The sequence below is a fragment of the Acinonyx jubatus genome, chromosome C1, assembly GCF_027475565.1.
Source record: "Acinonyx jubatus isolate Ajub_Pintada_27869175 chromosome C1, VMU_Ajub_asm_v1.0, whole genome shotgun sequence".
Taxonomy (NCBI): Eukaryota; Metazoa; Chordata; class Mammalia; order Carnivora; family Felidae; genus Acinonyx; species Acinonyx jubatus.
Window position 1 is genome coordinate 106,288,447 of NC_069381.1, and position 72,089 is coordinate 106,360,535.

The window sequence follows — 72,089 nt, forward strand, 5'->3', positions numbered from 1 at the left end:
AACTTTTAATAAGATGCTTAGCTCAGCATTTCAAGGCAATTCTAGGAAACAATGCAATTTAGCAGAACTGCTTTCAAAGTCAATGAAAATTCACAAGTATTTAAACAAGAATTTAAAAATGCAGGAACCTTAAATGACTAGCACTATTGAATGCAGACTATTTTGTCTGGGGAGAAGAGATAGGCATACATGTATGGCAAATTACAACCATTAAATCAAATAATGTAGAGGTAATTCTATCAATAAGCCATCAACAAGCACATATTGCCAATCTGATTCCAAATTTATTTTTATTATTTATTTTTTTAAGTTTTTAAAAAAGTTTATTTTGAGAGAGACACAAAGCATGAGTGCAGAAGGGGCAAGAGAGAGGGAGAGAGAGAGAATCCTATGCAGGCTCTGCACTGTGTGCTCAGAGCCTGAGGCAGGGCTCAACCCCATGAACCATGAGGTCATGACCTGAGCCAAAATCAAAAGTAGACGCTTAACTGAGCCACCGAGGTGCCCCACAAAATTTATTTTCAATATTAAGACATGTCAAATGCTTCCACAGAACTATCCTTTTTAATAGGTTTCCTGAAATACATATAGTATTCATTTAGCTCTAACAAAATGTAACAGAAGAGAAAAAGTGAAATAACATGAGTTTCTAGACTTGTAGTTAAACAAAAAACCCCACCTAAGCTATAAAGTTAAAATGTCAGGAGTGCCTGGTGGCTCATCTGGTTGAGCGTCCAGCTCTTGATTTTGGCTCAGGTCATGATCTCACCATTGGTGGGTTCCAGCATGAGTTGGGTTCTGTGCTGACAGCAGGGAGCCTTCTCTCTCTCTCCCTTCTCTCTGCTCCTGCACTTCTCTCTCCCTCTCTCTCTCCCTTCTCTCTGCTCCTGCACTTCTCTCTCCCTCTCTCTCTCCCTCTTTCTCAAAATAACTAAACTTAAAAAAAATGTCTACAATAAGTTTACCACACTATGTGGGTCCCACTGGGTTTAGCATTTTTATACTCAAGTAAGGTGCAATCTCTCAATCTTAAATCTCTATTCAATATCATCAAACATAAAGGAACGTATGACTACACACAAACTCTAAGATTATATTCTTTACACTGACACCGTTTGTCACTTTATTAACTCCTAAAACTGAGGGTCTGTACCATGCTTAAGTAATTCCTTTTCCAAGTTATACTCAAATTCTTAAAGATATATATGCACACGCATATAAAATCATAGAAAGTGTCAGTCTGTTGTCAACACCAACTATAACATAAAAACCCTCACTGAAGAAAAGTGTCAGATGATAGAGTCTCAGATGAAATAAATTTTACACTGAGCAGTGTGAGAAGTAAGTGAGGTGATTGATTTTCAGAAATACCAAATAAAAAGTGTGCTGTCTAATTAACAATAGGTTTACAACCTACTGGAAATATATACAAACCCTTCTCCCCACACACAATGGAGTCCCAAACCCTTAGACACTTCACTTCCTGGTTCTTCTTCCCTTCTCCATTTCATGGGCTTATTTTTTGTAGGCTTTGTAATGAGCATGTGCCAAAAACTGAAGTCTCTGTGTCACCTCAAGGAATGTATCTTTGTTCCAATAAGACTACTTTTTTGGCCTTACATGGGCATAGGAGACTTCTGGGTAAGGCTGTAACCTCTGTAGTACTCAGCCAATGAGGAATCAGGGGAGGGACTTCCTGTCAGGAGATGAATTGCCTGCTGTAACAGCCTCGAGTGTTACAACCCAGCAACCTGGGTTTATTTGGAGGAGGCCTATTTAGATAATAAGAGGCCCTTAGGCCTGAGTCCTGATTTAGAGCTATGAAGGCTTGGACCTTCTGGTACCTCTCCATTTGCCCTGTTTTCCACAGAAGAGACCTAACTGACAGATTCTACTGAGTTCAGGGAGTGTTACAGAATATCAGTCCTTTCTCAAATTTTGCAACACAAATTGTTTACAATAAGTTAAAGGGCATTGCAAAGGAGAGTCCTTGGGAACTGAAGAGAGAAGGTCCACTACAAAGAAAATCCACCTCTCCCTGATGCACTGGTGGTGTCCCATGTGCAGGAAATCTCAGAAGTTTCTGGTGTCAAAGCCACACAACACATCCCCGGAATGAAATTGCTATGATCACTGCCTGCTGTAAAGGCCCCATTGGAGGGAGGCTGGCCCTTCCCAACCCTGCTTCCCCATTGCATTCTTGACCAAAATGGGTACCAACATATGGACCAACCATATGCCATGCTGAGAAGGCCATGTTTTGCCTTGGCTTGCCTTGCTGAGAAGCTCCTGAAGAACCTGCCATTTTAACCCATGAAAACATTGGAAAAGTTTTACAAGGGGAAATTACCCAATTCTGTAGTTTAAGTAGTTAGTAGGGAAAACAGTGAAGATAGATATCCTTAATGATCTAAGTAACATTCCAATGCATTTAGTTCTTATGGCCAAATTTACTAGGAAACCGGTCCCCATTCAGGTTTTAATCCAATCAGGTACTGGTTTTGACTGGCTCAGAGTGAAGGTCTCACAGCCAGAAGTGGCTAGACCAGGGATATGGAGGGGATCACATTAGACCAATGAGGAGGAAACTTCACACGGAGTGCTAAGATTGGCAGCCATCCTGGTAACTTAGGTGGCTGTCCCGTGCCCAAGACAGACAACGTTGTACAAGGACAGAAACGAAGAGAGAGCATCAAGTTTCTGGGTCTTATTACCATTCCATCCAGGGTACTAACTTCCAGCCAAAAAGCAGTAGAGTAGCCACAGGCTAGAGGATTGCAGCCTGAGTGAAACAGGGTGATATCGAAAAAAACCACCAGAGGCCGAATAGAAGCGAGGCAAGATTTTATTCACAGCCGGGCCAAACCTGATCTCCTGATGTTAAGGAGAAAAGTGCAGTGAATGGCCCTGAACAAAGGCAGCAGCAGGCTTATATGGATTTTAGCAAGTCAGAATGCATCATTATTTGGTTAACCAATTACAATCGACAGCATTTCATAGTAGCCAATTATATTGTGACATCAAGATGTTAGTTTTGGCGGGAACCTATAAATTTTGAAGGTCTTTGTCTTAAGAGCGTTTAAAATGACCAATCATAGTTAGACACCTGAGATGCTGTAGGGCAGTGAGTATGTGACTTTTTACATGTTGGTCTTACCTAGGCCAGATCTTGGTAGAGGGGGTGGGGGAGCGTTTTGCATCCTAAGTTATCTGTTTAGTAAGCAGGCGAGGTCACAGAAGTGAGATAGGGTGGTTAGTAATTACTGATAACCCTAATAGGGAAGTACATAAGCCTTTTATCTCAACTATTCATGAAAGGTGAGTTTAAGGTGAACTTATATACAATAAGCTTTCTGATATCTTATAAGTTGACCTATTACACTGAGCAATCGACAAGAAAGTGTTCCAGTGGGACAATACTTGTTGAAAAGCCACTGAAATGAAAGTGAGAAGGAAAGCTGGTAAAAAAGCAGATAAAGGGGACAGCCAGATGTGTGAGGCCAGATACTCCTCTTGCATGGTTTTGGCTTCTGCAATCTTGCTTGTCTCTTGTATCAGCCTGCAGACTGGAACCAGAAACTTGACTGTACTAGCCCCACCCATCCCGGAAGCACATATGTATAAAAGAAGGGTAAAACCTGAGCCAGATGCTCCACCTTTGGAGGTGACTCTGCTGGGCCGACACCTGTGCAAAATAAAGTTTTTTTCTGATTCTCCAGTGCATGTTGCTTGTCCCTTCTTGGACGCGGAGTATTTGCTATAACATTTTGGTGTGTTGTCCAGGAAGCCAACAGCTGCACTGGCCCCTTGTGCCTCCATTGTTGAGAACCAGTGGGGGTTCTCATTTTGACTCCCATGATGGGAAGGAAAGTGCACCACCAGTGGTTTCACTGAACCCTGACCCTCTCTGGGCCTGATAATAGCCAGATGCCACCATGTTCTAATGGACCCTGGGGAGAATCAGAAAATTCTGCCAGGATGGGACATCAGATCAGGTGAGTGTTCCAGGGACTCAGGACAGAGTTCAGGCCTGACCTAGAGGTGGAAGGGGAGCTTGATCACATCCTGGGTGACATAGTCACTCATAGGACAGGTAAGTCCTGGGTAGAAGTCTGGAATCTGTCTGAATGTGAGAGTGCCGGTGCTCCAAGGTTTTGTCTGTGGAGCCTGAGTGGATCCTATCCTGCCATTCCTTGACCACCTCATACGGCTCAAGGCAGAATCAGGTCTGTAGAGGCCTGATCCAAGTCAGGGGTTTATACTGACCTGCCAATGCTAAGCAGCATATTAGTCCCTGCAAGGGGAGTAACCAAGTGGATGAAGTGACCTCTGCCCTCCTGTTTGTCCTGGGACACCGTACATTAGGACGGATCCATCTAGGATGCCAGGAAGGGGGAAATTCCTCAAAAACAACTGTTTTGGGGTGTATGATTAAGAATTTTTAAAAGGGATTTTCAGCTGACTACGCAGTCAAATTGACCCCTGGGAAATTACACACCCTCTGTGAATTAGAATGGCCCACATTTGGTATAGGCTGGCCCCCTGAGGGCACCTTAGATGTCCCCACAGTCTGATCTGTTTATAAAGTAGTTAGTGGAGACTCTGGTCAATTCCCATACATTGATCAATGGCTGGAAATAGCCCAAGTCAAGCCTCCTTGGGTCTGGTTCTGCATTAATAGTAAGGGACAATGTAGGGTCTTAGTGGCACAGGCCGAGAAGAAGACCTCACTGCAGAAAAAACTGTCCCCCATCCTCCAAGACAATTCAGAAGAAGTCATTCCATTTCTGCCACCATATGTCCCTGGTGCCCCATCAATCAAGGGAGGGGAACCTTGCCTGCCTGACAGTCCACCCATGTGGGTCTCACCTCCACCAGCAGCCAGTCTGCCCCAATCAGGGACACCTGAACTGGTAGGAAGATGCCTTAGGTCCATGGCTCAAGGTCCAAGGCCCCCAGTGACAATGAAGATGCCAACACAGGAGACTAGGGGTCCCCAGAGAATAGGCCCCAACGGGACCCTACAAGAGGGGGATCAGTTTTCTATCAACTGTTCTCCAGTACTGACCTCCTCAACTGGAAGCATCGCAGGCCACCCTACACTAAGAAGCCATGGGCAATGGTAGATCTCCTAGAATCCATAATCCAGGCTCACCGCCTTGCTTGAGTTGACTGTAAGCAGATTCTCCTTACCCTTTTCATATGGAGGAGCACCAACGAATTATCACCAAAGCCAGAAAATGGTTCTGGACTCAGGCACCAGATGGTCAACTAGATGTTGAGGCTTGGGCACAAGAGACTATGCTTGAAGAAGAGCCCCACTGGGATTCCAACACTGAAGCGAGAAGGGCCAAATTAGAAAGATACCAACTCACCTTCCTCCAAGGGGTAAAAGCAGGGGCCAAAAAGCCCACCATCGTGGTAAAGGTATCTGAGGTCCTACAAAGGCCAGAAGAGAGTCCAGCTGACTTCTATGAAAGATTATGTGAAGCCTTCAGAGTTTACACTCCATTCGACCCAGAAGCCCCCCAAAACAAAGGCATGGTCAATGATGCCTTTGTGGGATAGGCCCAAGGTGACATTAGACAGAAGGTCCAAAAATTGGAAGGATTCACTGGAAAGAATGCCACCGAACTATTGGAAATCTCCAACAAGGTTTTTGTAAATCAGATCGAGCTGCTAGAAAGGAGGCAGACCAAAGAATGAAACAAAAGGTAGCTCTCTAGGCCATGGCCTTGGGGCAACCACTCCCTCTGGAATGGCCCCTACGGAAACCATGAAGGATTCAGGAACAAAGAAGGGCACCACTGGGATGGGATCAATGTGCCTACTGCAAAGAATTTGGACACTGGAAAAATGAATGCCCCAACTGCCAAAAAGGAAAACCAAAAACCTCCGCTCCACCCAGCCACTACCAACCAGAACCATTTGAAGCTGACCTGATTGGACTGGCAGGAGTGGGCTCTGATTAGAAAAGACCAGACTCTATCCAAATAGGCCCCCATGAACCCATGGTCAAAATGAAGGTAGGGGGCCAGACAATCGACCTCATGGTTGACACTGGGGCTGAACACTCTGTGGTGACACACAAAGTGGCACCTCTGTCGGGTTGAGAAGTTACCATTGTAGGAGCCGCTGGGATGCAAACCCAAAGGCCATTTTGTGATCCCTGACAATGCCAGCTGAAGGAAGGTCACTAATTAGTTCATAAATTCCTGTATCTACCCGACTTCCCAGTCTCACTATTAGGTTGGGACCTATTATCCAAGTTGGGTGCAGAAATGGCCTTCACCTCAGATAGATGCAATTGTGCCTAAACATGAAAGCCCAACCCATGATTTTGTCCCTGATGATTCTACAGGAAGAGGAATGGAGATTATATACTTCCCCTCCCCGAGCTAGGAGCTGAATTCCTTTCAGTTTGGGCAGAAGGAAACCCTACTGGTCTGGCAAAAAACCACCCCCCAATATTAATTGACCTGAACCCTGGGGCCCAACCTATCAAAATACACGAATATATGGTACTATGGGAGGCATGCCCGGGAATCCAGACACACTTAGACAGGCTACTCAAATGGGGACTTCTAAAACAATGCCAGTCCCCATGGAATACTCTCTTGATGCCCATGCAAAAACCTGGGACAAACAATTACCACCCTGTACAGGACCTGAGAGCCATTAATGAAGCAGTTGTCATGTTGCATTCAGCGTTGCCTAAATAATAGACTCTACTAAGACTCATACCCTCTGAAGCAAGATGGTTCACATGTCTAGATTTAAAGGATGCCTCCTTCTGTCTCCAGCTAGCATCTAATAGTCAACCCCTATTTGCCTTTGAATGGGAAAACCCTACCATGGGGGCAAAGGAACAATTCGCTTGGACTAGACTGCTGCAAAGATTCAAAAATTCACCAACCTTATTCAATGGGGCGATGGCATCTGACTTAGCCAGGTTTCTGGGACAGGGCCTAAGATGTGTCCTCCTCCAATATGTGGACAATCTCCTGCTAACCAGTCCCATGCAGACCCAGTGCTGGGAGAGAGGGAAAGAGAGTCCTACTCAGGCTACTAGCAGAGGTGGGATACTGGGTGTCAAAGAAAAAGGCACAGATTTGCCAAAAGGAAGTTAAATATCAGGGTTTCAAAATTACCCAAGGCAAACGGATGCTGGGAGCCAAAAGGAAATGGCAGTCTGTGACATTCTGGTTCCCACTACCTGCTGGCAGGTCCGAGAGTTCCTGGGAGCAACAGGGTTCTGTCAGATATGAATGCCAGGGCTCTTGGAGTTGGCCATACCTCTATATGAGGCACTAAAGGGGGAAGAAATGGCACCCCTTTTCTGGGGTCCTACTCAAGAAAAGGAAAGGCATTTGAAACCATAAAAACAAAACTCACAGAGGCACCAGCCTTGGGACTTCCAGATGTATCATGAGATTTCAACCTGTTCATACATGAATAGAATGGGGTGGACCCAGGAATTTGGACCTTGGCAAAGACCAGTGTCATACCTTTCAAAGCAGATTGACTCAGTTGAAGCAGGATGGCCACCCTGTTTGAGGGCCTTGGCAGCCACCCCACTTTTAATCAAAGAAGACAAACTTACATTGGAGCAAAACCCAAGCATTAAGTTTCCCCTTTCTGTTATTACCTTGATGGATTCCAGAGGGCAATACCGTTTAAGTCAGGCTCGGATGACACAATATCAGAGACGCCTATGTGAGAACCCACAAATAAGATTAGAAGCCTTAAAAACTCTAAACCCTGCCACTTTTTTGCCTGCAGCAGTGGGCATGATTGTCTAAGGTACTTGATTAAGTCTATTCTAGCCAACCTGACCTATCAGACAGGCCCTTACAAAATCCTGACCTCATCCTGTACACCAACAGCTGCAGCTTCATGAAGGCAAAAGATACTCCGGTTATGCAGTAGTCTCTGATTTTGAGGTCATAGAAGCAAAGGCCCTTCCACCAGGATGGTCAGCCCCAAAAGAAGAACTGTGGGCTCTAATAAGAGCACTAGAACTCAGTAAAGACAAATGGGCCAACATATACACTGACTTGCGCTATGCCTTTGCCACTCTACATGTACATGGGACTTTATACAAGGAGAGAGGACTTTTGATTGCAGGAGGAAAAGAAATAAAAAATCAGGAAGAAACCCCAAAACTATTAAGGGCAGTCTGGAAACTGAAGGAGGGAGCAGTCATCCACTGAAAGAGACACCAAAGAGGAAAGGACTCAGTATCAGAAGGTAATTGACAAGCCAATGCCACAGCTAAACAAGCAACAGGAAAACAAACAACACCCTCAAAAATCACGCTAGCCCTGGAACTGCCAACTTCCCCAAAGTACACAAACTAAGAAACAAAATGGGCACAACAGGAAAAAGGAGGCCAAAGGAAGGATGGTGGGTACTTCCAGACCAAAGAGTCTATGTACTAGAGCAGCTAGCCCACCAGGTGGTTCTCCAACAGCATGAGCTCACTCACCTAGGAAAAACAACCCTTGAAGGCTTATTGAGCCGTTACTATGTAATTGCTCGACTCCCATCCCTCTGTGCCTCAGTCTCTCAACTCTGCCTCCTTTATGTTCAAAATAACGCCAAATAATGCCAAACTGGGCCCATGGGAATCCAACGCTATGGTCAGGCATTCTTTGAAGATTTGGAGGTAGATTTTACTAAAATAAGACCCAGTGGAGGATACAAATTTCTTCTGGTATTCATCTGCACATTTTCAGGCTAGGTTGAAGCCTATCCCACATGCACCAAAAAGGCAGGAGAAGTAACCAAGGCCTTGCTAAAGAATATCATTCCCAGACATGGGATGCCATTAACCATAGGCTCAGACAATGACCCAGCTTTTGTGGCTGAGGTGGTGCAACAAATAACCAAAACTCTAGGTATCCAATGGAACTTACACATGGCCTACTGGTCCCAGAGTTCAGGGAAAGTGGAATGTATGAACCAAACCCTTAAATCAGCCATGGCAAAACTATGTCAGGAAACTAACTTGCCCTGGCCAGATATACTACCCCTAGCTCTTTTCCAAATATGCTGTACATAATAGGATAATGGGTAAAAATAGGATTCCCTTCATTTGAGATCCTATATGGAAGGTAGGATCCTTCAGTTATCCTACCTCCAGTAGTCAAATTCAAGGGGGACCTGACAGAGTTAGAGAATTTATACATACAAAAACAACTACAAGGATTAGGAAAAACTGTATTTGAAATACATAGGTGGATGAAGGACAGGACACCTATTTCCCTAGGAGAACCTGGGGATCAGGTTTTTATTAAAGATTGGAAAAGGGAACCACTCAAACCTACCTGGAAGGGACCCTATTTAGTTGTGTTAACCACACCTACAGCCCTCAATGTTGCAGCACTAACCGCCTGGATCCAACATTCTCGAATAAAGGTAGCCTACCTGCCACCTGACAACCACTTGGAATAGAAAGTGACTGCTAACCAGAATAATCCTTTACAGATCACCCTTAAGAAGATGGCAGATGCTAAGTGGCCTACATCCAGCACCTGAGAACTCTCTGTAACCAGAACCTCGAGGAAATCACCAAGCAACTTGAACTATAACAAATCATTCTCTCTCAAATTTCACTGTCACCCCCTACCTATTTATCTTTCCATACTCATTTTTATACTCTTTGCAGTGGGACTAACCCAAGTTATTCCTGCAGACTGGTGCCTGTCACAAACTCTTGTTAGCCTTCCTCTACTTATTAGTGTCAGGATGCCTAATTGTCTTTAGATGTATATGATCTGAGTTATGATTGCTGTCCCTGACTTGGAATAAGAAACTATCAGGAATCTACCCTAACAAAATGAAATTTCTCCTACTGTTAATGCTGAGTTCTCTCATAAGAAGTGATGCCCCTCCTCAATGTAATGATGAATGTTTCAGGACCTATCACACAAGCTCCTCCCTTTCCCATGCACTGAATCACCTAAAGCATCTCCTAGGACAGAGGACCACACACAAGGTCTTCACCACATATACATATCAACATGCAAAATGTTATCAATCTGCCTTGCTCTATTTCCATGACAGAAAAACCTGTTGGCAAGGAAGAATTAAAGCAAAATACCTTTGGCAGGGAACATCATGTCATGGATATCCAGACAAATGGGATTGCTGGACACAACAAACCCACTTTGGATTGTCTGATGGAGGAGGAGTCTAAGACCAGGCCTATAAGGAGGCAACCCAACAAGAGGCACAAAACTCTATGAAGCAGACTTCTGGAAGTCTGCCCAGGAGACCTAAACTTCCAGAAATCAGGCTTAGTGGGCCTTATGATTTAAACTCCTGTTTATACCATATTCTAAATTCAACCCATCTCCTCTTCAACTTCTCTAACCCTAAGTTAGCCAAGGACTGTTGGCTTTGTCTCTCTCTAAACCCCTTGCATTATGAGGTTACCCCAGTCCCAGATGATATAACCAATATGGCTATCCCCCACAACATGTCAACAGATAACATAACTGTCACAATAGGGTCCATGGTTACTGATACAAAACTAATATGGCAGCCTCCTTGTGTTTTAAGGACTAACAGGGAAAAACCCCTGTAGGTAACTTAACTAACAACCAATGCAACCAAACTGAGATATACAATCAAACAGGTAAAAAACCAAGAGTCACCCTGATGTCTTCCCCCTGTGGGAATATTCTTTGTGGAACTAATGTTTATTTGTGCTTGCCTGCTAAATGGATGGGAATTTTCACCTTTGCACTCCTAACCACCCCCCCAAATAAATATTCTCCCCAACAACCAATCTCTTATATTTCCCTTGGCTGCACATACCCAGTCTAAACGAGCTATCCAAGCTATACCTCTACTAATTGGGTTTGGAATCACTGCTGGAGTAAGTACTGGAGTTGGGGGAGTAACCTCATCTATTTCATTTTACCAAAAACTTTCCCAAGATCTGACAGATGACATAGAACAAGTTACAAACTCACTGGTAACCTTACAAGAGCAGGTGGACTCGTTAGCAGCAGTAGTATTACAAAATAGAAGAGAGTTAGAGCTGCTAACTGCTGAGGAGGGGGGAATATATCTCTTCCTAAATGAGGAACACTGCTTCTGTGTTAACCAGTCAGGGGTAGTTAGAGATATGGCCCAACAACTAAAGGAATGGATCATCAAGCAGAGGCAAGAATTAGCAGACCCATGGAACTCTTGGAGCAACATATAGAATTGGGCATCCTGGCTCCACCCTCTAGCTGTTCCTCTCCTAATGCTTGTCATAGCCCTCCTGTTTGATCCTTGTATTCTTAATATGCTAACCAGGAATGTTCCCTCTTGCCTAGAAGCTATCAAATTCCAGATGATGCTTCAGTTGGACCATTCTAGCTGTCACTACTCTCCTTTGGATGGCGAAGAACCCTAGCTGTCACATTCCTCCCTTTGATGTCCCTGTCCAGCAGGAAGAAGCCAAAACAGTCTTTGCTCCTCCTCCTGTGGTAGCAAAGGATTCCCTGCCCCCACAAACTGATTTTCTCTAAGTCTGCTACAGCATCTTGAGAATCAAGAAGGGGGAATGAGAAGGAAAGCTGTAGAAAAGCAGATAAAAAGGGGCAGCCAGATGTCCAAGGCCAGATACTCCTCTTGGATGCTTTTGGCTTCTGGGATCTTGCTTGCCTTTTGTATCAGCCTTTAGCCAGGAACCAGAAGCCTAACTGTAATAGCCCTACCCATCCCAGAAGCACATATGTATAAAAGAAGGGTAAAACCTGAGCTGGATGCTCCACCTTTGGAGGTGACACTGCTGGGCCAACACCAGTGCAAAATAAACAGTCTTTACTGATTCCCAGAGTGCATGTCACTTGTCCTTTCCTGGAAAATGAAGTATTGCTGTAACAAAAGAAAAGCAAGATGAAAGGTGTTATGGAACCAGGCTGGCACGCTGGCGGAAAAACCAAGCAGCACTCAGATCTTGGTGGATCAGAGATTTATTTAATGCCAACGGGCTCAGAGGAGACCACTTCTCCAAAGATCTGAGCCCTGAATGCCAGCAGGAAGGGTAATTTATAGTTGTAAGCCTCCATATTTGGGGGGGGGGGGTTCGCATGCACAGCAAACAAAGGAAGAAGAACTTGGAGGAGGGGTCTCTAAGCTAGAGACCAGAGCTTGTTTTAGCCCCATCGGCCATCTTTGGCATACTTTATTCACTTCTCCAACACCATCAGTGAGTCTTAGTTTTGTATGGTGCAGGTGGCAGGTTGGGGATCACTGGGAAGGCCTGTTACTCGAGGTGAAAACTTCACCAGGGATTAGGGGCTGAGGTGTTTCAAACTGTTGTAATCTCTAGAAAACTCAGACAAAATGTGTAACAATACCTCCTATAACTTTAAAGTACTTAAACATATGTTTTGAACTGGCCCCACCCTGGCTACTTCTTTCTCAGCTTCATTTTATTCTATCTGGATTATTTTATATTTTAAATTACTGGTATAATTGCAGAAAGTGATGTGATGTGATGTGATGTGATGTGATGTGGGCTGGGAGTGAACAGTCAAGAAAGAATTATTGAGACATTTTCAGTGCAAAAAGAACTGCTTTTGTGCTTATGAGAAGTGACTAATTATATACTTTCTAGTTAGTGGGGGCTAAGGATAGCAGAAGTCTCTGAGGAATTTGGAAGTAAGGCTTTCAGGACCATGAGGCCTACCCACTACTAAGATAAGGCTATTTACTACTGCCTAGTAAAACATCAGTCTTGAGACCCTTCAGATGCTCTGGATATATATGCAGATGCTCTGGATATATATGCAGATCTATCTGGGGGAGTGTTCAAAGCTATCAGGGAAAGTGACACTAACAAGAGCAAAGCTATAGTGTAAAGCAATAAAAGAAGACCTCATGTACACTTTATCTCTCTCCACGTCAGTCCGACTTTCTGTCACCTTGTGTGATTCATACTACACTTTGGATGCTGAGAATGGCAGGAAAATTGCCAGTTTGCTCCTGAGCTCTTGCTGCCAGGTATTAGAGCCATACCCACAGTTGGATAAAGACTTCCCTTGCTTGCCAAGTCATTTCACTTGGGCAGCCTGCCTGTGCACAGTTCCACTGGTGAAGAGATTTCAGTAGTGCTTATCCTGGTACCCCATATGCACCTTTGTCCTTATTGGATCAGGACCCTGTCCAGTATTCAGGATTTACAGGTCCAGACCCAGGCTGTCTATCAAGATCCAGAGAGAACTAGCTCCTTGATTCTGTGAGTTGAGACCACAGGAATGTGCTCCATTGCTTTGGAGTATGATGGAGCCTTTGGTTCTGAGTCTACCCCACAAGTCCCTGTTTCTATGGTAAGGTGTGGGTATACTCCCTAATCTCGGTCTAAACCCAAGGATTCTGTCTTTTGCTCTGGAGCAGCCAATGCCTGCTCATTGCTTCCCATGTACTTCCTGCCCTCAGACCTCTTGTATTGTTTGGCCTGTGTGTACAGGGAATGCCCTAACCTGGCAGGTCTTCTCAGAGATAGTTTTTCATAAAAGTACAGCCTAATGGGGAGAGGAAAGGGGCATTTTGTTACCAAACCCTGAAGTCAGATTCAGGCATGTACAGTAAGCCAAACTCTGAGTCACCAGGTTTGAAAGAGAGAAATCTTTATTATCAGAAGGGCAGCCCCATGAGAAGACAGGGAATCAGTCCCAAATCTGCTTTGCCTTTGTTAAGTCTAAGATAGGTTTATATGCAGTTATTAAGGTATGAAGATATGTGGCGGGGGGGGGGGGGTTAGGGCAGGAACTGGAAGGACTTTGGTACTTAGAGGGGAAACTTGAAACTTCTGAGATATTGCACTATTGGGACATCTGGGCTCTATCTGGGGGTCTCATAGCATTACATGTTGGCTTTGTATCTATAAAACAAACATTATTAGGTAGCCTCCCTCCTTGGTTCCAATACCTCATGCTGGGAAGAAGAAAGCAAGGAACAAAGTTAGTGATTCTTGCAAGGCTGCAGAGGAATTTACTTATATGCAACATGTAAGGTTACAAGGTAGAAGAGCCTAGAGAAAATTTATGTGAAGAATGAAGAATGTACTGGGCTCCAGTTCCCTAATCCTGTTTATAATTCCTCAATCATGGGGATCCTTCTTCACTACTTCTTGCAACGATCCTTCTTCACTACTTCTTGCAAAGAGGGGTGAAGTTTGGCTTTTGAGAAATGAAACTTTTTTGCTCCTAATTGTGAGAACTCTTTGGTGCCTGGCTCAACCTCAGTATTTTTGACAACCATCAAGCTGGTCCCGACTTTTGCAGCCCATGAACAGCATTTCATGAAAAAATTATAAAAAGGACAGCTAGGACAGATAATTGAATTTCTTGTGGAATCCTGGAAAATTTATTAGAAAACCAGTCCCATTTTATTTCTGGGATTTTCACAGGAATTTGTTTTAGCCAAGTGACTTGTTTTCTAATTCATTTAGGTTTCTACTTCAGCTGAAGAATGAACATAGATGCAACACAAGGAGTTAATTACCTTACACATTCTTCCTTGTTCTCCTAAAATAGTCTAGGGCCAATCCTATTGTCCGGGGTTACCTGTGTCAAGGAGTCTAATGGTGTTTTTGTTTTGTTTTGTTTTGTTTTGTTTTGTTTTGTTTTTTTGAGCTGCTATTAGTTGAGCAATACCCTCAACCAAAGTTCCTAGAATCACAGAAAGGTTTCTTTTTTTAAAAAATTTTAACCTTTATTTATTATTTTTGAGAGACAGAAAGAGACAGAGAGCCAGCAAGGAAGGGACAGAGATAGAAGGAGACACAGAATCCAAAGCAGGTTCCAGGCTCTGAGCTGTCAGTACAGAGCCTGATGCAAGGATTTAACCCATGAACCGTGAGGCCATGACCTGAGCCAAAGTCAGATGCTTAACCAACTGAGCCACCCAGACTCTCACAGAAAGGTTTCTAATCATGTTTATGGACTCCGTAACCTCACCAAGGCTGGAAAGTTCTCCCAAAGAAATACCAAAATTCATCTTCTTGATTTCCAGAAATGTAGTCTTGGGATCCTAAAGTTTGGCCCCTTCTCTGATGAGAAAGCAGCCTGAGAAAGCGGGCCTAATGTTGGGTTTCTGAAACATTATGAACAGAAACAAGGGTTCCTAAATGTTCCAGAAAACAAGTGCCTCCTATACCCTAGATGTTTATACAAACATAACCCCAGGGCTGCTATTGGTTCTCATATATGAAAATATAACATGTAGGGGCACAGGGAACCCTAGAAAAGCCCTGAGGATTTATTTGTTCATTAGAAGGAATATTCTAGAGAATGTGCTGTGGCCAAGAAGAAGTGACTGCTAATTTGGTTTTCTTAAAGGAATATTCAGGGAGTGGTATAGGGGCTCCATGAATCCACGTTTTCTCAGTCCTCAGTTTAAGTGGACCTGTGTTTTAGAATACAGACAGGTTTTGTTGAAGCAAAAGTCTTCTCAATATTTTTGAGGTTTTGGGGAATTTGAATAGGTCACCCTATTCTAGGATTGAATAAACTTACCAGAGCTTGTTATGTTATAAGCATGAGAGGAATTGCAGGGTCCTCGAGGCAGATTCCAATCATTATATGTCAAGGCTCCATATGTAAGATTTGATAAAAAGAAACACAGAACTGGAATATCCTCTAGCTTAATTATCTTAGCTCCAAACGCCAGAAGAGTAGGCCTGTCAAACCAGATTGTATAGTTAGAAGAATTCTTAGTAAAGTTTGTCAGTGGTACCACTGGGGGAGGAGGGGAGGGGTGGTCACTGTATTCATGTATAGAGTGCAATTTAGGGTGAAAGATCCACCACTTAGTTAAGTCCCCATTTCTAGCTAGAGTTTAAGAGAGTCTTACCATTGAATTGTCTCTCCAGGCTCATGGGGAAAAGGGCAGTAAGCATATCCATAAGGCAAAGAATGATTAGTATCATGGCAAAAGAAGTGATTAAAATCGGGGGCAGCAAGCATACATCTTGAATTAATAGGAAAACAAGCATTGTGAGAGCAAAAAACACAAAACAAATTACAAATGGAAGTCAGCTGTGCATCACTTAGTTTTTGTGAATAGAATTTTATGTCTTCTACAGGCTTGCACTGCTGATTAATGGATTCCTCTCATTTGTTCTTGACACCCAAGGTTTAACTCCAGTGAGTTTGATGGGGGAGTGTGTTGTAAACATCAGGCTTTAAGTTTCTTGTCAGGGCAGGGCTTTTGTCACAATTTCAGGTATATTTGGTCTCCGGGTCTGAAGGGGTGTAGTGGCATCCATAGGATAATGTGACCTGTTAGAAACAAATTTGCAGATAGAAATGAACATGTGACCCAAAGCTTTTACAGATCCTGTTACAGCTATTTCCTTTAATATTTATAGGTCAGGGGCAGCTCTTTTTGCTCACAGGTTCTGTCCTGTGCTTTAATAAAACCACATTTTTGCACCAAAAAATAAATAAATGAATTTGTGGGTCAGCCTGATGGGGTGAGACTTGGAATGGTCTCCCATACAAAATTTCAAACGGACATAATTGGACCTTATTTCAGGGTGCTATTTCTGATTCACAGCAGGGCAACAGCTAACACTTTGGCCCAGGTAAAATTTGTTTCTTAGCAGATTTTAGCAATAGTCCTTTTTAAAGTATGATTCATCCTTTCAGTCTTTCCAGTAGATTGTGCTCTCCATGCAGTGTGTATTTCCCAATTAATTCCTAAGGCCCTTGAGATTTCCTGTGTAATATTTGCCATGAAGGTGGCATCATTATCACTTTAAAATGAGTTCAGAAGCCTAAATCTAATCTCTTTTAACAGACCTTTAGTGACTTCAGATGCTTTCTCCGTTTGTGCTGGGAAGGCTTCTACCCATCTGGAAAAAGTATCTATGAGGATTAATAGGGAACAAAAATTTCCAGGAGCCTTTGGCATGACCATAAAGCCTAACTGTTAATTTTCACAGGGGATTTCTCTGCAATATTGGACTCCTTTTAAGGTTGGAGTTCAAACTTTAGGGTTACTCTTGACACATATTTCACATTGCTAAGTTACCTTATCATCTTCTGAAAGTGAGTCCTAGCAAATATTTTTGTATCCATTGGAGGGTGGCATCTTTCCCACAGTAGGTACCCTGATGGACTTCTTTTAAGATGTCCTCTAGTAAATCTTCTGGAATTAGCACTATGCCTTGTTCATTACTTTTCCGTCCTGAAAATGTGGAAGACTCAATATTAAATCCCTTTTCTTCTGCCTGTTCCAAATCGTTTTATGAATAATGTGGTACATATTGGGTGAATGGGATCTGTGGAGTAAAAAATGCCAATTTATCATTTATTTTTGAGAATTTAGCTGTATATTTGGCTGCTTGATCAGCCAATTGGTTTCCCTTAATTGTATGTGAGTCTTCTTTTTTATGTCCTGCACAATGAATAACAGCCACTTCAGTAGGCTGGTTTATAGCCTCTACTAATTTTAGAGGCTTAATTTCCTTGTTTTTTTTTTTAAATATTTTTTTATTTTGAGAGAGAGAGTGAGCATGAGTGGGGGAGGGACAGAGAGAGAGGGAGAGAGAAATTCCAAGCAAGCTCCATGCTTACAGCATGGAGCCCCATGTAGGGCTCAAACTCACAAACCAGGAGATCATTACCTGAACCAAAGTGAGACACTTAACTGACTGAGCCACCCAGGCGCCCCTCCTTGTTATTTGAGGTAAGGAATCCCCTTTCCTAAGATATTTGCAAATGACATATCGGACAAAGGGCTAGTATCCAAAATCTATAAAGAGCTCACCAAACTCCACACCCGAAAAACAAATAACCCAGTGAAGAAATGGGCAGAAAACATGAATAGACACTTCTCTAAAGAAGACATCCAGATGGTCAACAGACACATGAAAAGATGCTCAACGTCGCTCCTCATCAGGGAAATACAAATCAAAACCACACTCAGATATCACCTCACGCCAGTCAGAGTGGCCAAAATGAACAAATCAGGAGACTATAGATGCTGGAGAGGATGTGGAGAAACAGGAACCCTCTTGCACTGTTGGTGGGAATGCAAACTGGTGCAGCCACTCTGGAAAACAGTGTAGAGGTTCCTCAAAAAATTAAAAATAGATCTACCCTATGACCCAGCAATAGCACTGCTAGGAATTTACCCAAGGGATACAGGAGTACTGATACATAGAGGCACGTGTACCCCAATGTTTATAGCAGCACTCTCAACAATAGCCAAATTATGGAAAGAGCCTAAATGTCCATCAACTGATGAATGGATAAAGAAATTGTGGTTTATATACACAATGGAGTACTACGTGGCAATAAGAAAGAATGAAATATGGCCCTTTGTAGCAACATGGATGGAACTGGAGAGTGTTATGCTAAGTGAAATAAGCCATACAGAGAAAGACACATACCATATGATTTCACTCTTATGTGGATCCTGAGAAACTTAACAGAAACCCATGGGGGAGGGGAAGGAAAAAAAAAGAGGTTAGAGTGGGAAAGAGCCAAGGCATAAGAGACTCTTAAAAACAGAACAAACTGAGGGTTGATGGGGGGGTGGGAGGAAGGGGAGGGTGGGTGATGGGTATTGAGGAGGGCACCTTTTGGGATGAGCACTGGGTGTTGTATGGAAACCAATTTGACAATAAACTTCATATATTGAAAAAAAATAAATTAAAAAGTAAATAAATAAATAAATAGATAGATAAATAAAGGAATCCCCTTTCCTTCTATACTGCCTCATGAGTATGTATAACAGAAAAAGTGTACCTGGAGTTTGTGTACAAATTGATCCATTTGTCCTTACTATGTTGAAGAGCACAGGTAGTTCAATGAATTCAGCCTTTTGTACTGAGACGCTGGAAAGCAAGTCCTGGGCTTCCACATTTCCATGAAGAGTTATAACCACATACCCATTGCTATGCTGCATTCCAGGAAACTACTCTCATCTGTTAAGAATTCAACTTCAGGTCTCTTGAGGGGCTGGTACACCAGATCTGATCTGCTGGAATCCATCTGCTCTATGGTCTGGAGACAATTGGGGTTCCTCGAAACAGCTAGGCAGTAAGGTGGGTGGGTTCAGAGAAGTTACTGCCTTTAATTTGACATCAGGACTTGTCAAGAATGGCTTGGTATTTTCCAAGTCATCTAGCAGTTAATCATTAGCCCCCTTTTTGTCTTGATAAGCAGAGCACCTATTGGGGTAGATGTGCCATCCCTTAGCAGTTTGTTCTAGTTGCTGTGAGAAGTAGGTCATGGGACGTGGAGCAAATCCTAATGTTTGGGTAAGTAACCCCTGGGCCCATACCTTGTCTCTCATGTGTAAACAAATCAAAAGGCTTTTTAAAACCAGGCAGGCCCAAGGCTGGGTAGTGAGCAGTTTTTCTCTCACTTTGTCAAATGCCTGGATCATTTCCTTAGTCTATATTAGAAGTTCATGATCTTCTCCTTTTAAGGCCTCATAAAGGGGGTTTAACAATTAAAATGAAATTTGGGATCCATGTTTGACAGAATCTGGCCATGCCTAAAAATACCCTCAGTTGTTGTGGCATGGAAGCAGCTGCACAGGCAAGACCTTTTTCATCAATCAGGAAGCAAATTTGTCCCTAGGAGAGCTCAAATTCTAAGTGTCTTCCTATTGGCTAGCATATTTGATCCTGTTTCTTAGAGACCTTATAGCCACTCTCTTCCAAGGAAATTGAGGATGGTGATGGTGTCCTGCATTTTTGCTAGCAACTAGAATATCATCCACATGTTGTAAAAGAGTACCTTCTTCTAATTGGAGGTCCCTCAGGTCTGTGGAGAGAACAGAGTGAAAGAGTTTTTAAGTCCTGAGGAAGTGCCATCCCTCAAAATTGTTTCATCTGGGTATCTGGATCTTACCATTAAAAGGCAAAAGTTTTTAAAAGTCTTTCTTTAAGGGGATGCAAAAGAAGCTTTCCTTTAGCTCTAAGACAGTAAACCAACAGAAGTCCCCTGGCAAGGCTGTTAGGAGGGAATATGAACTTGACACTGCTGGATCTCTATCCTGTACTATTGGGTTGATTGCTCAAAGGTCCTGAACAAACCAATATCCCTCCATATGAGGGATGCGAGTATTAGTTATAAGGCAATTGACATGCCCCAATGAGTCCAAATTTTTAGAAGTCTTTTTTTTTTTAATCTTTTATTTATTTTTGAGAGACAGAGACAGAGCATGAGCAGGAGAGGGGCAGAGAGAGAGGGAAACACAGAATCGGAAGCGGGCTCTGGGCTCTGAGCTGTCAGCACAGAGCCCGACGTGGGGCTCGAACTCACGAGCTGTGAGATTATGACCTGAGCCAAAGTCAGACGCTTAACCGACTGAGCCACCCAGGCGCCCCAAGAAGTCTTTTATTAAGGGTTGTATTCTCTTTCTTGAGAGGATATTGCTTCAAATGAGGAATAACATGTTCCTTCTTTAAAAGAACTTTGACCAGCTGAGCGATCAAAGTTTTCCTGGCTTCCCATCTGCCCCAACAGCATGTTTACCAGAGTCAAGATGTCTTCAGGCATTTCAGTACTTGGATCCTTTTGATCTTGCATAAATTAAAAAAAAAATGTTTTTAAAGGACAAGTGGTCCTCCTGAGGCATTTGAAAAATTTCTCGAACTTTATTCAAAGTTTTCTGTTTAGGAACCCTCCTTTTGATCCTACTAAAATGCATTCTTTTTAAGATTTTATTTATTATTTATTTATTTATGTTTATTTTTTTAGAGAAAGAGGGAGTGCGTGCATAAGCAGGGGAGAGGGGTAGAGGGACAGAGACTGTTAAGAAGTCCATGCCAGCACAGAGCCTGACACAGGATTTGATCCCATGACTCTGGAATCATGACCCAAGCTGAAATCAAGAGTCAGACCCTCAATCAACTGAGCCACCCTAGTGCCCCTTAAGATTTCATTTTTAAGTAATCTCTGCACCCAATGTAGGGCTTGAACCTACAACCCCGAGATCATGAGTTGCATGCTTTACAGACTGAGATACCCCTAAAATGCCTTCCGGATAGTTCTGGAGCCTAGGAAGCCCACCTTCATTAACAGCCTATTTGGGGTTGCAGGTTGGTACCACTTCTTAGGGCCTCCAGTCTGGCCTGATTATTTGGGTCCAGAAGGTGGAGCTTCCTCCCATGTCTCATCCAAAACCATACAATATTCTTCTACTGTCAGAAGGATTGGATATCTGCCCAAGTGTGATAGTAAGTAGCAAATATCAAGGCAAATAATCCTTCCATGTTGAGTGGATCATCATGATAAGAATGCAGGTTGTTTTTCCAGTTAAATAGATCTGATGTGGAAGTGGGGAATGGACTCAAACCATTCTCATTGGTTTCCCATTAGCATTTAATCCCCCAAATATGTATTGGCATTTGGATATTGCCCTGTTGGCAAGCCAGGCTGCAAACCAACACTGAAAGGGGGACCCTGATGGGTGTGCAGGGGGAGACTATTCCTAAGCTTCCCCCTGAGGGGTCCCTGGTTTAGGGTCCTGTGTTCCCTATTGGGGTGGCTTTGTTCCATCTTGGGTGACAGGAACAGATGGAGGAGCTGGCATTAGAGCAGGAACTTCTGTCCCATTTTCTGCTTCCCTGGGTGGGTGTTTGTTATCATATCAATAATAATTTTTGTATTACCCCTTTGTCAGAATCAGGGAGGATAGATCGAATCTTCACGGCCTGTTGCACCATAACTTACATGACTTCTGGGCAGATTCATTTGATGCAAATCTTGTACATAGGGCATTTCATCCCATTTCATTTCCTTCTTACAAAATAGTTCTAATTGCAAAGTAGTATTATAATTTCATTTCAATAAATTTCATTTGTTGGCTACTTCTCTGTCACTCAATGCATATTGCAGCCAACCCACATTACAAAAGACTATCTTTTTCTTTTTCATAGACTCATAACTAAAAGTATACCAATTTTGGAGTAAGCATCCCAAAGGGCTACAGTCTGGAATCAGCATTTCCCATGGTACAAACAAGACAAACACACAATAACACACAAAGACAATTAAGGACCTGTGAGAGGAAGCAAAATCAAATAAGGGTAGTTATACAACTTTTTCCATTTTGTAAAATGGAAAATGTAAAAACAGCCTATCTGAAAAATTCCCTGAAAGGACCAAAAGCAAAATGAGAGGAAAACACAGTTGATGGTGTGTGCACTAGAAACTCACCCTTGAGCTGCAGAATTCCTCCTAGTGGCCAGAGATTTCTCTGCTCCAGTGGTGACTCGAGCTTGAAGGCAGCCAACCTGGTCAGGGAGACAGTCAAGAGAACTCCCTTGGACTCAGTCTGTGGTCCAAGCAGCCACAGGGAATCCCCCAAGTGACCCCATCACTCAGGGCCTTCCTGCCACATGAAATTGTTACCAAATCCTAAAATCAGATTCATGTGTTTGATGTGCAATAACCAGTCTCTGAATCACTGGGTTTGAAGCAGAGAAAGCTTTATTATTAGAAGGGCAGACCAATGAGAAGGCAGGGAATTGGTCACAAATCTTGCCTTGATTTCATGAAATCTGACATCAGCGGAGTTAGTTCCTTTGGAGGCAGTAAGTATAGTGGCTGCCCCCTTGTGTCCTCCACAGGTCTCTGCATTTGGCCCCAAACATTCCTAAATGGTAGAGAGACACTGTGACTTTTCCCAGTGTGCTTGGCTGCAGAGTCAGAGAAGCTAGCTCATGTGTACTTTGCTTCCCACCAAACGCCTGCCCTCCAGTTTTCAGAACCTCTAGTCCATCTGATTGTTTTTAACATTTATTTATTTTTGAGAGACAGAGAGACAAAGCACAAGCAGGAGAGGGGCAGAGAGAAAGGGAAACACAGAATCCAAAGCAGGCTCCAGGCTCTGAGCTGTCAGCACAGAGCCCAACGCGGGGCTCCAACCCATGAACCATGAGATCATAACCTGAGCTGAAGTTGGATGCTTAACCAACTGAGCCACCCAGGCACCTCTCTAGTCCATTTGCAATAGAGTTTTTGCCAGCTCAGCAGGATGTGTTTCCTTAGCTAGGGGTTATCAGTACTGCTTTACTGAAGTAGCGATAGGAAAATTATTTCAGTGAGACCCCTTGGGACCAACCCTGTGCCAGGTAATACTCAAGGCACCTGTGGGAGTGAGGTCACTAGGTGTCTCTCTCATCAAGAATTTCCTGGCTGTTCTCAGGTTGGAAAGGCTGAAAATTTCCTATGAGATCTGGCTAGAGGAGCAGGCAACTTCCTTTTGCAGTGGGTTGGGCATCCGTGTGAGATTCATAGAAGTCCCCACCAGAGACCCTGTCCATACCCACAAGGCTGGCACTGGGAACTGAATTAGGGTGCTTGGATGCTGAGTAATAGCACTTTAAGTGTGCTCAGTTGGTTCCCACCCACTTGCCCCCAGGCATCAGGCCTAGTTGGTCCGTTACATAGGACCTGCTATAGCTTACCATGCTACCTTCCTGGGGCAGTGTTTGTACCAATCCAGTGATGAAGAGGTTTGAATGTCATTTATAGTTGGACCCCACTGGACTGTCCTGTTCTTACTGGACTAAACATTTCTTCAACAATCAACTCCAAGTTGACACCCATCCTGTGAAAAACACTGTTCAGACCCACAATGGCACCAGATCTGGCACCAGAGTCATTAGCCACATTGTTTTGGATTAGTATGGACCTTTTGCCCAGTGGGTACCCTGATGGACCCTACATTTAGCCCAAATTGACATACCTGACACTTACCTGGGGGTCGAGCCTTGAAAGCTTGGCTTTTGCTTTGGATTGGCCAATGTATGTGCACTTTGCTCCCCAAGCACTTTTGGCCTTTAGACTTTTCAGACATCTAGGCCTTATGTAGAATTCTCCACAAAGCAGACATTCTTCCTGGATCTAGGGATTCCATGCACTGTGCCGTGGTGGGGGGATGGAAACATTCCTTTGATTTAGACCCTTGTAACTCTGTGCACCTGGTGGGATAATCAGGGCCTCTGGGGGAGTTAAGTCTCCCAGAAGTCTCATAATTATAAGTGGATAATCTGGCCATACTTGGGATGGTAAGGCTAAGCAGTTCCACGAGATCCAACTTCAGGGAACAGGAGTGTTTGGGAGCAAAGTGGACATTGACATCACTGTGAGTCTCCCTAAAGTCCTCAAAAGGGGCTAGGCTTCTCCTCAGACCTGAAGACCCATCCCAGGGTGCCTGAACGCAGGGTCACTGAGGCTCAGGCATTGGCAGTCCACTCCTGGGAATCTGCCACAGGCATCTTGCCCAGTTTTCCTATTGGAATGAGCCTGCCCTCATCTACCAGGACATCTTCCTGGAGCAGCCTTTCCCTGCAATGTGCCATTGATAAAAGTTTGAATCATGATTATTCATGTTAGAAATCAATGGACCTTGCAGTCTTTATGCAGTCTAGGAGACTATGATCATAATTTCCTGGTGTCTCCTATCCCACTAGGTTCTGGTGACCCTGAAAAGGCATCTGAGGTCCCAAGAGATCTGGTGTCAAGGGAATTAGCTACATTGTTTTAGAGCAGGATGACCTCTGGTAGCCCCTTGTGTCCCCCTCAAGTCCACACTTTTGGCCTTCAATATCTTTACATGTTTCTGTGGGGAACTGTGCTGGGGAGCCTGGCTGCAGGGTGAGAAGGGCCAGTGTATACTCACTTTCCACCCTCTGTACTTCCTGTCCTCAGATTTCTGGGACCCCCTAGTGACATGGAAATAGGCCTATTCCATCTCAGCTGGATACCTTCCTGTAGCTAGGGATTACAGCACTATACTCCTGAAGTAGAGAGAGAAAAGATGTTTGAATGAGACTCCTGGGACCCTGTGCCAGGGGATACTCAGGACACCTGTGAGCATGAGGTCCCCCAGGTGTCTCTCATCAGTGAATTTCCCATTTTGGCCTATTATGCAGGTCCTGGACTTGTTTACTTTGCCATTTTCCTGGGGCAGTGTTTCTGTGCACTGATCCATTGATGCAGAGACTTGAATGGTGGTTACCCTCACAACCCATAGAGTCCTTCATGTCCTTATTGAACTAAGGACTTGTTCGGCTATCATGATTCCAAGCTGTCTCCCACTCTACATAGCCTTGATCATGCCTGGGATGGCTATCAAGATCCTTCGAAATCTGCCTCTGTGATTTCCATGAGATCCTGCATCAGCATAACCATTCTGTTTTGGAGCATGATGGGCACTTTGGGCCCCATTTGTACCCACCAGTCCCTGCCTGTGGCCCAAACTATGCCTACATGGGGCCCTGATGTGGAGGCTAAGACATGGAGCTTGGCTTTCATTTCTGACTGGCCTATGCATGGGCACATCATTCCCTGTGTATTTCCTACCCTCAGGTCTCCCAGATTCTAGACCTGAACTGTAAGGCCATCCTCCTGAAGCTAGGGGTTCTTTGCTGCACTACAGATGTGGGGAAGGAAATGTCATTGAGTTTGACCCCTTGTGGCCTTGTGCTGCTAGGATACTCAGTGCCATTTTTAGAGTCAGGTCTCCCAGGTGTGTCATCAGTGTACTTCCCAGCTATGCCCCTCATGCAAGCATCAGGTCCTCTTGGCCTGTTGGAATGTGCTTGCCCTCACTGTCCAGGATATCTTCCTGGGGCCTCCTTTCCCACACTGTGCCATTGATGAAAAAATTTGAATGGTGGTTACTGTCAAACCCCATATGGGTGTGCTGTCTTTATGGGGACTGAGCACTCACCTGGCAATCATTATTCTCTGGTGTTTTTCATTCTTCAGCCCTTTGGTGAAGCATGCAATGGCATCCAAGATCCCAGGTGATCTGGCATCAGGAAAATTGGCTACCTTGTTTTGGAGCAGAATGGCCACTGGCAAACACATGTACACTGCACAAGTCTGAACTTGTGGTAGGGACTCTCCCAAGAGAGCTTTGACCAGGGAATGATGACAGGGAGCCTGGCTTCAGGGTTGGAGAGGCCAGCATATGCTCCCTGCCTGCCTCCTGCCCTCCGGTTTCCAGGACCTCTAGTCCTGTGGAAGTAGGAGTCACCTCAGCCCAGCAGGACATCTTCCTGTAGCTAGGGTTACCTTCACTGCATTCCTGAAGCAGAGGAGGGATATTTCAGTGAGACCCCTTGGAGCTCTGTGCCAGGGCATACTTTCAGCATCCGTGGGCATCAGATCCCTCAGGTGACTTTCATCAGTGAACTTCCTGGTTGTGCTGGGAGTTCCCATGAGACCTAGCTTCAGGATAACAGGCAACTTGGGTTTGCAGTGGGGTGAAACTTGTCAGCCCTGTGAGTTCCCCAGAAGTCCCCACAGAGGGTCCTGTCCACCCTCACAAATCCAGGACCCAGAAACTGATCCCAGGGTGCTTACATACTGAATTGGCTCATGCATAAACAGTTCAGTCCTGCACACCTGTCCCCAGGCGTCAGTCCCACACCCACTATTGGCTAGGCTCTGCTCTTGCTTACAACATCATTTTCCTAGAGCATCATTTTTACTCAATGATCCAGTGACGAAAAAGTTTGAATAGTTGTTACCATCATAGCCCATATGGTCCTCTGTCCTTACTGGACTAGGGGCCTCTCTGGCAATCATGATTTCAAGTTTTCTCCCATCTCTTATAGCCCTGGTCAGGCCTGGAATGCCCATCATGATCCCAAGAGATCTGGCATCAGAGGAATTAGCTGCTTTGTTTTGGAGCTGGATAGAACCTTGTGGCCCCATGTGTTCCCAAAGTCCCCATTTATATTTCCATGTCCCTGATTCATGGGCCAAACCCAGGATCCTGGCTGCACCTTCAGACTGTTCAATGTATGCACATCGCTGCCCGTGCACCTCCTACCCTCAGGCACCCTGGACTTCTAGGCTGGTGTGTACAGGAGCTGCCCCAAACCCAGCAGGCTACCTTTCTGGAGTGAGGGGTTACTTACTTGCACTGTACTTGCAATGCAGTGAGGGAAAGTTCATCTGCTGCTATGAAGAATGTGTAATAATTCCTCTAAAAGTTAAACATGGAATAACCACATGTGCCAACAGCTTCACTCGTAGGTATATACTCAGAAGAATTAAAAATAAGAACTCAAGTGAGATATTTATACACCAGTGTTCATAACAGCAGTATTCACAATAGCTAAAACCAACCCCAGTGTCCATTAACAGAAGAATGGATAAATAAAATTGGTATATATAGAAACAATGGAATATCATTCATCTGTGAAAAGAAATGAAGTTCTGTTATATGCTACAACATGGATGAACCTGAATATGTTATGCTAAGTAATTATCTAGAAATAAAAGGACAAATAGTATATGATTCTACTTACACAAAATATCTAGAATTCACAAATTCATAGAGACAAAAAATAGATTAGAAGTTACCTGGGGCTTGGTAGGCAATCAATGGGGAGTTGTTGCTTAATGGGTACAGAGTTTCTTATGGGGTAGTGAAAATGCTTTTATGCTTTTAAGTAGTGCTGATGGCTGCACATTATTACTATAATTAATGCCACTAAATTTTACATTTATATATGGCAAAATGGCTATTTTTGCTATGGACTGAATTTTGCCCCCCTCCCATTCATATTGAAACTATAACCCCCAATATGATGGAATTTTGGAGGTAGCTTTTGGGAGGTTTAGACCAGGGAATGAGGCTGGGACCCTCAAGATGGGATTAGTGCCTTATAGGAAGAGACCAGAGAGTTTGTTTCTTGTCCCCTTTTCTGCCATGTGAGGACACAGTGAGAAGGCAGCTGTTTGAAAGCCAGGAAGAGAAACATCACCGAGAACCAATTCTGCCAGCACCTGGATCACGGACTTCTCAGCCTCCAGAACTGTGAGAAATAAATGTGTGTTGTTTAAGCCACTCAGTCTGTGGTATTTTGTTATAGCAACCTGAGCTAAGACATTTTGTGTTATATATATTTTACGAGAACAAAATCTATTTTATTCCTAAATACAAGCAGCAAAGAAAGGAATTAAGTAACAAAGATAATTTTACAGTGAAATTAAAATATATAAACCACTTAGGATTAACTTTAAAAAACGGCACAGTAACAGGTGGAAGTTACTCTGTGCTCAGCAGTCTTCAGATACTGTGCACACACCCTACAGGTTTCTTCCCATAACACCTGTACATTCCATATTTTCCAAAGATCTAACTGCCACAAGGGACTGAAGCTCTAAAGCTTGTTTGCCTCACATTTTACATGGGGGAATAATAAAAGACTTGGGTGAAAAAGCTAATAGTCATTATTTCTGAACAAGAGGAGTGATATCTATCTTCTTTTTCATGTTTTCTTCTACTCAAACTAACTGAAAGGAATCTGTTCAAAGCACCTACCCCCAGCCACACTTACAAACAAAAGTCACAGGTGTCTGCACTTGGCCTTAACTTTGTTTTTCTAGGTTATGGTGCCCTATGTTCTCAGAAAGAAGACTCCAACTACAAAACACTCTTCTCTAGCTTGACCACAACCCACATTCTGGAGGAGCCCCAGACAGAGCCCCTCCAGAAACCTGACACCTCCTGCTCCACCTGGCCAAGAGTCAGCCCCCTCCCCACACTCTGCACAGCTTGGACATCCTTCAAAACCCCTTAAAAAGCCCAACCTGACTCAGGGCTGACATTTTTCTTGACGCCTGGCCCCTCTCTTCCCTTGGAAAGTGAATTAACTCTGTCCTGCTTGGTGTCCTCCACTCTGTACAATTCTTTGTTGTCCATGCCATCAGTCACCCTAATATTAACATGAGGATATATTATGTTTTTCAAAATTAGAGAAAAATGATATTGGTTGCTAAATATATGTTTAGAATTTATTCTTTTCTCTAAATTCCCACTTGATCCCTATTCAGATCTTCATGACTTCCTGCAGGAGCATCCAGGAGGTTCCCCATCAACTGGCCTTTCTATATGCTATAGTTTCTCCTGCATCATGTGTCTACCTACAGCTCCTCCTTCTGCCCTTCTGCCCCTCCGAGGGACCCTCGTGGTCCCTGTTGTTATTTCCAGGACACCTCCCTCCCTCAGTCAATGCTGTCAACACTGCCTCCCAGAGACCACATCCTGTCACTGCCCTGTAATGTCCTGTCTTGGTAAATACTTTGGGCTCTCTAAACCCCTCCCTTACAGTGTAGAACTGGGGCAGTGCCTCTCCGTTTAGTCTTTTCCACTGTGCCCACTCAGAAGCCCTTAGCCTGCTTCAGGGGGCAGCAGCATGCTATTATGGTTGCAAGCAGTAGCTCATCTTTTGACCGCCTGTGCCAGTGCTGAGAGGTGCTGCGCAAGTCCTCAACTCTTGAAACCTCACTTTTCTCATCTATAAAATGGAGAAATTAATGTCTAGGTCATAAGAATGGATGACAATAAAATAAAGCATTCTGTGTAATTCAGTGAGTATAGTATGCCTGGTCTACATTAAACACAATAATTTTAAAGCAACTTGAATCAAACAAGATTTTAGATCAGATAAACCTGGGTTCAAGACTCCACACAGCTGTTACTCATACATCCCCAAGCCAGTTTCTTAACTTCTTAGATCTCAATTTCTTCACTGAAAAATGAGTGTAAATATGATAATCCATTTATTCTTTTATTCATATAAATAACACCAGATTGTGTGATACCATACATGAGGCACTGAGCTAAAAGTCAGGAATGCAACAAGAAAGAAGCACTCCCATCACTGGGAACACATAGCCACATAAAACACAGACAGCAGAATCACAGTCCTGGCTGAATACTGGAGTCCCCTCAGCAGGTTAAAAAAAAAAAATCCCAATGCTGGGCTCTGCTCAGGGCTTGAGGTGTGGCTTAAGTACAGATTCAGAGTTTCCCCAGAGACCCCAATGAGCAGCACACATGGACAACTACTGCTTTAGAGTCACTCTCAGAGAATTCCTTCACACCTAATTTGTTACAGAACATTTCCCTAAGAGATTGTTTGATATACTGTGGACACAGAGGTGGGGTAGTCTCTAATCTTGGGATCGGGTGCCCCAATTCCCACACACTTTATATCAGCTCAAAATGAGTCACAAGTACCAGTGGAGGTCTGGTGAGTGGGTTGGCTCCAATCTTATCTATTTATAACTGATAACAAGAAAAAACCTTCCCCAGAGCTGGGAATCTGTTGCCCCCTCACTAGGCTTACAGCTGCTCCCAGACAGCCCCTTCCAGCTGGCCACCTGGGCCTTGTTAACTAAGCAAACCTGGGCTCCTCTGCCATGAAATGCAAAACTCTTTTTTATAATGCTTGTAAGTAAATGAGATCAAGTGACAGGATACTGAAAAATAGGAATCAGCAGCTTTCTCACTGCTAGGCCATCAGCCCTTTCCCTCCCTGGAGCTGACTTTAGGTCTTAAGCAAACAGCTAGTGGGACATTCCATCCATATTTCTAGACTCTCAATCCTGTCTTGCTGTCAAGACATTTCCTTTCCTTTCCCTGCATTTTCCTTTTATAAAGTTTATATCTTCAAAACCTTATTTGACATAGAAAATATCATGATGTCTGAGATTTGCTTTAAAAAAATTCCAGAAAAAATATATGTTTGGGAGAAATAATAAGATTGGCAAAAATTGATACTTAATCGATAAACCCCAGTTTATTGAATCCTTATTATCCTGGCTTTTGTGTATGTTGAAAAATGTCCACAATACAGGGGTACCTGGGTGGCTCAGTTGGTTAAGCTTGGTTTTGGCTAGGTCATGACCTCACGGTTCATGAGTTTGAACCCCAAGTCGGGCTCTGCACTGACAGTGCAGAGCCTGCTTGGGATTCTCTCTCTCCCTCTCTCTCTCTGACCTTCCCTCTGCTCTCTCTCTCTCTCTCTCAAAATAAATAAACTTAAAAAAAAAAGAATCAGATTGTAAATTTAAAAATAATGTCCACAATACAAAATTCAACAGAAGAAACTGGGGGGGGGATTAGATTTTAGATATTAGTCTTAGATCTTTAATGTTATCAGAAAGGCTTGGATTCGATATCCTGCAAAGTGAACAGTTTTAAATCTTCTTATTCAAAGAAATATAATCCTTTAGCTTATACATGGTTTTACTTTAGCACAACCCATTTGCTCAAATAAAAGTTTCTCCTGATTTGAAGTCATAAAACATACTTACTTTCTCCAGCATGGAGCCTGATGCAGGGCTCCAACCCACGAACCGAGAGATCATGACCTGAGCCGAAACCAAGAGTTAGATGCTCAACCTACTGAGCCATCCAGGTGCCCCTTTTATATATAACTAAATTATGCACTTCACAAGTAATAACCATTAAATTTAAAAGTGTATTTGTCATGACTCCAGTTACAGATGTTTCCATGAAAGTGTGAGGTATCATCTTCCATATGGTTTGCCTAGCCAGGTCTGCTGGTCTTGACCTGGTCTTGGCAGCTCACAGACCCAGTCCCTGGGAGGCCCCATGGCAGCCAGGCTCACCAATTCCCTATTGGTTTATGTAACAGCCTCTTTAATAAACCTCATATTAAACGTTTAAAAATTAAGTAAGTATCAAAGACTATTTCATCCTGAGAGGAAGCATGCTATTTTTAGAAAGCAGTTTTTATATTAAAATCACAGAACAATTTGCCCCAGAGTTGCAAGGTATCCTCCTCAGTGCTGATAAAAGGGCCTCTGGTCCTTATTTTGGCAATCACTCCCTTCTTGGATTCAGAGCTTAATGGGGGGCGGGGGTCACCTCTATACTCAGTAGTCTTCACATACTGAGCACACTGTAGGCCCCTTCTTATAAAATCTGTACATTTCATATTTTTCAAAGATCTAACTGCCACAACGGACTTAGATTTTAAGCTTCTTGTTGCCTCTCCCTTTACATGGGGGATAATAATAACGCTTCCCCAGGGGCATGCTGTATCATATTCACCACCATGCTGGGCACAGAGAAATGAATCAGTCTGTTCAAGTATTGATACATCCTCAGAAAATATATTCATGTTTCTCAGTCAAGACTTTTGGGACCCACACTTGCTGGTTATGTCCCACACAATGGATCCCTTCTCTAGCTGGGCCCTCACCACCAGTACAAGGAGTATGCAATATAAAATTTCCGTTTTCCTGTGAAAAGGTTTTGTTCATGTTGGATTTTAATTTTTGTTTGTTTGTTTGTTTTTGTTGTTGTTTTGGTGAGGGAAAGGCTTGTTGCCTTAGCCACAAATGTTTTACATCAGGGGTGGACCACTCCTGCCACTGTCAACACTGTTAACACTACTGGGGAGAGAATTAGTCCAAGTGTCCGGCCCCCACCCCCCACCCCCCACCCCACCAGATCTCATTGAGGGAACAGTCCTGGAGGCTCCGCATGGGCCCTGCCTGTCACAGCAGGTCATTGCCTAATGGGCCTCCACAGCAGAACCCAGAGATCTCACTGTTGTTTCTCATGGCCTAGGCAGAGGATAGGAAATACCTGTATCTTCTTTACTTATCCACCTTTATGTCCTAGTGCAGTTGTTACAAGAGCTGGAGTAAAGACACCTTCAAGTACAAACCCAGTCATATTTGACCTCCTTGGAAGTTGGTCTTCAGTGTATGGATGAGAGGAGACTCTCACAGCAGACGTGTCAGTGGGAAAATGGTCCGGAGCCACCCTGTTAGGTAAGGACACAGATCATCCAGATCTGAGAGCCAAGAGGGGCATTTAAAAGCCTCCAGAATAAACTGCAATGCATGCACATTTGTTCCTTCTCATTAAGGGACATGTACACTTCTTTGGTCTCAAAATCTTTCTAAGTCATGACAACATTAATTAAAATCTACAAGTTATAAAACATGGCATAATATTTATTACACATTAAATATTGTATAGACTTATGTTTATATATGATTGCATTACATTTTGAACATATGTAAATTTCTACTTATACTTTTAATATTTTAAACTTCAATAATTTCCTTTAAATATTCTAGGCTTCTGTTTTTTACCAGTTTGGCATTACAGATCATCCACTTGGGAAACAACAGTAAGAAGCATTTTATTTATAGTCTCTTCCTTTTTATTGCCTATTTGTTTCTTAATCATTATCAGTCTCATATTTTCGGTGTTTTTAAAAGGTTATCAAAGAGAGAAACATAAAGGTAACAGAGAAGAAATCAACAATGCTACAGTCCAAAAGCTCCTGCAGAAAACACTCAACTGGACCCTGAATAATTTTGGGGAGGTGAATGCAAGCGCCAATGGCTGGAGGCCCCAGAATTCACGTCCCTACTTTCCGGATCTCCAACAGCGTAAGTTGCAAGTCGCGAAGGCGCCCACATTACCTTTGTGGTCATCTCAGTCGGTGGTCTGCAGATTTAGGATCTGAGAAAAACCTGGAATAAATTTAGCATAAAATGAAAAATCCAACAAAGCACATTTTATCATCTTCAAATGATGATACACTATAAAGTGAAAACTATTTCCTAGTGAGGTGTTCTTTTGCTCTGAAAAGTTTTACTATTTCATTGGTAAAACTTTCCATCTGCTCAGGTCCAGAGAACTGCGATTTAAATATATTCAAAACAACCTCCCAACCCAAGATAATAGGGGACCCTTGCTTGGCTTATTGCAGACTGTCAGCCTCCAGACCCCACATCCCGGGGCGTGGAGGCTGGGGGCGGGGGTAGGCGGTCTTTCTGGCGGGAGGGCTGGAGGTGAGAGGGTTTTCTACAGTCCTCTCTCGGTGGGTGGTCCCCTCCCGGGAGGCCTGTCTTTAATCACTGTCCAGGCAGGTCACAGCCTGACTTTAACATGTGAAAGGAATGAAGAGAGAGAATCCTACTTGCTGGGGGCAGGGATTCTCGTCGGGTCCTCGGACTGGTTTCTGACCCTCCGGTACCCCTGGCAGTTTGCTTTTAATCCTTAACTTAACAAGTAGGGTTTGCCTGAGCAAACACACTTAGCAGGGAGTTAAATTTTATTGCCTTTCCGGAGTGATCTCGCGAAGCCCTCTTCGGGCTTGTCTAACGCGGAAAGCCGAGCGGCAGGCGGAGGCTGACAGCCAGGCGACTCCCCCACAGGTGAGCCCCAGCTGCTGCGCTGCTGCAGTAACGGCGGCACCTGCGTGCTGGGCAGCTTCTGCGTGTGCCCCGCCCACTTCACCGGCCGTTACTGCGAGCACGACCAGAGGCACAGGTGAGCGCGTCACCGAGCGGGCTGCTAGGTCGGTGGGGCGGGGATAATGGGGCGGGGGCCCTGGAGCGGGCACTGGGGCAACCCGCGGGGCGGCGCGTGGCGGAGGGGAGCGGGCTCTGGGGGCTCGCAGGTGGAGTGTGGGGGAGGGGAGCGGGGAGTGGATGGGAGCGGCCGCGGGGCCTGTGCGGGGTGGGGCGTGGATGGGCGTGGGAGAAGGGAGCGCATGCGCGTAGGCAAGGCTAACTCCACCTTGCGGCCTCCCTAGCGAATGCGGCTCGGTGAAGCATGGAGCCTGGACCTTCCTCGGCTGCCGCCTTTGCAGGTGTGTTTTCGCAGCCCTGCACTGCCTCCCCCGCCAGACACCCGGCAGCTGCGGTAAGAGTACCCGCCTCCTATTAGCACAGTCCACACACGCAGGTGGTTGCTCCTTTGTACCTATCTATCCGCAGAGATCTAGCTGTGCCAGGCGACACAGAAATGAGCAAAAATTCATCACTTAGGAAAGTCACATTCGTCGTGAATCACATATAATCATTCTGTGATTATCAGCATATCATTATTATTATTTAAATTTTTATTCCTAAATTTACTATGTCCCGATTGCTGGGTTTAAAAGTGATTTCCAGTGTTCTTCAAGTATCCTTTCAGTGAGCCTACTTTGGGGAGCACACAAGCTGGTAAACCGAGCCAAGCCTGGCAGACAGATTACCGGACTGATTTACCGGACTAAATCTCCAGTGACTTCCTTAAACCACACCAACACCATCTTCTCCAGTGTGAAATGAGGAGGGCATTGGAGCAGGACAGGAACAGTGATGAATGGCTACACGCCACCCTTTAGGGCCTACCAGGTAGTGCTCCCAGGGAAAGAAGGTGTTCAGGCTTGCCACACATATTAAAAGCCAGCATGGTGTGGAGAACACATGGGGTGAACGGTCATTTGTGAGGATTCTGAGCAGGGAGCAAACTTCGTGCAAATGTTTCACTTTTAAAACGCAGTACGAAACATGAAATTTCCTGGGTCAGAAAACAGATGTAACACTCTGCTATGACCTCAAGGGGCACAGTTAAAGAAGGTACAGCATTTCAATCCCACATCCTGCACCCTCTCCCCTCTTCAGCATGCTCTGACCAGACTTCACTGAGGAGCAGTTAATGAAGTCACAGCCCTCAGCCCTCTTCAGTCAATCCTGGTGGCCTTGGCTGTGAGAAGTCAAAACTCCTAAGTCCCCTTTTATGCTCCTCCTTTGTCCTTCTTCTTGTCCTTCTTTGTCCTTGCTCCTGGGCAAATCCCACAGTTGAAGGGCACACTTAATGATATCACAGCCCTTCAACCCCACTTCCCACCCCTTTGTCCACTGTCAGGACTGCAGTGGAGGAGCAGCAGTAAGTGAGGATAAGAACCCTCCAAACCAAGTTCTTGCCCCTGCCTTCTTGGTGGGGCCAGTAGTGGAGGAGCACACTGAATGAATGCTCAGCTTTCAACCCACATTCCTATACCTTTCTCCCTCTTCTGCAGCCTTGGGTAGGATTACCTGTCAAAGATACTTAGTGAAGGTACAACCCATCAACCCCACTTCCTGCCCTACCCTTCTCATCCAGCTGTGCATGGTGTGGGTGGTGCCAGTAGGGAGACTGTGATTATAGTACAGTATTGGAAAACGTTGTATCTTTCCCTCCCTCTGTCATGCCCACCACATTTCCCAAAGCACCCCCTTTCCTACTGGGCTGTTTGCTGACCTGTGATTCACTAGCTGTTTCTTCTGTGCTCCAGAGAAAGGACACACAAATTAGGGAACAGATATTGATATTGCAGGTGGAACCTGTGTAGTCCTACAAGTGAAGTCATTTCCCACGTGCCACTGGCACTCCCAGCAGTAATGTGGGGAAGGGATTAGCTGTGATCATTTCCCAGTCTCCTATGCAAAGCCAGCTTGGTTTCAGAAGCAGCAGGGCAAAGACTAGGTCCCAGGCTCTCTGCTTACTATTTTGTATCTTTGGAAACATCCAAGGCTGGGAATGCTGTCTGCCAAGGACAGTGAAAATGGCTCCAAAATGTGGTTTCTGCTCATGAATGTTGAATGAAATAGTCATGTTTCAGAGTGAATTGTCAGGTGCAGAAAGCACAGCAACACTTTTGGACTCTTTGGCCTGTTGATTCTTCTTCATAGCAGATGACTGTGGTGGCTGTGCTGACAGTGGTTATGATAGGAGGGATGATGATGATGGCTGTTTTTGTTAGCACTTGGTATATTTCAGGCATTTCGTACACTTCATCCCATCCGATTCTCTTAGGCCCATGAAATAGGTATTATTATACTTTTTTATATTTGAGGAAACTGAGACTTAGAGGAATTAACTCCTACAGCAAACAAACAGGGTCTGGTATTTATTTCTTAAGAGATAATCATGGGAGGCTAGTTGGTATAAAAATATATATACATATAAAATAAAATATATATAAATATATAAAATATATGTGGTATATAAATATATACAATATAATATGGTATATGTATATATACATATATAATATATAATATATATAATATATAATATGGTATATATAATATAGTATGGTATATAAATATATATAAATATAAAGTAAGATATATTTTATAACGATTATTTAAAAATATTGTAAAGAAACATACCATAGCATATTGATATAATAATAATTAACATTATTCTGTGAATAATAACTAATATGAATCTATGACTAAAATTGCTACCATTTATGGAGTATGTAAGGACATCCCTGAAATTTGTCATATACTTTTTTTAAAATTGAGATATAATTCGCATATAACATTACATTAGTTTCAGGTGTACAAGATGATGATTGAACATTTGTGTATATTGTGAAATGTTCACCACACTAAGTCTACTTAATATCCATCACCCTCCATAGTTAAAATTTTTTCTTGTGACGAGAACTTTTAAGATCTACTCTCTTAACAACTTTCAAATGTACAATATGGTTTTATTAACTATAGTCACCATGCTGTACATTACAATCCCATTGGTTATTTGTTTTCCAAATGGAAATTTGTACCTTCTGACCTTTGATCTTCACCCATTTGCCCACCTACCAACCCTTGCCTTTGGCACCCACCAAACTGTTCTTGTAGCTATGTTCCATTTTTGTTTTTGTTTTTGTTTTTTAAAGATTCTACATATAAGTGAGAGCATATGGTATTTGTCTTTCTCAGTTTGATTAATTTAGCATAATGTCCTCAAGGTCCATCTATGTTGTGACACATGGCAAGATTTCCTTCTTTTATGTGGCTGAAAAATATTCCACTGTTGTGTGTTTGTGTTTTATATATAAATATACATATTTTGGGGCGCCTGGGTGGCGCAGTCGGTTAAGCGTCTGACTTCAGCCAGGTCACGATCTCGCGGTCCGTGAGTTCGAGCCCCGCGTCAGGCTCTGGGCTGATGGCTCGGAGCCTGGAGCCTGTTTCCGATTCTGTGTCTCCCTCTCTCTCTGCCCCTCCCCCGTTCATGCTCTGTCTCTCTCTGTCCCAAAAATAAATAAATGTTGAAAAAAAATTTTTTTAAATATACATATTTTACCCACATTTATATCATATTTATATTATATTTATACATATTTATATCATATATTTATCCATTCATCCATCAATGTACACTTAGGTTGCTTCCATATTTTGGCTTCCATATTATTATAAATAATATGCAATGAATATGGAGGTGCATATATATTTTTAAGTTAGTATGATTGTTTCCTTTGGATAAAGACCCAGAAGTGGAATTGCTGGATCATATGACATTTCTTTTTTTAATTTTTTAATTTAATTTTTTATTTTTTAAATTTACATCCAAATTAGTTACCATATAGTGCAACAATTATTTCAGGGGTAGATTCCTTAATGCCCCTTACCCATTTAGCCCATCCCCCCTCCCACAACCCCTCCAGTAACCCTCAGTTTGTTCTCCATATTTATGAGTCTCTTCTGTTTTGTCCCCCTCCCTGTTTTTATATTATTTTTGTTTCCCTTCCCTTACGTTCATCTGTTTTGTCTCTTAAAGTCCTCATATGAGCGAAGGCATATGATTTTTGTCTTTCTCTGACTGACTAATTTCACTTAGCATAATACCCTCCAGTTCCATTCATGTAGTTGCAAATGGCAAGATTTCATTCTTTTTGATTGCTGAGTAATACTCCATTGTATATATATACCACATCTTCTTTATCCATTCATCCATCGATGGACATTTGGGCTCTTTCCATACTTTGGCTACTGTTGATAGTGCTGCTAGAAACATGGGGGTGCATGTGCCCCTTCGAAACAGCACACCTGTATCCCGCGGATAAATGCCTAGTAGTGCAATTGCTGGGTCATAGGGTAGTTCTATTTTTAGTTTTTTGAGGAACTTCCATACTGTTTTCCAGAGTGGCTGCACCAGCTTGCATTCCATCTTTTTTTAATTTTTTGAAGAACCTCCATACTGGTTTCCATAGTGGTCACACCAATTTACATTCCCACCAACAGTGCACAAGCGTTCAGGATGTGAATCCTAACTATTGTGCCATTTCTATACTCATCCTATAAGAATAATTATCAATATAAACTAAAGAAATATTTTTGATAGTGTTATTTAGAATACTGAAAATATGACCATATTCTAAATTTAACAGCAGAGTAATAGGTAAGTAAATCCTGTAATGGGATGTTATGAGGATTGTGAAAAACATATGGAAGATAGAATAAAAAATTATGTTTATAATATAATGAGGTGAAAGGATACATCTCGATGCAGGAATCACAAACAGAAAATAACACACTATAAAATCATGGCCTTGTGGCACCTGCAGGCTACCTGAAAGACAAAGGGTCTCTAAGGGGCCTTCTTGCTCAATCCTGTCTGGGTCCAAGAATGACAGGCTGTCTTAATCCCAAATATAATGCCTTTCCAAGGGCATCCTGATTCAGAAGAGCTCTATTTGTTTCTCAGTTTTTATATAAAATGAGGATAACCTGCCCTGTACCCTCACATACACGTTGAAGGATAAATTTTATGCAAAATAATCTTGTTTGTGGTGTGAGCTATTTTCTGTTCCATGATCTAAAATAATGCTTTGTGAATAATAATTCTAAATAAATATTGAATGGATGACCTTTGACCAATTAGTTCCAAATACAGCTCGAAAGAAGAAACACCATAAAAGCCATTACCTATTATTATATTGCAATTAAAAGAAACCATTTGTAGGGTTCTATCAATTGTTCTATCAATTGCAGGGTTCTATCAATCTATCAAAATGATAGGGTTCTATCAATTACCTACATTGCAGGTAACTATCATTATTTCTACTATTTTCTCCATTTACATCTGTTAATTTTGCATTTAAAGAGACAGTGTGGCATAATAGAAAAAGCGTGGGAACATACCTCCAAAATACTTTTTCAAATCCCCAAAAAATACTTTTTATAATGTTTATGATCTTTATGAAAGGTTGAATAACTTGTTTGTATTTCAGTCTCTGCAACTGCAGAATTAGAGCTGAATATTTACCCCATTGATAAGATGTAAAGGCACTAAACCTGTTACATGTTATGCACAGAGTAAATTATTTTATTATCACTACCATCAACAGTATTCAAGTCAATATGAGGTTTAAAAAATTATTTCATAATCTAGCATTTATATGCAAGTTTACCGAAATGTGTTTTTTAGGGGGCGCCTGGGTGTCTCAGTCGGTTAAGTGTCCGACTTCAGCTCAGGTCATGATCTTGCGGTTTGTGAGTTCAAGCCCCACGTCGGGCTCTGTGCTGACAGCTCAGAGCCTGGAGCCTCTTCAAATTCTGTGTCTTTCTCTCTCTCTCTCTGCCCCTCCCCTGCTCACACTCTGTCTCTCTCTGTCTCTCAAAAAAAACATTAAAAAAAATTTTTTTAAAAGAAATGTGTCTTTTAGGTTGTGAACAATATCCACTAATCGAGGGGCATTAAGTTAATTAGGGTTAAAAAACAAAAAGACAGGGGTGCCTGGGTGGCTTAGTCGGTTGAGCGTCCGACTTCAGCTCAGGTCATGATCTCGCGGTCCGTGAGTTCGAACCCCACATTGGGCTCTGTGCTGATGGTTCGGAGCCTGGAGCCTGCTTCAGATTCTGTGACTCTCTGTGCCCCTCCCACATCATGCTTGCGCTCTCTCTCTCTCTCTCTCTCTCTCGTTCTGTCAAAAATAAATAAACATTAGAAAAAAAAAAAAGACAACATTCCAACTACCAGGACCTTTGCTTTGTGTTGAGCCAGCCCAAGATCTCATTATACCAACAGGGTGGTTCTTCCCACACATAGTCCCGAAGAATTAAGTATTTCGTTAGCCTCAGGAACCAGTTTAATATTCTAAGATTTAGTCTTAAGTACTGATACAATGAAATAGCAAACTCAAGTGCCTTCAGAAGTAAACAGGTAATGTGAATGTCAGATTGGGGTCAGGTCAAGCCTCACCTCACACTTCACACCCAATTTTAAAAATACATTTCTGGCACCAGCCAATCAACCCACACAAGCAAACAAACATCTTTGGGCCAGAACCAGCCTATATAGGCCCATAGGAGAGATGGCCCTCCAGCATCCTGGCCCTGGCCAGCTCCAAGTGTGCTGTATGGCAGAGAGAGAGAGAGAGAAAGAGAGAGAGACCGACCCTTGGTCCTGCCCTCCAGGAACCACCCTCCCATGATAGGTGCCATTCCAATAGGTGAGCTTCTCTGGGTGTCATGGCAGGAGACAAAGCCATCTGGCTCCCAGAGATATCTGCAAATTGGAAACTTTTGGGAATGTTGGTTCTGGACCTCACACTGAAATCTGATGTTATACTCATCCAGGGTGGTCTCCAAACTTTTTAATTTCCCACTCCATTCCAGTAAAAATACCTGAGATTGTTCCCCATTCAGTGGCGGTAACACAGTTGCCATGCTAGCATGTACAAACTTGCTTTTACTTATATCTTCCTGTTTATACATATGTACAGGACTAATACACATGATAAAAATCTTTGCCATGAGGGGCACCTGGGTGGCTCAGTCGGTTAAGCATCCAACTTCAGCTTGGGTCATGATCTCACAGTTTGTGAGTTCGAGCCCCACGTTGGGCTCTGTGCTAACAGCTGAGAGCCTGGAGCCTACTTCAAATTCTGTGTCTCCCTCTCTCTCTGCCCCTCTCCCACTTACACTCTGCCTCTCTCTCTCTCTCTTTTTCTCTCTCAAAAATAAATAAACATAAAAAAATTTTTTTAAAAATCTTTGCTATGTCTGACCAAGTCTAAAAAAGGCCTTTTGATAAGTATATAATAAAAATCCCAGATTATAGTAAGTCATCTATTGGTAACAGAGTTTTCTTTTTTGTATGATGTGAATAATGGTGAGCCATAGAACCATTAATTTGGTAGATTCTAATAAATACAGTAAATATTACTAAGCTTAGTTTTAAATTTTCCTATAAATGTACAGTAGAAGTTCTAATATTTTCTGTCTAAGCTCTGTGGGTGACCTTGGGCTTCCTGAGAGGGACACCACATGGTGTTCACAGTCCCAGTTTGGGGACCCCTGCTTGCAGGGCTGCCTTGGTCTAACCAAATTCACAAAGCTGACTAAAACAGCCTTTGAGTTTATGTATAAGCAATGATTGCCAACGGGCCTGAATCCTTTCCTATGGGAAGCCTGTTTCTTTCTACCAGGGGAGAGTGAACATTGAAGGTCAGTATGGGCTGACTCTTTTCTCACCTAAATACCTTCGTACACTGTGAGCACCTGTCTTAGCATCAGCTTTTCTGGAGACTTCTCTGGGCCCAGATGTTAGGTTTTCTATTTTGTGGGGTTTTGGTACTCTGAAACAACCCTCTCCCAAGGTGGGGTGGTATGGAGAAGTGGTACCCAGGCCTAGAGTGAGCCTGACCTCAGTCCTATCCTTAATCTAGCCTCCTAGATGGTCCCACCAAAGCCCACCTGTGAACATGTGCAGAGTGGGTCCCTGTTGCAGTTGCTTATCACTGCTTGTTAATTTCCAGTGTTTCATGCTCACCATAGGTTCTCACAGTCAGAGGGCAGGACCAGGCAGGCCTGTCTAGGGTGGGGTCAGGGGGAGGGGGGAAAACACCAGGTTGTGCTGGAGTCCAGCTCCAGCAGGTCCAGGGGTTTCTGAAGGATGAACGGTGTCAGCAAAAAAGTGAAAATAAAACAAAACTAAAACAAAAATGAAAATAAAAAACTAAAATAAAAAGCTAAAATAAAAAACTAAAATAAAAAAACTAAAATAAAAATGGACAGAGACAACAGCAGCGTGTTGAACTGGCCCATTTATTGTAGCAAACGTGGCATTATATATGCTAGTGATTTCCTTGTAGCATACGTCATCTGTGTTTTTCTAACATTACCTAATTTTGAAAATGTTCCTATGTATAAACGACCTTTAAGAAATAACATGGTGATTTTCCCCTAACTTTCCCGCATACCCTTTGATTATAGATTTACTTCTTACATTATTCCATTATGCATCTGCGTTTATCTATAATCTACAAAGCATTTGCTTTGCTATTCTCGTGAAAGGCCCTCCATTTCTCAACACCTCAAGTGGAACAGTTACAGGGACATGACCTCCTAACCACATGAGGCCAGAAGAACAATGTGTTTGCCTTGGTCCGAGGTGCCAGAAAGGGGCTGAAAAGGCCTTAGAAACCCATGCCTCATACATTCTCAGAGAGACAATGCACCTAGGAACCAATGAACCATTCTAGTTTAACTGACTAGGTTCAGTCATCATCTGGAATGCCTCCGGGGGGCCAGGTGGGCCTAGGGGTTGAAGTCACCTGTGCCCAGAGATACACTCCTTAGTTGCCGGAGTGGGGCTTTCAAATCCATATGTCTCTTCTTTACAGGCCCTCTTTGCTGGCAAAGGTATGAGGCTATCCTTCCTGTAAGTAGAGGAGTCTTCATAGGGGATGGCAAGGGCTAAACGTAAGGCCACACCATTTCTTGTGGAACCTTATTTTCTTCCCTAATGGTTCTTTTCCCAGGGGGCCTGCCGAGGGCAATTCCCCAACAGACAATACCCCAGGTAGTTTTAAAGCTAAATTACCTAAAAGCAGGAGTACAAGAAGCTTCACTGTCGGTGGGCCGCCTTGCAGTCACCAATCCGTCCACAGCCCGGGCTTTGCCACTCAGGCTGGGATAGCTCGGCTTCCAGCAGGGTTGGCCTCTGCTGAGCAGTCCTGGGGAGAAGTTTCCTATATTTGGGCCCTTCCTCATCTGCATGCTTACCTGCCCAGCCTTCCCCACATGTAGCTCCAGGTTTGCTTGTGAGAGTGTTCTAGTAGAGACACTGCCCCCTGCCCATGGGGCTTGTGGTTTTCACATAGTAATCACTCAGTAAGGACTTTAGCCAAGACTTCTGCTGGGCCCCACTACCCCAGGACTCCCACCCAGCACCTTTGGGATGGGGTCCAGCCATACAGGCAGCCAGAATCATAGACCCTTAGGACTCAAAGGGAGACCTACTGTGGAGGAACCCCCTTGTGACAACAGGGAAGGTGAGCACCTTGGGGTGTGGCACTAGCCTCCAAAATGCTGTGAAGCTATTTATTTTTGTGACTTACTCTGTGGAAATACCAGCCATTGCTTTAGGAATTGGTGCTTTCCTCCTGTTTAATAAGCAGTCCCTAGTCAAGGAAATGGGTTATTGCAGGATTTTTTACCTCAATACCCGGGGTTTGTTGTCTTGCTGCTTTGAAGAATGAAGAGGTGGACACAATAAAATGAAAAACACACAAAAGTTTATTAGAGTATAAGTTTAGGAAGTAAGAATGGTATGAAAACTGTCTTTGCAGAGAGGGGGCATTTAAAAGGGAATGTCCATGACTATAGGCAAGGGTCTTTGTTTTAGAAGGTTTTGGTAGTCCCCCCCCACCCCCCCCCCCCCCGCTTCCCCCTTGCTTCTTCTCAGATCCTACCCTTATTGGCTTGATAACTCTAGGTGCTGGGTTGTCTATTCCTGATTGGCTTGACTCCATCATGTGAGGAGTCAGGGTATGGTCATAATGCCCCTCATATAACATAAGTTTTATGGTTTACCTATTTTAGTTATGTATTTTGATTGTCAAATTCCTGAAGGGGAGTTGGTGGTTTCTGTTACATTCTTTTTTTTTTTTAACTGCTATCTTTTTTTTTTCAATGTTTATTCATTTTTGAAAGAGAGAGAGAGAGAGAGAGAGAGAGAGAGAGAGAGAGAGAGAGAGAAAGCATGAATGGGGGAAGGCCACAGAGAGAGGGAGACATAGAATCCAAAGCAGGCTCCAGGCTCTGAGCTGTCAGCCCAGAGCCCAACGTGGCCTTGAATCCGTGAACTGTGAGATCATGACCTAAGCCAAAGTCGGACGTCAACCGACTGAGCCACCCAAGTGTCTGTTATATTCTTAAGAGGAACCTTACTCCCAAGGGTCAGTCCCACTCCTCTGGTCAGTCCCTCTCAGCGTTGTTCCAAAATATGTGTTTTTCTCCATCCAAGGACCTCAGGTCCTAACCTTTCTTTCCCTCTCTGCCTATTTTGCCCTATCTTTCCCTATCATAGTGTTAGGACTAAGTTGGGGAAAAGTTGGACCTTCTTTGAAACACATGGATGCAAGCTGTTTTATGTTACTGCATTTCAAATCAGATCTATTTGCTCCTGATTGTTAAATGATTTGGTGTGGAATTCTCTGACAGATCACCTGTGGTCAGCTCACATGCTACATAAGAAGGGCTAAACCCTAAAACCAATAAATTCTCCTTCAGCTCTCTAAGTTCCACGAAAATCCCATTGTTTCTGGCTGCAAGGAAAGGAATATAAAAGCTAGAGGAAGGCACATCTTCTTCCTTGAGCTGTGACCCCCACAGCGGAGGCTTCCTTTTGCTGCCAAGGGAGCTCACTGTCGCATGGGGTGGGGCTTCACAGCCATCTATTCTCGGAGCCTCACCAGAGCAGTCTAGTGAGGAGGCCCCAGCAGAGCAGGGCTTCTAACAGAGCAGGTACAGACCTCTCTGCTTCAGTCTCTTAAAGCCAGCCTGCGACAGTGTGTCTTACATACTCGGGATTTTTTTTTTTCAGACCTGGAAGACTTTCTTGCTGCACGGTCTAATGGAGAAAGAACACAACACATGCTGAGTGTTCTCTTCCTCCTCCCCTGCTTGCTCGTACAAAGCATCCTTAGTGAAGCGGGAGACTCCTGACTGGATCTTAGAGGACCTAACTCTCAGTTCCACACAGGAAGAACCTTGGTGTTCCCAGCACAAGCTTGAGCAAGCATGGTTCTCTGTGGGAAAGCCAGGGCTGTGCATCCACATCGTTTTCTGTGTTGTAGGTAATAGATTTGTTTCATTTCCTAGAACTGAAGCATTAGGTGAATATTTTTATTGTTTAATAAATATTTTCATGAAACAGATTTTCTCCTCTAAGCCTTATTTCAAGGTCTGCAACCTAGAGCAACCATGAGTAAACACTTGTGCTGGGGCCTATTCAAGCCTAAATTACCTCTGATGATTTAAGAATAAACCGAGCGTGCGGCCCCTCCCAGATAACAAGTTCCCTTTGAGTACCCCTTCATCTCCCACACACATAGATACACCATGGATGTGGCAGCACTTCATGTCATGCATTTGTTTACTGTCAGTGTCCCCCACTACTCTTATAAATCTTTGGGAGGCAGGGACAGCACCACATGTGCTGTGGGTCTGGCAAAGAGCTGCTGCCTTAAAAAATGCTTCATTGATAAAGAAGCAAGAAGGGGGAGAAAGGGTATGAAGGAGGGAGACAAGACTTGAGGCTGACAGCCACTTTTTTCTCACCTCCTTTTCTGCAGCTTCCCCTACTAAACCAGCTCCTTTGTGACACCTTTTTCAGGGCCTTTGGCACTTCTTCGGATTATCACCATCTCCTTAAAAGGGGAAGATTCTCCATAGCAGAATCCATTCTAAAGACAAGGCAGAGAGAATTCAGTAAAAAGAGGTCAGAGCCTCAGACTCTAGGCTAGCCCTCCTCTCTTGGAGTCTAGTGATCTGATAGCCAACCAAGCAAGCACAGCTTACCTGCAGCAGGCCAGCCACTAAATCTTGTTATAGACTCAAACTTGTCCACGAACATGATGTGCCTTGCTTGTAGTTCCTAAAGCTGCCTTGCTCTGTTGAACCTAGGAACAGTTTATATGTAGTGATTGGGGAAGGAGGTGAATACATGAAAGGAGAGTGATAGGTTTCTTGAAATCTTGGGTGGGGGAGCCTTGAAACAACCTGAAGGTATGCATTCATGATGGGGGGCATCAGATAATTTCAAGACAGATGTTATCATCTGGTCTCTATTAAGTTTCTATATCACTGTGTAAACAAGGAATAGAGAGTGAAAAAGGCAGAGTTAATGGGGCTGAAAGGAGGATAAAATATAGGAACATAAAAAGCAACATGAAGTTAGGTTAATAATATAAATCCTACAACTGTAGTACTGTTTATGCTTTCAAAACAGGTCCAGCCACCAAGCACCCAGCCTCAATCTGAATCCCAATCTGAAATCAAGTATGTATAAAGAATTTATGAAAAATAAAGGGACTGAAGGACCCATCTTCCTATCAATCACACAGTACTTGGGAGTTAGGCGTTTCTAAGCTGGATCTGTCAAGTACGTTAGCTCTCAGATAATCACAACTCTGGACAGTTACCACAACTAGAAATCAGAGGAGTGAAAACAAGAAGAATATTACAAATTATTCAAGTAAACGATAAGAATAAAATGGGATCAAGAAATGGACTCTGGAATAGATAATACAGCCTGAATTAATATATTAATTGATCAAGATATTGATATTTTTATAAGGCTTATAGAACTTCATTTAAAGAATTCATAGCTGAGTTCAATAGAAAGGCCTTCCCATTGCTCATGTGATGTAAAGCTGCATGTACTGGAGTACTTTTATAGACAGAAAAGTGCCCTGCCTCGAGACAGTTGCCACAAAGCTCAACTGTCAAAATGCTGCATTGGAGGGTAGTTTTGACTCTATTTAGATAGTAGAACACTCTACCTATAGGTGAATAGAGAACTCTTGGTGTGAGCACTAAAATGGGAAGTGATGCTGAATTAAATAGGCTACTACTTTAGTGTTACACATAGCATACACACACTACACACACACATGTAACAATTCAACAAAATCTTTTGAGGCCCACTATAAGCTGGGCCCATTGGCACAGTCCTTCAAGCAGGAAATAGGAGAGAGAAGTGAAACAATGCAAAGGTTGTCAGTGACTACAGAAGTACATCAGAATGGGGCAGGGGCACACCGGAGACACCAGATGAGAGGGGCATGTCCAGAAGATCCACTTTGAAAGCATACATTTCAAATAGATTGGACTTCCATTGAGTTTTTCAGCTTTTTAAGTCCACTTTATTAGCCTATGTAATACAATTACTTTAAAAATCTATACTATAAATTAGTTTGTTGGCATTTTCAACCATTAGTTATGAAAATATGAATTCAGAATGTGCAATATTCAAATGAATGTTAAAGAAGGTAGAATACAGGAAAGGATTGACTTATCCCCCTATATTGGATCTTTTTATTTATTTACAAATAAAATTGTTTATATTTAAGGCATATAATGTGATGATTTGATATACGTATGTGCAGTCAAGTTAATTAACACACCCATCACGTCACATAGTTCTTTTTTCTAGATAAGAACACTTAGGTTCTACTTTTAGCAAATTCCAAGTATACAATAAAGTATTAGTAACTATAGTCATCATGTTGTGCAATAGATCCCAGAACTTACTCATCTTATACCTGAGTTTACACACTTTGACCAACATCTCTCCATATATCCACCCTCCCAGTGCTGACAACCACCTTTCTTTAAGTTCAATTAATTTAGATTCACCATATAAGTAAGATCATACAGGGTTTGTTTTCTGTGTCTTGTTTATTTCACTTTGCATAATGTCTTCCAGGTTCATCTATATTGTCCAAAATGGCAGGATTGCCTTCATTTTAACACTGAATGATATTCCTCTGTATATATGTGTACTTATTATGTATATGCACACACACACACGCACACACACACACACACACACACACATACATTTTTATCCATTCATCCATTGACAGACACTTAGGACACATATTGTTATCCATTCATCCATTGACAGACACTTAGGTTTTTTCCACATCTTGGCCATTGTGAATAATGCTACAATGATGAAAGGATTTCAGGTATCTCTTATTTCCTTAACATATATAAACAGAAATGGAATTGCTAGATCATAAGGTAGTTTATTTTTAATTTTTTGAGGAACTTCCATACTGTTTTCTATGATGGTTATATCAACAGTGTACAAGTGTTCCCCTTCCTCCACATCCTTGCGAATACTTGTTAATTCTTGTATTTGGCATAATAGCCATCCTAACAGGTTGGACATCTCATTGTGGTTTTGATTTACATTTCCCTGATGACTAGTGATGCTGAGTTCCTATTCATATACTATGGACCATTTGTGTGTCTTCTTTGGGGAAATGTCAGTTCAGGTCAATAAAGGGTTTATTTGGACTATGGTTCATGAAAAAGTAATTACTAAACTTTTGAGAAATATTTCTAGGCAATAGTGATTTTTGATAGCAAAGTTGCCTTTAAATAGTTTCAAGTGCATTCTGGTCAGTACCTTGTATTGCAACTCAAATGCTGTAGAAGCAAACAAGTGATGAACTTTGAACATGTATTCTCAGAATTTGATGAATATGTTTATACTATGTGTAGAATGTTCACAAAATACGTTTTACACTTTTTACATTTTTATACCAATATGAAGTATGCTGAAAAACATAGGCAGGCAAAAATTGTCTCATTTTTGATAGCTGCACTTAGGAAACTGAACTGAGAGAACTGTTCCATGTTTGAGAGGCTACAGTTGTGGTGAAACGGAAAAGCAAGATTTCTTCCTTACTAGTATGAATATGTAAGATACAAACTCTCATTTACATTATAAGTGGGAAATTGGATCCTCCTAATAGAATAATTCCTGACTATAAATAATAAAAGCAAATTAACCATCCTATCTATCTATCTATATCTATCTATCATCCATTTATCATCAATCATCTACCCACCTACCTACCTAGCTCTGGAATAATATAAAATCTCATCCAGCAATTGTGAAAAGTAAACCACCACCTTCTTCTGTAGTGTTTGGAGAATTTGAGGATAAAAGGTATTTTCCCTGTAAATAGCTCTCCAGGTGTCCAGAGAGATCATTAAAAGGCAGAAACTTCCCAGGAGACAAAAGGGGATCCTGGGCTCATGGTTGGAAACTTCACATAAATGTGTCACACATCTTATCTGTATCCTGCCATTGAGGAAAGCAGATAAAGGCAGCTTTCCTAGGCCACTATCTCAGAGCTGCCCCATCCCAGGGATGAGCCTATTCATACCTCTGGTTTTGCTCACCCTGACAGCTGGTGAAGGGACCTCCTTTGGAGAAAGTAATTACAATCTGTCTCCATTCTATATTGTTTATAGAAGCGACTCTTTCCTTGCCAGCTTTCCTTCTCACTCAGTCTACCCTGGCATATCCTAGAAAAGTAGGGTTTGTTATTATAAGGCCATGTAAGCTCTTACTCGGGGAACCACTTGGGGACACTGAGAAAAGGAACAGGGAATGCCACCTGTCACATGGTTTCAATTTCCTGACTGTTCAGAGCTTTTAACCCATTCCTGCATTAGAATTTACTTAAGAGCCAAAGCAAATGCCTGCCAGTCCAGAAGCCCTCTCTTACCTTCCAGCCACCTCACACTCCCTCTGCCCCAGGATTGAAGTCACTAACTTCTTGACTGGTAGCATTTAAAAGCAGCTGTATATGTATTTCCAATCTCTGTAGTCTGCAAAACCCATCTGGCACAAGTAGCTTTATATCACACAGGCAGTAGGTCCTGTGACTGACCTTTCTATTGAATTCATTTTTGAATATTTAAAAGGAAGTTGTATAAACATTATATACACAAGCTTTTGTCATTTCACCTGGATTGTCTGCTATTGGAAAGGAAAACAGAGAGTGGTGTCACCTCCAGTTAGAACTGCTGGGCACTCCACTGATCTGACCAGGAGCTGGACACCTTTTGGATCCCAACTAGACACTATGAAAGTTTAGCCAGAGAGATAGCAGGGTCCCCAGCAGGTGAACACTGCCAATCTGAGTGGGAGTGCTGTGCTTGGAAATGTTTGCAACACTTCCATTGGTGTTCATACCCTGACATGTAAACAAATGTTCAATAACCAGCTCTCCAGAAAAATATCTATAAAAAATGTTATAGTATTTACTTTGTATGTTTATAAATATGTTATATATTATAAATAGGCATATCTGTCAGTTTATTATAAGTAAGGTAGATACAGTTTGTTATTTATAAATATAGATAGCACAGAATTTGTACATAATAATAACATATATAATATTCTGTCATGAATTCCACATAGCCAATAAGCTTTTGTTGACTTTTTACCAAATTTTGCATCTGTGCCCAACCTATGATTGTGATTCAACAATAATTTGACAAATGGTGCTGCATCCTCATTCACTGACTCTTTCTCCAATACATTATTGTCATTACATCTGATATGTGATTTGTGAATCTATGTCTAATGTCCGTACAAATGATGTTAAATATCTGAAACCTTTTTGAACTTTGGTACATGTGTGAGAACTTCACTTGCTTGTTGACATGAATAACTTCTTTACTGTTTTAGAATGCAACTGGGATTTGTTTTAATCAAGAACGGTAAGACATATGGACACAGAAATGACTGTCATGAAGAAAGAAGTTTACACTTACAGATCCCTAGAAGTAGAAGGCATAGAACACCACACAGAGCCGCATGGGGAAACACCAGGGTCATTCAGGAGACAGAGGGAACAAGGGAAAAATGTAGGCAAAAGCCTTAAATTTTGGTTTCCATGGGAAGGATTGGGCAAGGTAAGGTAAGAAGGTTTAGGATTGGCTAGTTTGAATAATTTCAGCAGACTCTGGGGCAGAGAGTCTGTCCTTAGTTTCCTGGTACATTTTTCCATTGCCCCCTCTGCCTCCTAACTGACTCTGTGCTTCTCTACCTGTCCTCTTGAGATTTGTGAGTATAACAAACTATCTTTTCAATGGCCTTGTCATACCTGAATAGTAATAGAAGCTACATTTTAAGACACATAGGAATGAGTTGTTCATACATTAGAATTATAATGGACTAAAGAACGGTGTAAGCTTTGACACTGGGTCATCACTGTGAAAGCTGCAAATGCTAGTGTGGTAACTTTGTATCTACTGCTGACTGAACCTCCACAAAGGCCAACCATGCAAGTGTGACCCACATGTCTAGACAAGGATGGTTAGTAATGAGCATACACTTGGACTCCAGGCATTGTCTCGAGGGAAGCCTGGTACTGCTTGGGCCTCTGGAGTTTACTGTATACCGAGAGATACCTCAGTTCATCTGGGGCGGGGGAAAGGTCATCACCACTCAAAATGTTCACAAGGTTGTAAATGAACAAAAACCATATTTCAGAATCTCTGTTATTGAGTCAATAATAACTTCATCTAATAATAAACCTTACCTTGAAGGAGGCTTTTATATTTCCCTCATGGAATTTGATCAATCATAATGAAAGAAAAGCCACCATAACTGTCTTTCTTTGCCATGTGAGGGAACAGAGGCTTGAGGACTAAGCAGGCACATAGCCAGCAAATAAGAAACAGGGCACTGAAGTTTTGGTGCCTTGATTCCAAAGCCCATGATGCATTGTCTCTCACATCTCTACTGCCTGGAAGGGACTGTAAATTTCTACTATGAATTAGGCATCAATTGTGATTTTAGTTCTTGCTCTAGAGCCTCCTTGTGTGGGGCGCTTGCCAGCCCCAAGACTTCAGTAACCCAGTCCTTGCTCCCTCAAGTACTTTTAGGATCAAGTGGGCATTTTCCCCCTCTGATGCCACATTCCTTCCCTTCTCCTCATTCCCAAACTCTTTCAATTACAGGCTTCCTACAATCTTTTGTAGTCAGGCCCTGGGGCAGCCACATGCCACACCCAGCTCTGGTAGGAATCTGAGAAAGGAGGAGTTTTCAGGCAGAGCTGGAGAAATTCACTTCAGATTTCACCAACTGGGATCTAACATTTCACTTCAGATAATGTTGCCCAAAACAGGAAATGCCATTCCCTTGTGGAAAATCTCTCTCCCTCATTTGTGCAAGCCATGGTTTCTGTGTGATGCGCAAAAGACACAACAAAATAAAAAGAAAAGCAAGAGATCTTCAGGGACTGGCCATTAAGGTGGGCACCCGGCTCTTTTACAAGAGATGAAAAAACAGGCTGTGCATTGCAAGGTGGAGGAAGGAAAGTTCAGCAGTAGGAGAGGGAAAGCACCACTCAGTTTCGTGTGGAGTCGACCACTTAAAATAGACTCTTGCTGTCTTCTGTGGACCTTTGCAAGGAATCATGCCTATGTCATTGTTTTAAGTGAATATAAATCTATAATGAGACAAATTATGGTTTGAATTTTCCTTTTAGATCCTGTATATGTGTGAAATATGTTGCATTTTAGTGAAATTTGTTTGTCCTGTCAGTGTCAATATTTTCCTCCACAAAACAAACAGTTGAGACTGCTGGATTGAAAAATATCACAATTCACCCCCAGAAACTCCTTGAAATTCTTAATCTCTGGGTGATAGTTTCCATGACATTAACAGGGAGGTTCTAAGGATTAGGAGATGACTACCTGGTGGGCTCCATGGGTGAGTGCAGCACTCAGAGCCTAGTGCTGGATATTATAAGAAAAAAGATTTATGAAAGCAGAAGGAAGACACTAGGCACACCAGATGATGGGATGAAGGAGAGGTCAAAGGTCTCAAGAACAGAAGAATCAGTAGAGCATCATCACCTGAGCCCAGCCACGACTGACCAATATTTGTGCTCCCCTGAGTGGGGATGAGGCAGGATATGCCACTATGGCTAGCATGAGCGCTGTATGGAGGTCTCCCTACAAGACTGCATTAGAGCTTCCTTCTGTTCTCATGTCTTCTCCAACTGTGTGACATACCAGGTATTTTCTTTCATGACTTTAGCAATTTCACCAACAGAAATTAGTGAAAGGCAGCGAAGTGAAGTCTCCAAAGATTGGCTCAGAAACGCATTGGCCCAGAAGGGCAGTTTAAGAGGCTAGGGCAGTTGCGGTAGCATGTTCTGTTGCAGTGGAAGTGGGCAGGGCACTGGTTTCAGTGCAGGGCAAGCCCAGCAGAGATAGGAGCATATCCCGGAGCTCAGGTGGTCCTTGCTGCTCCCTTTGTGGCCAGAACTTCCGTTGGAATTTTTCTCTTAATTTTTTTTTAACATTTATTTATTTTTGAGAGAAAGAGACAGAGTGCAAGTAGGGGGAGGGGCAGAGAGAGAGGGAGACACAGAATTTGAGGCAGTCTCCAGGCTCTTGAGCTGTCAGCACAGAGCTTGATGCTGGACTCAAACTAATGAATGGTGAGATCATGACCTGAGCCAAAGTTGGACGCTTAACTGACTGAGCCACCCAGGTGCTCCCACTGGGAGTTTTTCTAAAAGTGTCTTGGAATTCTCAGGCCCAGACTCTTCCTTTATAAGTCTTTCCTCTCATGGGGTGGGAATCATGGCTATGGGCAAGCCCTACAAGGGCAGCAACATGCCATCCTCATTGCCAGTGCTCAACACTGGGCAATGTCAGGTAAATACACTCCTGGAGTAGGATCTAGTTCAGGTTTGAAAAGGACCCCTTCTCAGCCTGCTCAGGCCTGTTGGGCCCCAGATGGAGCCAGTGCCTGCCCAGGCTTTCATCAAGGGTGGGCTTCTAAAGACAGTGACGGGACTTTCTGCTTTGATTTTGTCTAGTACAGGCTCTGTGGGGCCATGATCTGCACCTCTGTTTTCAAGTGGCCCTCTGCTGGGAACTCTTCTAGGACCTGAGTGTTGACCTTACTGTTTTAGTGTCCCCAGGGCCTCACAGAGGCCCTGGCACTTGTGTATGTGCCCAGGCCAGTGAACCACTCTGCAAGGAAAACCAGTGGATCTTCCTCATCAATGGAATTCTAGAACTACTCTATCGGCCATGGCAGCCACTAGCCAGATGAGCCTGCTTATATTTCAGTGAATTAAAATACAGTCCCTCAGTTACATAAGCTCCATTTCAAGTGCTTGTCAACCTACCCATTGTGGCCAGCGACCACCATGCTGGATTGTGCAGAGAGAACATCTCCCTGCCTCACAGATGCTGTCCTGGGCAGCTGCTTTGAGCCCAGCACAGGGCTGCTGTCCTTGTACTTCACATAATCCAAAGATTCAGAAACAGTAGCAACCTGCATGTGATTTATTTCCTTTTTCTGTCTCTTTTTAATTCTCTTTCTTAGTCATAGGCTCCTCTTTGTAGCTCTTCCCCATTCCTTCTCTCACAATTCTCACCCTGAAGGACCTGGTCTCATCCAGGCAATTGAGGTCATTGGGTCATCAGTGTCTATAAATAATCTCTCTCCAGGCCCCTCACCCACTTTCCTAGTATGTCCTTGGTTTCTGAGTGCTGAGCTGCACAGGAGTGTATTGAACAGGGAACAGGGCTGAGAGTCAGAAGAACTGGGCCCATCCTGCTGAAGTGGCAGCAATAGGGCTGGCTGGGCCCTGGATACTCCCTACACAGGAAGTTTCCTGCATTGGGTGGCTCTGTCAACTCTGTTCCAGCAGGAGTCTAGTTCCAGACATTCTCTTGTCATGGACTCAAGAGAAGGGACTGAGTAGTAAAAGGATGTGATAAAGTAGCAGAAATGTGCATGTGGAGCAAGTGAGATGAAGTAGAGAAGGCAAACAAGTTCATGTATACTTTGGTGCTTTCCTCATGTTCTTTTTGGCATTTCAGGAAAACCAACAAAACCAAGGAGAGCACTGGGATGGGCACTATTGTGTATGACTGTAGGAGGAGGATCAGTGCCATCAAGTGAAGGATTAGAACATCCTCCCAGGGAGTGGATGTCTGTTCCATAAAAGTCCCTCAGGTTGCATGGCTAGACCTCTAATAGTTCCTTAATTAGGAGGAGAAGGTTATAGGTACCTGCAGAACCACCTTCCAGTGACTTTAGAACTTGCTGTTACATATTCCATGTGAAGAGAGCTGCTTGTCCTGCAGGAACCAACCCCATCCTTCAATCTCTTAAGGTCAGCATGGAGCATCCACAGTTAAGTACTGGGTTCTGTGGCTTCAGATCTCAGAAAATGGTGAGCAGCATAGAGGCACCCAGGGCCCCCTCCCATGCAAGCAGGAAAGCCCACATGGTACACTTGGGAGTAGCCCAAGCCCTGGGGTCCCAAGGCCTCTATAGAGCCCTGTCCAAGGCCTATGGTTACAGCGTGACACAATTTTTCAAAAGCTGGAGTCCTGTATATTTTTTCATTGGTGTGTAAAAGTCAAACAAAATACAAAAACCTGAGGGTGAAAAACCAAAGTTAACTTGAAATGTGTTTAAAGGGTAGGAGTACAAGTGTATTCATGTGTTTTTCATTTTGTAAATAAACAAATATAACTAGATATCTTACATTTTAAAAAGGAGCATCTCCTGTAGACATTTTCACATTGGAATATACTAAAGCCATAGAATTTATGTTTTTATTACCACTGCATAAGAATATATATTTTTTTAACTGAAAGGTACAGGCAAGGTTTGGTGGTTGTGCTAGAAAGAAAAATCCTTATTAGGGCAAAAGGGAAGCACTCCAAGAAGCTGACCACTTTTTTTTTTTAAGATTTTTTTTAATGTTTATTTATATATGAAAGAGAGACAGAGAGACAGTGCATGAGCAGGGGAGGGGCAGGTAGAAACAGAAACAGGATCTGAAGCAGGTTCCAGGCTCTGAGCTGATAGCACAGAACTCGATGGGGGGCCCAAACCCACAAGCAGAGCTGAAGTCAGACTCTCAACCGACTGAGCCAGCCAGGCGCCCCTGCGAGCTAACCACTTTTAAAGTGCAGATCTCATGGCAGGACTGTCTTGGGTGGAGGGGTGGGGGAAAAGAAAGGGTCATCCCTTCCACTCCTGTTCCATGAGACCCGAGACAGGCAGCTCCTCACTCAGCCCAGGTCCGTGGGACTCAGACTGCTCATCCTGGAGACCTAGAGTTTTCCCATTTGCCCTGCATTATTTCACTCTCCAGGGTACCAGTCCTCTGAAGGCTGCCCTGCCCATCACCTGGGGTGAATGGCTCTGTGTGTTGATAGATCACACACTCAGTACAGAGCAGCAAATAGGTCTCAGTACCTTGTGCATATGACCCCGGATGATTCTAGGGGCCAAGGTCACCTTCCCAGGGGCTAAGACACACCCAACACACTCACCCTCTTCCATCCATCACTCTGACCCCCGTGGATTCCTGTTTGTGCTACAGATTTGGGCACTGGTGACCAGAGGCCTCAGAGGGGCTGGAGATGTCCACCGCTGGGGGCCTTAAGTCATGAGGCCAACAACAGAGGTGCCCCTGGGCTCCTCCTGAACACTCCTCTCTCCCAAGTCAGCTACTGTAGTGCCAGTTATTTAGTTCCTGAATGTGTGGACCTAGACTTAGTTTGGTGAACATTCTTTACTTTTGATGTTGGAAGTTTTACATTACACAATATTTGCTACCAGTTGTTTCCTTTATTTATTTTCTTAATGTTTATTTATTTTCTTAATGTTTATTTATTTATTTATTTTTTGAGAGAGAGAGAGAGCATGAGTGGGAGAGGGGCAGAGAGAGAGAGGACAGAATATCTGAAGCAGGCTCTGCATTGACAGCAGCAGGCCCGATGTGGGGCTTGAACTCACTAACCTGAGATCATGACCTGAGCTGAAGTCGTACACTCAACTGACTGAGCCCCCTACCAGTTGTTTAAAAAATATCTTTATATAAATGAAAAGTACCCCAAACCAAGAAAGCTCTTAAAAAATTATTATGAGGCAATTTCCCTGGTGACTGCCACTAAGGTCATTCTGCCTCTCATTTTTTTCTTAAGTTTATTTATTTATTTATTTAGAGAGAAAGAAAGAGGATCCCAAGTGAGCTCCATGCTTCAGCACGGGGCTTGATCTCATGAACTTCGAGATCATGACTTGAGTCAAAATCAAGAATCAGGCGTTTGACTGAGCCACCCAGGCGTCTCAAAAGCAGTATGATTGATTTAATTTTTTAAATTTACATCCAAATTAGTTAGCATATAGTGCAACAATTATTTCAGGAGTAGATTCCTTAATTCCCCTTACCCATTTAGCCCATCCCCCCTCCCACAACCCCTCCAGTAACACTCTGTTTGTTCTCCATATTTAAGAGTCTCTTGTGTTTTGTCCCCCTCCCTGTTTTTATATTATTTTTGCTTCCCTTCCCTTATGTTCATCTGTTCTGTGTCTTAAAGTCCTCATATGAGTGAAGTCATATGATATTTGTCTTTCTCTGACTAATTTCGCTTAGCATAATAACTTCTAGTTCCACCCACGTAGTTGCAAATGGCAAAATTTCATTCTTTTGATTGCCGAGTAATACTCCATTATATATATATATATATATATATATATATATATATATATATATATATATGTATATATATATACATACCACATTTTCTTTATCCATTCATTCATCGATGGACATTTGGACTCTTTCCATACTTTGGCTATTGTTGATAGTGCAAAAGCAGTATGATTTAAACAGACTTTCTAATCTCCCAGGGCTCTCTCTCCTGTTGTTGCTGTGAAATGCTTGAAAACATGGCAGCTTGCTTCTGGAGTTTTCCTAGCTGTATTCCCCTACCCTTCACTCGTAGGGTGCCTCCTGCTACTCCTACTGCACTGTCCTGCTCTATTTTGATTCTGTCCTTTAATACCAGGAGCAACTTGTACAACTTAGAAGGAACAGCTGCATTCATCTTCCCCAAGTATACAGTTACTCCTTTAAATGGATATCTATTTTTTTTAAGATTTAATTTTTAAGTAATCTCTATAGCTAACATGGGGCTTGAACTCACAACCCCAAAATCAAGAGTTGCATGTTTTCACCAAGCCAGCCAGGCATCCCTAAATGGATTATTTACTTTCAGACTCATTTAACTTTGAAGTTATTTTCAATTATATGCATATATTTTAATTATTTCAATTTAGAATTTTAAACTTATTTAAAAATATTTTTTTTAATTTATTTTATTTTAAGAGAGAGAATGAGAGAGAGAGCAGGAGTGGGAAAGTGGCAAAGAGAGAGGTAGAGTGAGAGGAGGCCAAGCAGGCTCCAGACCTCCACACTGAGCCTGATGCAGGGCTCGATCTCAGGACCATGAGAGAGTGACCTGAGCTGAAATCAAGAGTTGGACGCTCAACCAACTGAGCTACCCAGGCATCTCTAAACTTACTTTTAATAAGTATTTTATTCTTATAATCATTAATTTTTAATTTCTTATTTATTTTAGTCATGGATTTTCCTTTGTTATTTATATTTGAGTCTTTTGATTTTAGAGTTGTTAATTTTCATTTTCTATTAAAAATTAGAATAGGTCATTTGTTTAGCAAATACAATTTTCTCTACTAGGTTTTTAGAGAAAATCAAATAAGATGAAGATCCCAGCCCAAAGAAGCTTACAGTCTTAGGCAAACTCTTATATATTACAATGTCAAAAGTGATGTTAAAAAGTATACAGGCGAAGTCCTATGGAGGTGACACTTCCAGGCATAGCTGATAAAGATTTCATGTAGGAGATAACACTCAACTTTCCAAAAGAGAAAAGGAAGGACATTTGATGCATGTCGAAGTCTGAAGGTTATTACTTTATTTATTTTAGATTTGCCTACTTTCAAAAGGATATGGTTTTTATTATGGCAATTTATTTTTAGTGCTTAAGTGGCTGTTTTTGATTCTAGCTCTTTGGATCCCTAGTCATGTAGATTCAGAACCATGTCTAACTGGGCCTACAACTTCATCAGCAAATGGCTTTTGCTATTATCAGGCACAGACACCAGGCTCCCCCACCAGATCTTGTGTAAGCCACAGAGCCTCTAAGTATTATCTTAAATACTTGTCCATACTATATATAAAAGTAATGTTTTGGAAATAACCTCTAAAAAGAAAGAACTCTTAATTTTTACTTATTTTTATTTTTAACAAGTGTACATAAAAAACGTCAGCCACATTATGCTATGATTCTGATTACTCGGTCTCTTGAAAATAGACATGTAAGCTAAGAATTATGTGGCTTACAGCACATAAATGTTCGTCCTCTGCATATGGAGAGGAATATTCACATTCCAGAGGTTCAGAAATGCTCTCGCAGACTGCCATGCCCAGGGTGCTCTGCGTCTCACTGCCAGCAGACTGTTAGTGCGGGAAGTCATCGAACCAGGGTCACATCTACATCTTTTTTTTTTTCAATGTTTATTTATTTTTAAGAGAGAGAGAGAGAGGGAGCATGAGCAGGGAAAAGGCAGAGAGAGAGAGGGAGACATAAAATCCAAAGCAGGTTCCAGGCTCTGCACTGTCAGTACAGAGCCTGACACAGGGCTTGAACCCATGAACTATAAGATCATGACCTGAGCTGAAGTCGGACGCTTAACTGACTGAGCCACTCAAGCACCTGTGGTCACAGCTCCATCTGAAACACATTCTCAAGAGATCTTTCTTCACTAAAGGATGAGAGCTACATCATACAAGACCCCTTCAAAATTTGATCCCCACAGAAGCCCTGTCCTAGAATCTTCCAGTAAAGATTGGCTTGATTCATGGATGACAGAATATGTGACATGTAGATGAGCACTGGGCTGGCTGACTACATCCCATGAGCATATTTGTCACCTCTCTGGGCCTCAACAGGGCTCACCGGCAAAGACCATTGATCTAAGTAACTTCTAGGATATTGGGTATTCACATAATCAAGTTACGGACTTGTCCTGTACTCGCTTTCCAAGTGGTGGGCAGAAAAGTTTCACTTCCCCAAGGATAGGCAGAGCCAGAGAGAAAGAATGTAGGAGAAGAGATAAGAATAGGAGATTTGTAGCCAAGGCATCAAGGAGCATGTGTCAAGGGAGGAGTAGAGATGGCTGGATTTCCACCCAAGCAGAGTCCTACAGGGTGGCAGAAGGGCTATGGTACAGAGTGCTCTCAAATGTGCAGCCAAGTGACTATGGGATCATGGTCTTTCCCTGGATGTCAAGGAAGGCAGTTAAGTAGAACAGTCAGGCAGACCCAGCTTCACAGGCAGGTAGCACAGTAATTTTTATCTTTGAGCTTGTGACTTATAACAGAGTATGTGCACAAGGACAGCAGAGGAGGTTCTCCAGATGGGCACATGCACCTGGGGGTTCAGGGACATGGGCACAGTAAGCCATGGGAAGTGTGTCATATAGAATTGACCTGATCCAATTAGATTCAAGCTCTTTTGGGGGGATAGTTTTTGAAGTAAATGTTTCAGATTTGTTGTGATTCCAGGAGGGCTTTTCTTAGCTGCTTCTTGCCCTGGTTCTCTCCAGTAAACCAGCTGCCCTGCAGTTTAACTTTTATCTCAAATAAATCTACCAGTCTCTTAATTGCTTTTTGCCACAAAATCCATTATTTCTGAGGAAGCCCTTCAGCTTGAATTTTCCCACATTCCATTGTAAACAGTCAGTTCTGTTGGGAAGAGCTTCAGATTTCTTTGTTGTATAGCCTGATTCTCTCCCTGGACCAAATTTCTGAGCCAGAACTGGAGCTCTGGGGACAGACACACTTGTCTATCACCCTGTTTTAGGAGCTAGATGCTCCATGATATGGGGGAAGGAGGGTGGTAGCCTCAGGTCATCTTGTCTTGCCAATCTGCGCATAGATACTTTGCTTTAAAGTCCAGGGCAAGAACAGGTATTTTTAGTGCAGCACACCCAATGTAGAGCCTTCCTCCAGAGTAGGGGCTGATGGTAGAAAGATCCCCAAGCTCTTGGCCACACTTGCCCAGAACTTCATAGGTAGCTGGGGTCAGGATAAGAAAGACTGACATCCTGCCTCTCCCAAGAGGATGCTGTAACCCTCTAACTGGGGGACAGGGAGCCCTGTGTCCTTGGCTGCAGGAATCTGGAGTGGACTTTGTGTCATGCTGATCTGGGAATGGGAAAGGGAGGAAGTAGGTGTGGTTCAAGTGCCACAGACTTGCCATTCTTACTAAGTTTTTGTAGGTTTTCTTGAATAAATTTTTCTCCATTTGTTATATGTCCATAGGACCACTTTTGAACACTTTAATTTTTGAAAACAATCTTCACCACTTTCACTGGAGAGTTGGACCATAGAGCCATGCCACAGTGGCACTCCTTGCTGGTAGTTTTGAGATCATTTGTTATTCAGTAAAAACAGATACAGGGAAATGAGTAGAGATATGTAAAAGCTAACAGACACAGGGGAACAAGTAGAGGTATATGTAATCTTTGGCATTTACAAAGTCTGAAATCTTGGTCCATTTCTGCTTTCTCTCATATCTTCTAGTTCTTATTTAGTGAGTTTTGTTTCAGTTCATGGTTGCTTCTATTTGACCATGTGCTGGTTTTTATTCTTGGAAGAACTTGCAGTGATTTTCTTATATCAAGAATGAATGTACCCTCCTTTAGGGAAGCTCAGCATTTGCTTCTGCCAGGAGGCTGGAGCCCTATTGGTCACAGACCACCTCAAACTACATTCACATCTTGATGTTGGTTGACAGAGCTCTAGCCAGTCAAATTGCAAGGGTACATCCACCCATTTCTTTGCTTTCAACTCAGTGCCAATGTGGCCTTCCCTGCAGGCTCTAGGGCTTGAAGGAGACCAGTGTGTCTTATCCTGTTAGGCTTTTTGGGGTCCCAGTGTAATATGCGGAACATTTCCCATAAAATTCTTGAGATAGTTAATTTTATGTATTGACTTGGTTGGGTCACAGTGTTCAGATATTTGTCAAAAATTATGCTAGATGTTTCTGTGACAGTGTTTTTTTGGATGAGATTAACACAAATCAGCAGACTTTGAGTAAAGCACATGTCCTTCCATAATGTAAGTGGGCCTCACCTAATCATTTGAAGGCCTAAATAGAACAAAAGACTAACTGCCCCAGAGGAAGAAGGTTATTATGCCAGCAGACCACCTCCAAACTTGAACTGAAACGTTGCCTCTTCCTGAGTCTCGAGCCTGACAACCTTTGGACTTTGTGTTAAAATACCTGTGTGATTTTAATTTATGGAGGTGACTATGTGGTGGCCCAGAGAGGTAAATACCATTGAGGGATTTTTGTTGTTTACATTTCCCGAGAAGAGTGAACATGCCACTTCACACAGGGCCACATGATAATGAAACACCTGTTTGGTCAGGAGACAGAAGCAGGAGTGAGGTGAAAGCACAGTCCAGCGCTTTATTGTGGTTTGCATGGACAAAGTAAGGCAGGCGAGAGGAAGCAGTTTAGGACTGGTCAGTTGGAATAATGTCAACAGGCTCTGGGCTATATGGGTGGTCTCTGTCTACCATCTAGCTTTGAAGGTGGGAAAAATATTGGTTTGGTGTGTGAGAGTAAGACAGACGCATTGGGGGTACAGACTTCGGTTTGGTTTGGTTTGCATATGAAATGTATGTTCCCAGTTGATTATTATCTCTAGGTGTGGAACAGCCTCTCCGTGGTCAACCCCCACTGAGATTTCAAGTTATTATAAAATACAGAAAACAAAAAATACAATTAATATAGCTTTGAATTGCAATATCATCTCTTCCTGAGTCTAAACCTGCCAGCCCACCCTGCAGATTTTGGATTGCTAGTCTCCATAATCATGAGCTAATTCCTTTAAATAAATCAATCTGTGTGTGTGTGTGTGTGTGTGTGTGTAGATGTATAGATATAGATCCTATATATTTATATACAGACATTAATTGATTCTCTGGAGAACCCTGTCTAATAGAGCTTCCTTCCCATGGTCTTTGCAGAAGTCTCCTGAGGCCCACATATGAGCTGTAAGAATATATCCTTGCAACAAAAATAACTTTCGGTATCAGATATTCTGATTATATTCTGATTGCAGGCTTTTCTCTCAGAATTTGCCCTGGCAGATCCCTGCTCTCTTCCTACCTTTTCAATGTCTTTATGAAGATTTTTAATTTTTTTTTAACGTTTATTTATTTTTGAGACAGGGAGAGATAGAGCATGAATGGGGGAGGGTCAGAGAGAGAGGGAGACACAGAATCTGAAACAGGCTCCAGGCTCTGAGCTGTCAGCACAGAGCCCGAGGCGGGGCTCGAACTCACAGACCGCGAGATCATGACCTGAGCTGAAGTCAGACACTTCACTGAGCCACCCAGGCGCCCCGAAGATTTTTAAAAAGGATTTTATTTTATTCATTATAATTTTTATTCATTTAATTTACTAATGAAATAACTTATTTGAACTATTCAAATTAGAGCCTGGCCCAGCTCTCCAAGCTCAAGCACTCATTTGTAACTTCCTGATCTAATTCACCCATGAAAAAGAAAATGAGTTTAGTTTATATTGTCACTAAGCCCAGAAAATCCCTGCCAACCTTATGCTGCCAACTTTTCTAGGAACGTATTATTGGTGGAGAATTTTAAACTGAAGGCATTTTTATTCTTTTTACATATTTTCTGTATCTCCTTTTTCTTTATTTTCCTCTGTTTCTCTCTGGATTAAGCCTTATAGTTTCTTTGATTCTCTGCCTGGTCTTTTTTTCTGCCCCTGAAATTTCTCTTTTTGTATGGTAAAAGGCTTCTGCCACCCCACTCTTTTCCATTTTTTCCAGGGTTACTTCAATGAGCAATCAAAACATACCTGGCGAATTATTCAAATTATTCAAATTTCAAATTATTCAATTTTCAAATATCAAATTATTCAAATAATTTATTCATTATTTTATTCATTATTATTTTACTTTTTTGTGTGTTTTTATTGAAATTCTAGTTAGTTAACCTACAGCATAATACTAGTTTCAGGTGTACAATATTCAGCACTTCAAAACAATACCTAGTGCTCATCACAAGTGCCCTCTTTAATCCCCATCACCTGTTTAACCCATGACCCCACCCACCTCTCCTTTGGCAACCATCAATTTGTTCTCTATAGGTGAGAGTCAACTTCTAGGTTTGCCTCTTTACATAAGATCTTATTTTTTGAAGTGATCTCTACACCCAGTGTGGGGCTCAGACTCACAATCACGAGATCAAGAGTTGCATGGTCCATCAACTGAGACAGCCGGGTACTTCATGAATATTTTCTTTACTGAATTAATAAAGACTTTCTTTTCTTTCTTTCTTTCTTTTTTTTTTTTTTTTTTTTTTTTAGCAGGAGAGTGGACCCAAGTAATCTAGACCCCCTGTAGCAATTATCTCCTGTCTGTCCCTCCAGGCATACTCTCCACCCCATCCCACTCCTTCTGTGGGGGTAGAAGTGCAAGCTGGAAGGCCTGACAGGTTCCTATTCTCTCTGGCCACAGTGGGTTCAACCAGAGGGGAGACTCAGCTGAAGATCTGAGGAGGTGACAGAAGTGGTCACAGTGTTTATTTCCACAAAAACCCTATTTGTGAGGTTTCCTCAGTTAGCTATGTCCCTCAGCTGTCAGTCCTTGCTCCTCTTCTCCCTTCCCTGTTCCTTAGGGCCAGGGGTGGGGGGAGTGGGGGGTGGCAGAGCTTATGCCAGGCTCCTGCACTGGCCTCCTCTTCTCCTTATCCCCAACCATACCTTAGAAATTAGATCTTTTGTAAAGAAACTCCACACATTATCCTACCATAAGTGTGCCAGCTCCAAAGTCCATACTTTGTAATGTCTACACAAAGTAGCAACTGTATGCCTCTTTCATCTGTGTTTACCTGTTACTCATCCAATCTGTTGTGCCTTCTAATTCAACCATTGTATTTTTCATACACAATATTTTGACTTGGTTCTTTCCTGTGGTTTCTTTGTCTTGGGTCTTATTGCTAATAATATTTTCCAATATCCATAAGGATATTTATTGCATTTATTAATTTTTGGTGGTCTGTCTCTTCTAATAATTCTATCTCAAATAACATATAACGTCCAATCTTCTGTATTTCTTATGTGGCAATCATACTTCTCAGTTGTGCAGTTATTTTGGCACATGTGTTCATATAACCCATGGGTTAGCAGCTACTCTGTCACTCTTTGGTACAGTATACCAGAGAAGGACAGAAGTCCTGGTGAGTTCAAGGAGAAGGGAGGGTGACCCTAGACCAGAGGCCCCAGGCATCAAAAATCCACTCTTAACCTCTCCTCCATACTGATATCTGCCAGGCATTTTCTGCAGCCAAGGCTTCAACATTAAAGTTCTTAGAAGAAATCATAGTGGAAGGATCAAGTCTCCCCATGTAGTACTCCCCCTGACCTCAGGGGTAGAAGTGTGGGCACGGAGGGCATGTACTCAAGATGGCTATCAGAAGCTACACACTAGTTGACACAGCCACCCTGGAATACACTGGCACCTGAGAAAGATTAGGCAGCATTTGTCACACGGTATCGGATGGGGGGAGAGTGGGACATGCAAACAGCCTTCAAGCCCATCCTATCATTGCCCTACTCTCTTAACCCAGCTACAGGCCACTTCAGGAAAACTTTACTTCCTCTAGGATTTCTTATTGATTCTACATTTCCTTCTCACCTCCCCTGCTCATCCAGGGTTGATGTGGGAGTGCGACCTAGCAGCCCATTGGGAGCTTCTGATGGCGGGTCTGGTGAAATCCACCTCAGCAGCACTCCCAGCCTGTTCCCCAGCCCCAGTCCTACTGGCCTTCCAGACCTGCTCTGCACCCTGACATCAGTCTTGTTATTTGGGATCTTTCCTTGTCACTGACCAGGGCCACACTTGGGACAGTTAACCCAAGCCTCTCAAGGTACCTCTCAAAATTAACCTGAGAGAGGAAATCACACAGGGCTTGAGGTGCCTGAGAATGGCCTGCATTAGAGGGAAGACCTCTGAGCTCCTTAAGAAATCTGGGTTTGAATTTCTGCTCTGCTATTTACTACCCACATCACCTCAGACAAGTTACTTAACCATGCTAGATCTTGGGTTAAGGTCTGTAAAAAGGGATCAAACATGGATAATAATACCAAACATTGAAGCTGGCTGTAACAGGGAAAGTTGTGATTTGGCAGATCTTCAGAGTGGACTGGAAATGTATTTGCATCTACTGAGTTAGGGGACCCAAGAAACTTCATGCAGGACCAACAGTCACACCACTCGGTGCTTCACATAGAAACATGGCTATTGATGGACAAAGCAGAAGTCACTGTGGGAGAGAAACCCAGCACAGTCAGCACAAAGCCACCATGGGTTGAAGGTAAGTGGAAGTTCTAGGGGCAGTGGGTAGATAATGCTCCAAATCTGAACTAAGTGCTGACTCCCACCTCCGGGCCCAGCAATCCAGCCAGGAAGCCCCATAACTGAGTCTACTAATAGGGAGAGAATGCTTTTTTTTTTTTTTTATCACTTCCAGACACTGCTGAGCTGGGAAGAAAACCTCTGCATGAGTAGCAGAGGGCTTAAAGCCAGCAAGATTCTGGTGACCATGTGGATGTGACTTCACCTATTTTCACCTGCTGGTGAGAGTCCAGGCTATCTGGGGGACAAGATTGGAAAGAATTTGCACAGAACACCTGATGGCATTTTGATACAGTGGATCTGCAATGGTTGAGGGCTGCTCCCTGATCACCAAGAGTTCAGGGTGGGTCTTGTGGTTATGAGACTCTTCTGAGTATTCTGCTAACTAGTTACAATTCTGTAACCCAGACATATTTGTAGGGGACAGTTCAGGACATGGCTTAAGGCTCAGTGCTGGGCCAGCAAGTCCTGGGTCAGCCAAACCACAAGCTATGACAGGTTCCCAGAGGGTGGGGGGCTGGGCCCCTGGAGATAGGGGGAGGACAGGTACTGTGGGTACAAGGGGAATAGACTAACAGCAGAGATCTGAGGGCAGCTGACCTGTGATTTTGGACCTTAGCCTGGTAGCCAGAGCCCTTCACAGTCTACTTTAAATAGAGCCTTTCAAATAGAACCTCTGTGACCTGTGGGCCTGGAGTATCCTTCTTCATCTCCAGCTCAGGGCAAATCATCCACCCGTAGGGCGACCCGTCCCTATCACACTGGCCATTAGTGTTCTGTGGGACCTAGGGGATGCCATTTCCTCCATGGGGTGAGGCCTTGGGCCCTAAGCCATGACAGCTCTTTGGAAGACTCCTCAAGGCTAGTGATTCAGTTCCAGATAGCTAGCCAGGCCCTCAGTGTCCTTGCCCTTCTCTACTCCCAGCTGAGGGAGCGGGGAGAACTTCATGTGCCAAGGAGCTTGAATGACAGTAGGGTGGGGACAGAAGGTAGCTCTGATAGGTCAGAAGCAGGAGCAGGAAGCTTCTTTAATATATTTTTTAAAATTTTATCAGGCCTGGAGTAAGCTTCAGATGGACAGAATTGCTCAGAGATGGACACATTTAAGAAGAATGTAGAGCCTGTTGTCATTAATGCAAACAAGCTTGTTGGGGAGGACCAGGAGGGGCATCACAGGGTCTGTCACAGAATCCTTAGGAAAATCAGCAGTAGGAGGAAGGTCTGTAAAGACACAATGGTTATGCAGGTGCTGGGCTTGTGGACAGTGCCCAGAGAAGAAAAGTCACTCAAAATAGGAGGTTTGTCCTGAGAAGGAGCAAAAGAAGGATCAGGATTGGGCAAGGTGCTCCGCTTCTCACTGATCCAGTGGGAAAAGTAGGTGAGCCTGGTGAAGACGCTGGGGTCTATGGGATAGCGGCAGGCCTGGCTCCAGCTAGACAGCCCCATCAGAAACCAAGTGCCACCATTCAGCTTGCAGACCAAGGGGCCTCCAGAATCTCCCTGAGGAAAGAGACAGCATGAGTCATGGGGACCAAAATAGAGGGGGACACACATGGTTTAGACAGTGTGAAGTGCCTTTGCCCTCCACCAGAGTGGAGTTTAGGAAGCCTCATGTCAAGGTGGGGCTATGAATTGTTCTCATCAGAATTACATGGAGGATTTGAAAAATCCAGACACAGAGTCCCACTGCAGACCTCTTTGATCAAAATCGCAAGGGTAGGGCTTTGGAGCTCACTTCACAAAGCCTGTGGAGGGGACTCTGAGCATCCTTCTAAGCTGGCAGTCATAGACCTATCAGAATATGCAGGCAGACTCCAGATATCGGACACCAGCCCTTTGTGCTTCCAATCCTAAGTGAGTGAAGGTACCACCTGAAGTCCCATGGGGCTTGCAGGCCTCTGGGTAATTATCAGTCCAGTACAACATCCCACCTGGGCATTTGTTTTTGACTTATTAAGGTCTCTGGTTTGTGGAGCTTCTTTAGAAAACACAAACTGTTAAATGTGCTCAGCAGAAAAGAAGTGATCCCAAGTCCAAACGTAGGGTGGTCAGAATGGCAGGGAGCCCAAGGGGGTCCCAGAAAAATGCTAAGGACTTTGAGGTCAGGACGCCAAGGCAGGAAGGCACCACTGGGCATAATGCTTCTATCTCATGGGTTATAAAGTAGGGACCAAAGAAACATAGCACCCTTCCAGCCTTCTGTTGAATAAACATGACCGAGTACCCTGTGTGTAGGAGACACTGATATGACACAGAACATGAACACAGACAGTACAGCACACACCATGCACAGATGCAAGATGTGGAACAGAGGCACCCAGGGGGTGGTAAATGGCAGGAAGGGCTGCCCTAACTGGACCATCAGAGAGCCTCTAAGCAGAGATGGGAGGGATGAGCAAGGCCTGACCTGGAATTTGCAGGCACAGGTAGGCGGCCTGCTTGGCACAGGTGACGCTGAGAAGTGGCAGGGCCAGGCCCAGGCTTATCAGCTGGGAGGGTATGGATGAAGGGACATTGAAGGACACTCAGCAGGGAGGTAGTGTGACCTGATACAGATTCTAAAAGGATGGTAGGATTTCTGGGGCTGGGTGAAGCACAGTATGTGGCAGGGCAGAAATCAGCACAGGGAGACCAGTCATGAACTACTGCAGCAGAAAGAGACTGATAAAGACAGGCAAGAAATGGTGAGGCACAGATTTGCCCTACCTGACCCTTTCCCTCCATTTAAGGTAAAAATGGAGCAAGGCAGGAAAAGCAGAATAAGGGCTGAGTGGTGGGTCCTTGGTGTGTGGAGGTCAGAAAGAGGAGGAAGAAAGCAGGAGACACAAGAGGGGCTGCCCTTCAAGTATGATGGGATGTGCTGCAGGGTGCATGACCAAGCACCAAGTGGGAGGAGGTCAGAGGTGCACCTAGGCATCTGGCTGTCTTGGTGAGAAAACTGTGGAGGAAGGGCGAGCACAAAAGTCTGATAGAATGGGCTGAGGCTAAGAAAGAGAAGTGAGTAATCCAGAGAGGGCCCTTGAAGTGGGTGAGCCCTGTGGGAAGGCAGGCTGAGAATCAGGGCCCAGGGCAGAGAGCTGGGGAAAAGGGAAGGTATGTGTAGGGTGTTTTAAGATGGGCATCATGACAGTATGTTTTTCAGCTGATGGGAGATGGTCAAGGAGAGAGACAAAGAGGTAGCAAAAGGAGCAGGAGAGGAAGGAGCTCTGTATGAGGAAGCATGTGGGGGCCATAGCTCCAAGCTTTTGTAGGTTTGACTATGATCATGCCACTTCACCTTGAGCTATCCACTTTCCTCTCTGGGTCTCAGTTTCTCCACCATAGAATAGAAGGATTCCACAGAGTAGGAGAAAATATTCTTAATACATATACTCAATAACATACTCATATTCTAAAATTCAATGAGAAAGACACACAATCTCATTGAAATAATGGCAAAAAATTTTGAATAGACACTTTTAAAAAGAGGCAATACACATATGAAAAAAGTGCTTATCTTCATTATTCACAGAGAAATTCTCAGAGAAATGCAAATTAAAAATCACATTGAAAATGGCGGGCAACATGAAGTACTGGAGGCAATGTGGAGCAAACACAACTGTCAGCCCCTGCTGGGGGGAGTGCAAACTGGTACCAGTGGATTGGAAAGCTGCTCTTCAGTACCTGTGAGAGACGAACCTGTGCATATCTTATGGCACAGTAATTCTACTCCCAGGGTTATACTCAACCAAAATGTGAACCCATGTGCACTAAAACACATGCACTAGGATATTCACAGCAAATCTATTTGTAATGGTCTCAAGTGGAAACTATCCAAATGCCACCAAGACTAGAATAGATAAATAAAATTGTAGTATATTCACACATTGGATACCATACAGCAACAAGATGAACAATGTAAACTACACACAAGATGCATAAATCTCAGAAACATAATATTGACCAGATGAGAATGCATCCTCTATAATTCCATGTAGGTAAGTCCCAACACTAATCCACAGAGCTTCAGAAGCCAGGACTAGTCTCAGGGAGTTAGTAACAGGAAGGAAGTATCAGGAGGATTCTTGAGGTGCTGGTTGATACGTGATTGTGCCAATTTCTTTTTTTTTTTTATTTAATTTTTTAAAAAATGTTTACTCATTTTTAACACAGAGAGAGAGAGAGAGAGAGAGAGAGAGAATGGGAGGGGCAGCGAGAGGGAGATACAGAATCCGAAGCAGGTTTCAGACTCTGAGCTGTCAGAGAGCCCGACATGCAGCTCGAACTCACAAACTGCGAGATCATAACCTAAGCCGAAGTCAGACGCTCAACTGACTGAGCCACCCAGGCGCCCCCAAAATTTTTTTTTAATGTTTATTTATTTTTGAGACAGAGAGAGACAGACAAACAGAGTGCAAGCAGGGGAGGGGCAGAGACAGAGGGAGACACAGAATCTGAAGCAGGCTTCAGGCTCTGAGCTGTCAGCACAGAGCCGGACATGAGGCTCAAACTCATGGACCACGAGATTATGACCTGAGCTGAAGTCGGATGCTTAACAGACTGAGCCACCCAGGTGTCCCTGATTGTGCAAATTTCTAAAAATGCATCAAACGGCACATGTCTAAATTATGCCCTTTTCTATGCATGCTATTCTTCAACAACGTTTTTTTTTAAACAAAGAAATGTATGGAATGAACTAGTATTCTTTGGGGTCTTCTGACCTTCAGTTCTGACACTTCAGGCTGGGGTGAGCTTAGGAGGAGGAAGTCAGGGGCAGGATCCAGAGAAGACACAAAGAGAGAGGGGAGTTCCCACTTGATAAACAGAGCCAATCTCACTTACTCTGCAGATGGACTTTCCTGTCATGAGGTCCCCAGCACAAAACATATCCTCGTGTATAGAATATTCACCGCTGCTGGAGTCTGGCGATTGGAAATACATTTTACAGACTTCACTGTCAATGATGCCAACCTCTCCCTCCTGCAGCTGAAATGGTGCAGCCAGGAAATCTGCAGGGGTCAGGAGTGGGGGAAGGTCAGATGTGGGTTGGAGCCTGAGAGAAGGGCTAGCTACCTCCCCAACCGGCCTGCTAATGGACATGCTGCCATTTCCAACTGACAGGATTGGGGAAGTCTCTCAGAGGACTTGCAAAGATGAAGGGACAAGACATTTAAGGCAGACAAGAGAGCAAAGGTGAGGGGTCTGTGGTGGGAAGTGCCAGGAGGGAGGTCTGGGTGGCTGCAGTGGCGTGGGAGTTGAAAAAAATGAGACAAGGTCACAGCAGGGTCCAGAGCGAGCAAGGCCTCTTCACCAGTATGTGGAGTTTGGATTTCTCTCAAGCACACTGGGAAACCACTGAAGGGTCTCCTTGTGTTTTGAAAATAATTAATCCGGCAGCTATGCAGATATAGAAGTAGAGGTGGAGGGTGGAAGTTGAGAGTCCTAGCTTGGCCCAGGTTCCAGTGATGCACCTAATGGATGCTGGGTGGGGTGAGGTAGTATGTCAAATAAGACATGGCCCAGCCTCAACGAGCAGCTGGTCTGTGGATGCTTTCCATGTGGATTCTATTTCCACAGATTGCTCA

At 43.3% G+C, this 72,089-nt stretch overlaps 2 protein-coding genes across 2 annotated transcripts in view; one reads left to right on the forward strand and one right to left on the reverse strand.

Annotated features, from left to right (window-relative positions):
• The first annotated feature begins 32,571 nt into the window (after nucleotides 1-32,571).
• On the forward strand, nucleotides 32,572-45,553 carry LOC106966408 (cryptic protein-like). The gene is made up of 6 exons (XM_053203525.1): nucleotides 32,572-32,594; nucleotides 32,907-32,959; nucleotides 33,051-33,224; nucleotides 33,972-34,110; nucleotides 34,376-34,485; nucleotides 45,220-45,553. The coding sequence occupies exons 1-6, from the start codon at nucleotides 32,572-32,574 to the stop codon at nucleotides 45,339-45,341; spliced, it is 621 nt and encodes a 206-aa protein (XP_053059500.1). The 3' UTR covers nucleotides 45,342-45,553.
• A 21,982-nt stretch (nucleotides 45,554-67,535) lies between these two features.
• LOC106966432 (serine protease 40) overlaps nucleotides 67,536-72,089 on the reverse strand; it is a 9,392-nt gene continuing 4,838 nt past the window's right edge. Inside the window, exons 4-5 of the mRNA XM_015062547.3 lie at nucleotides 71,347-71,513; nucleotides 67,536-68,025 (exon numbers count right to left, since the gene is read on the reverse strand). Of these exons, the coding sequence (XP_014918033.1) occupies nucleotides 67,708-68,025; nucleotides 71,347-71,513 (485 nt within the window). The 3' untranslated portion in view covers nucleotides 67,536-67,707. The remainder of the gene's footprint in view (nucleotides 68,026-71,346; nucleotides 71,514-72,089) is intronic.

Bases quoted from the DNA above. Each gene is read 5' to 3' on its own strand.
- LOC106966408 (XM_053203525.1), top strand. From the start codon at position 32,572: ATGGTCCGGAGCCACCCTGTTAG. The intron at 32,960-33,050 runs GTAAGAAGCATT...TGTTTTTAAAAG, and splicing joins CATCCACTTGGGAAACAACA to GTTATCAAAGAGAGAAACAT. The intron at 34,486-45,219 runs GTAAGAGTACCC...TTTTTTTTTCAG, and splicing joins CCAGACACCCGGCAGCTGCG to ACCTGGAAGACTTTCTTGCT.